This window comes from Ahaetulla prasina, chromosome 4 (genome assembly GCF_028640845.1).
Source record: "Ahaetulla prasina isolate Xishuangbanna chromosome 4, ASM2864084v1, whole genome shotgun sequence".
NCBI lineage: Eukaryota > Metazoa > Chordata > Lepidosauria > Squamata > Colubridae > Ahaetulla > Ahaetulla prasina.
In genome coordinates this window covers 10,073,310-10,145,059 of record NC_080542.1, presented here as the reverse complement: position 1 = coordinate 10,145,059, position 71,750 = coordinate 10,073,310, and the positions used below count along the sequence as shown (strand labels likewise).

General features: G+C 41.5%; 5 protein-coding genes across 5 annotated transcripts; all 5 read left to right on the top strand.

Annotated features, from left to right (window-relative positions):
* Positions 1–11,332: 11,332 nt before the first annotated feature.
* Positions 11,333–12,274, top strand: LOC131197874 (olfactory receptor 6X1-like). Its single transcript, XM_058182374.1, has one exon. It carries the CDS (start codon positions 11,333–11,335, stop codon positions 12,272–12,274), a length of 942 nt encoding a protein of 313 aa, XP_058038357.1.
* A 9,678-nt stretch (positions 12,275–21,952) lies between these two features.
* On the top strand, positions 21,953–25,189 carry LOC131197873 (olfactory receptor 6X1-like). The gene is made up of 2 exons (XM_058182373.1): positions 21,953–22,527; positions 24,889–25,189. The coding sequence occupies exons 1-2, from the start codon at positions 21,953–21,955 to the stop codon at positions 25,187–25,189; spliced, it is 876 nt and encodes a 291-aa protein (XP_058038356.1).
* An 11,231-nt stretch (positions 25,190–36,420) lies between these two features.
* On the top strand, positions 36,421–37,122 carry LOC131196690 (olfactory receptor 6X1-like). Its single transcript, XM_058179809.1, has one exon. It carries the CDS (start codon positions 36,421–36,423, stop codon positions 37,120–37,122), a length of 702 nt encoding a protein of 233 aa, XP_058035792.1.
* Positions 37,123–41,574: 4,452 nt separating this feature from the next.
* Positions 41,575–42,525, top strand: LOC131197872 (olfactory receptor 6X1-like). Its single transcript, XM_058182372.1, has one exon. It carries the CDS (start codon positions 41,575–41,577, stop codon positions 42,523–42,525), a length of 951 nt encoding a protein of 316 aa, XP_058038355.1.
* An 8,218-nt stretch (positions 42,526–50,743) lies between these two features.
* On the top strand, positions 50,744–52,294 carry LOC131197871 (olfactory receptor 6X1-like). The gene is made up of 2 exons (XM_058182371.1): positions 50,744–51,317; positions 51,927–52,294. Exons 1-2 carry the CDS (start codon positions 50,744–50,746, stop codon positions 52,292–52,294), a joined length of 942 nt encoding a protein of 313 aa, XP_058038354.1.
* The last annotated feature ends 19,456 nt before the right edge of the window (positions 52,295–71,750 follow it).

Genomic DNA, 71,750 nt, shown 5'->3' with positions numbered 1-71,750 from the left:
CCTGGAGTGGGGAGGGAGTGGAGATTTTACAGTATCCTTCCCCTGCCACACCTACCAAGCAACACCCACCAAGCCACGCCCACAGAACCGGTAGTAAAAAAAAATTGAAACCCACCACTGATCTGTGTCACTCTACGGTCAATTGAGAGTCCATACTTTTCTCCCCTATTTCTAAGTGCTGCAATAGGAAAAAAAAAAAAGAATATTTCTGTGGAGGCAAAACAGGTTTAACTCTTGAGAGATTTAATATAAAATGTGACATAATGTTCTGGGTTGTGGCGAAAGATTCTAGCCTTTCAATACTTTTTAAAAATGTTTTAATTGCTTGTAATTTTTTGATTGGAATTAAGATTGCTGGAAGAAATATCAACAACCTCAGATATGCAGATGATACCACTCTAATGGCAGAAAGCGAAGAGGAACTAAAGAGTCTCTTGATGCGGGTGAAGGAGGAGAGTGCAAAAGTTGGCTGGAAACTCAACATTAAGAAAACCAAAATCATGGCATCCATCCCTTTCAATTCCTGGCAGATAGATGGTGAAGAAATGGAGGTAGTGACAGATTTTATTTTCCTGGGCTCCAAGATCACCGCAGATGGGGACTGCAGCCAAGAAATTAAAAGACGCTTGCTCCTGGGGAGGAAAGCTATGGCAAAGGAAAGCTAGGGACCTCTGGTGGCTCAGACTGGTAAGACAGTCTGTTATTAACAGCAGCTGCTTGCAATTACTGCAGGTTCAAGTCCCACCAGGCCCAAGGTTGACTCAGCCTTCCATCCTTTATAAGGTAGGTAAAATGAGGACCCAGATTGTTGGGGGCAATAAGTTGACTTTGTATATAATATACAAATGGATGAAGACTATTGCTTGACATAGTGTAAGCCGCCCTGAGTCTTCGGAGAAGGATGGGATATAAATGCAAATTAAAAAAAATCTAGACAGCGTACTGCTCTAGACCAGGGGTCCCCAAACTTTCAGACCTCAGGGACCACTAAATTCATAATTTTAAATCCCATGGACCACTAATATGATCTGCCTAATGACCAGCTGGGTGGGCGTGGCTAGGTGGTCATGTGACTGGGTGGGCATGGCTGGGCCAACTCGATGTCCAGGGGTGCCTCGTCAGCCTCTACTCACCCCTCTCCTGACAGTCACTCCTTGCCTCCCCGCCTGGGCTCCTTAGGGCCCCAACAGAAAGCAGTTGTTGGAGCTAAGCAGCCACCATGAGAAAGAGTTAGCAAAACAGCTCAGTTCAAATTGGATCTGACCGAGAAGGAGGCTCAGCAGAAGCACCTCACTGAGGACTAGAAGCATAGGCTTTCCAAGCAGTGGGAAGACCTGTGGGAGTGCAAGGCCAGGTACCGGCGCCTGAAGGCTCAGCGGGCTGAGATGGTCAGTCAATTCTAGGCCATGATACAGTCCCACTGGAACAAGGCCCTCCGGCTCTTCGCCACCAGCACAACTTCCCTCCAGCCTTTGCCCAAAGCCCCGCACCAGGAGGCGGAAGCAGACCCCAAGTTGGAATTTCTGCCCCCTCTCCGACCCGAGACTCTCTGTAGTAACACAAACATTTATTGCATGTATCCATCCCAGGGACCATAGTCTGAGGACCCCTGATTTAGTGCAATATAAAAAAAATACAAATAAACTTTTCTGTGGACCACCAAAATTTTCTCATGGACCACCAGTGGTCCAGGACCACCAGTTGGTGACCACTGCTCTAGACCATAAACAGTCATAAACAGTCATAACATTAACATGTTAAAACAGTATAGTATGGCGATTTGTGCCCTAGTGGTAAAGTTGTTCACCTCCAACGTGAAGGTTGAGAGTTCAATCTTAGGTAGCTGCAGAGTTTTCTCTATTAGAACACAAAGAAAAAAAAATTCTACTGTGAACTTCATTGTGGTATCAGGAAGGGCATCTGGCCAGTAAATGCTTAGCTCCATCCAGTTGCCCCGACTCCACCCTGAATTAAGGGACTAAAAGGGAGTTTTTAGTATTTATTTTATTTTATTTATTTATTTATTTAATCATATTTTTATACCGCCCTATCTCCCAAGGGACTCAGGGCGGTTTACAGCCAAGTAAAATATACACATAAATACAAGTTAAAACCCCAATTTAAAAAACTTATTAAATACGGCCGAATATTAAAACCCCAATGAAATAGTAAAACCCCATTAAAACCAAATTTTAAATTTTAAATTCTAGTCCAGTCCTGCGCAGATAAAAAGTTGTGTCTTAAGCTCGCGGCGAAAGGTTCAAAGGTTAGGAAGTTGGCGAAGTCCTGGGGGAAGTTTGTTCCAGAGGGTGGGAGCCCCCACAGAAAAGGCCCTTCCCCTGGGCGTCGCCAGCCGGCACTGCCTGGCTGACGGCACCCTGAGGAGTCCCTCCCTGTGAGAGCGTACGGGTTGGTGGGAGGCAATCGGTGGCAGTAGACGGTCCCGTAAGTATCCCGGTGATATAGTGATTCATGTGTTGAACTGGGAATGGGATCCCAGATTTCGACCAATCCTTATTGATGGGTGTCCCCCAAGTTTCATCCTTTTCCTTCCAACCTCCTTCACTTCACTGTGGCCTTCCAGGTGCGCTTCAAGGTTTTGGTGACCACCTTTAAAGCGCTCCATGGCATAGGGCCGGGTTACTTACGGGACCGCCTACTGCTACCGAATACCTCTCACCGTCCCGTGCGCTCTCACAGGGAGGGACTCCTCAGGGTGCCGTCAGCTAGGCAGTGTCGTCTGGCGACGCCCAGGGAAAGGGCCTTCTCTGTGGGGGCTCCCACCCTCTGGAACGAACTCCCCCCAGGACTTCGTCAACTTCCGGACCTCCGAACCTTCCATCGCGAGCTTAAGACACATTTATTCATCTGTGCAGGACTGGACTAGTTTTTAAATTTATAGGGGTTTTAATTGGTTTTAATATTTATATTTTTAATAATTTGGCTTTAGAATAAGTTTTTTAATGGTTATCTTAACTTGTACATAATTGTTTTATCTGCCTGTGAACCGCCCTGAGTCCTTCGGGAGATAGGGCGGTATACAAATATGAATAATAAAATAAAAATAAATAGTCTCTACTCAAAATCCCAAAATCTTCAACCAAAAACTGTCTACTATTGACCTCACCCCATTCCTAAAAGGACTATAAGGGGCGTGCATAAGAGCACAAAAGTGCCTACCGTTTCTGTCCTATTGTTCCCTTCGTTATATCAAATTAACATAGCTGTTACATACTTTTGCTTATATATATATATATTTCTTTTATGATGTTTTTTTTTATGTCGATGTTTGTGTATACTGTTGTGACAAAATGAAATAAATAAATAAAATAAATAAATAAATGGAACCCAGAAATTAGTGAGGATTCGTGTGGAAGAAGCAGAGGATTCTTGCAATCACAAAGTCCACAATGCTAAGCACAACCACAATACTCAGATCTGATGGCGCTTTGCTCCTCTTCTCATCACTTTATTTCAATTAATCTGATGTCCTCCGTATAAACTATATTCAGCCATTCCAGTTATTTCCTTCCAGATGAACAAATTCTTCTTGGCTGAAACCAAACCTGCTTGTAGTGGTGGAGAATTTATTTCCTGGTTTGGTTCCTCTTATTTCCTTCTTTGGTGTATATTTGAGATCCTGTTTTTCAAATAATGAGTTAAAGCTTTCCCAGAATGGAAGCTGTGGTCTATTTACCTAACATATTATGATTGCTTTAAAAAAAACCTCTAAAAGAATGTTCACTTATGTATACTACAATCATATAATACAGTTGCTGATGATGATGATGAAATTCACTCAGTCATGTCCTCTTCCTCATATCTATCACAGTGGTGGCCAAAATTGTGGAAACCTTTTGGGGAAAATGTATTTTCTAAAACTAGCTAATAATACCACTTTTTTGGGGGGTGGGGCATAGTACCATCGAACTATATATCAATGGAAAGATAATTTAATCTGTGGCTCAGACTGGTAAGACAGTCTGTTATTAACACAGCTGCCTGCAATTACTGCAGGTTCTAGTCCCACCAGGCCCAAGGTTGACTCAGCCTTCCATTCTTTATAAGGTAGGTAAAATGAGGACCCAGATTGTTGGGGGCAATAAGTTGACTTTGTATATAAATATACAAATAGGATGAAGACTATTGCTGACATAGTGTAAGTTGCCCTGAGTCTTCGGAGAAGGGCGGGATATAAATGCAAAAAAAAAAAAAAAAGGCAATGCAATAACTTCTATGATGGATTTGCTACTAGAATTTTAAGGGTTTTTAAATTTGATTGTTTTAATTTTGGCCATTTATGGATTATGTTTGTTTTAAGTTTTTGTTTTAATTGTACATTGTGTTGTTTTTATACTTTGGCTGTACACCGCCCTGAGTCCTTTGGGAGAAGGGCGGTATAAAAATCTAAATAAATAAAATAAATAATAAATAAATAATAAAATAATAGAATAGCAGTTACAGTATAGAGAAGAAAAGTGAAACACGTAGAAAAAATGAGATATACAAAAATGATCACCGTAGAAAAAACAAAATATACAAAAATGATCCCCATGTCAGTTAATACTTAGTTGGGTAACCTTTAGCATGAATTATGGCCTTACAACATCTTCCCATGGAGTGAACCAAGTCTTTTAATTCTGCAGCTGTTGCCATGTGAAACCAAGATTGAAGGATTGCTTCTATTAACTGGATTTTATTGCTGGGTCGCTTCTGACTAACAAGTTTCTTTGGTCGGCTCCATAAATTTTCAATTGGGTTAACGTTTGGGCTATCCCCAGGCCATTCCAGCGGTAGAATATGTGGAATCTTGAAACTCCAAAAAAAAAAAAAAAAGTGGTGTCCCAAAAGGTTTCCACAATTTTGGCCACTACTGTTTGTTTGTTTGTTTGTTTGTTTTGTCAGACTTGTACAAGATAACAGGTATAAGTATAAACATGGACATGAACACAGGAAATGAGTACAACTAATAAATGAATGAATGAATGAATGAATGAATGAATGAATGAATGAATGATCTTAAACGGATATTGAAAAAAGTCATCTCCACATAAATACAACCACTCAGGAAGGGGCCTCCATCTTCAAGGCAGATGAATTAAGGGAAAGTAGGATTGGGATACAAGACTGAATGCTTCTTGATCACATACAATGCATGACAAAATTATACACTACACATCATTGGATGAGAACATCCCAATGAAAACTGTCTATGGAGATTTTCAGTCTTCAGGTCACGGTTGTGGTGTTCTGGTCCACCAGCAGTCTATGGAAGAACAGGGGCCAGACCTGGAGGCTGGGGAAGGCCCGGATGAGGATCGGAGGCAGAGATACATCGGAGGCAGAGATGCATCGAAGGCAGAGATGCATTGGAGGCAGAGATGGGGCCAGGGCCATCAGGGAGTGATGTATGGACTCCGGAGCCTTCAGAGGCTGACAGTAGTGAGACAGAGGAACAGGAGGAGCCTGTTCCTAATGCACGCATGAGAAGAGCTGCCAGGAGGCAAGAGAAGCTAAAGCAAAGAGGATGACTCGGGAGTAGGGCCAAGAGATGATTGGCCCCTCCCATAAGGCTTAAAAGACCAGCAACGGCATTTGGGCTCTTTGCCGGAAAACAACATTGATAGCCTTGCAGGCAGAACTGGGGTGGGCAGAGTTAAGTGTGTCATCAGCTTAGAGTCATTACATTGCCACAAGGGCTCCAAGTTCACCCTCTCCTGAATTTCTTGCTGCATTTATTTCTTGTCGGCATCTTCTGCTTTTGAATTTTTGCCAAGTAAAGCCTTTGGCAGTTTGCCTAATTAGACCAAGGTTGGGGATAAGACTGAAGACTTGTGTTATGAAGAATTTGCTTTGATTTAGTTTGGACGACGCTGAGAATGAGTTTAATTCTCAGCTGTTCTAATAAAGTCTTTGAACTTTATAAAACTTGAATAAAGTTTTGAACTGAGTGCGTCTACTACTACCTACTTGGGCCTGGGTCACAACACGTAGCAGGCCTGAAGATCCAATGCAAAAGATGAGTTCTTTGGTTAGAGGTGGTTAGTATATTGAATTAACCCCATGTGTTATTCTCGTTGCAGAACATGATCTTCTGATCACGGGGGGCAGCCTGTCAGGCCTGGAAGCTATCTTTTGCATTGGATCTTCAGGCCTGCCACATTTACTACTGTGGGAAACTGGGAGGGGGGATTGTATGGAGCCAGGGTGATATGTAGTCACAATAACATTCCTTTCTCAGAGAGTCAAGGACATCTTACCCTGCACCTGGAGGACTGGAACTGGGAGGCATCTCCAGCTGGGACAGCGTTTTAGTTGGACCAGGGGTGAAATGCTCCCGGTTCAGATCGGATCACCCGATTGGGTAGCGATGGCGGTGAGTAGTTTGGAGAACCACTAGCAAAAATCCTGCCCCCCCCCGCCCAGCTGAGCTGCGTGATCATTAGAGGGTTTTGTTTTTTTTAACTTTTAAAAGCATTTTCTCTTCAGCTGAAAAAATGCCTGGGCCAGTCTATTCTACATAACAAAGGTCTACCTCCTTCAGGCAGAGCCATAGTAGGAATTGCCCAAAGCCCTTTCATTACATCATCACCCAGCAAGACTCAACCAAGCCTGGGATTCTAAAGACAACCTGCAAAGTTACCCCTGCATGGCTCCATGGGAGTCTGACAACCAATCCAGGGGTGAAAGGCTCCCGGTTCAGACCAGATCAGCCGATCCAGTAGTGATGGCAGTGGGTGGTTCAGAGAACCAAAATAGAAAAAATACCTGCACCCTTCCATGCCCAGCTGAGCCACGCGATCATCAGAGCCTTTTAAAAAAAACTTTTAAAAGCATTTTTTACAATCTATTAGACTGAATAGGTTGTAAAAATGCTTTTAAAGGGTAAAAAAAGAAAGAGGCTCTGACGATTCCAGCTGAGTTGCCTGATCGTCAGAGGCTTTTTTTTTTACTTTTAAAAGCATTTTTTTACAACCTCTTCAGACAAATAGGTTGTTAAAAAAATGTTTTTAAAAGGTTAAAAAAGAGGCTCTGATGGTCACAGCTGAAGCCTGCTAGGCAAAAAATGGCGGGTGGGGGGTTTGTTTTTGAGAGAGAGAGAGAGAGAGAGAGAGAGAGAAAGTAAGAAAAAAAGAAAAAAGAAAGAAAGAAAGAAAGAAAGAGGGAGGAAGAGAGGGAGGGAGGGAGGGAGGGAGGGAGGAAAGGAGGGAGGGAGGGAGGGAGGGAGGGAGGGAAGGCAGGCAGGCAGGCAGGCAGGAAGGAAGGAAGGAAGGAAGGAAGGAAGGAAGGAAGGAAGGAAGGAAGGAAAAAGGAGAGTAAGGAAGGACTATAAACCTGCTACTAAACGCAGCTTCAGAAGATATTCTGGGCTGGAAGGGACCTGGAGGTCATCTAGTCCAACTCAGCTCCAGCAGGACGTCATTAATGAGTTTCTGTCTTTTGATCCCCCTGTCACATGGTTACATAGCCATGCCCACCCAGTCACATAACCCCACCAAGCCACGCCCACAGAACCAGTAGGAAAGAAATTTAGATTTCATCACTGAACCAATCGGAACACAAGCTTAAATTCAAAGCCCAACAGAGAGCATAAAACCCAGGCACTCTCAGCATCTCTGTCCATATTTTGCCCAGGACCTCAAACCATGTGGTCCTGGCCACCATTAAAAACCATCTTTCCAATCAGCTACCATGTTTCCAGTGTCTTTCTCCCAGGGGTGAAATCTAACAATTTTCCCTACCAGTTCTGTGGGTGTGGCTTAATTGGTGGGTGTGGCTTGGTGGTCAGATGGCTTGGTGGGCGTGGCCAATAACAATAAATAATAAAAATAATAAACAAAGTATAAAAAAACAATAAGAGGTACCAAAAACCAACTTTCACACTTTACACACACAGAACACAACTGATTCACACACAATGTAAAAACAGCTGCACTTCACACTTCACATAGCCACAGAAAGCTCAAAAACCAACTTTCACACTTTACACACACACAACTAACACACACACACACACACAATACAGCTTTCTGAGATTTTGTGTGTTTGTGTAGTTAGAGTGAAACACTACAGAAACACACCAAATCTCAGAAAGCTGCACAAATATTTTATTTTATTTCATTTCATTTCATTTCATTTCATTTCATTTCATTTCATTTCATTTCATTTTATTTTATTTTATTTTATTTTATTTTATTTTATTTTATTTTATTTTATTTTATTTTATTGTGGACTTCAAATCCCAGAGTTCCTCAGCTAGCAAAGCTAGCCAGTTGATCACTGAGGAAATAGATTAGCTGAGCGATTGATGCTGTCTGGCTGAAACTGAAACTGCTTTCGGGCTGTGGCCATGCGTTCCTCAGTAATCAGTAAGTGCCTTAGAATCTCTACTCTTACTTGTAGAAAACATAGAAAAAATCCTCCGAACCAGCAGCCGCCATCGCTACCGGATCGTGCGATCCCATCCGATCCGGGAGCATTTTACCCCTGCTTTCTCCCCACCTGGAACTGAACCCAGATCGACATTTCTTCCAACAATTAAAAGTGGGCATGAATCATGCTAATCCCAAATAACATATTTGGGTCATAATCTATGGATAAGTATGGAAAATGAGAGACAAATTCTTTTCCCTTTCCTGCTTTAGTTATTGTGATGTTTGTGGAAGTCATCTCTTCTAGTATCACTTTCTTCTTTTTAAGGATATTGTCCACGTTGTCCCAAATTGGCATTAAACACCTTGAAATTCTTTACTTTAAAAGTTCGTTACTAGCATAATTTAGCGCTTGCTATAAATTTTTAATGTTATTATATTATTTGTATAGATCTCGATATTCACATCAGTAATCAGAAATCGTAGAATGCGTAACTAATTAGAGGGTTGGGGTGCCTAAATATAAATATCTATATGAAACTCTCTTTTTTTTCAAATCTAACTATAACTAATTATAACAGTAGCTTACAGTTTAAGTTATGAATATAAATCTTAACAAGTATTATATATAAATATTGATATAGTAATCAAAATTGAGGACCCAGATTGTTGGGGGCAATAAGTTGACTTTGTATATAATATACAAATGGATGAAGACTATTGCTTGACATAGTGTAAGCCGCCCTGAGTCTTCGGAGAAGGATGGGATATAAATGCAAATAAAAAACAACAACGTTGAACAGGAATTGGAAATAGACCAACCATAAAAAAGTTGCAGAGTTAATCCTTGTTTCAGTGCCTCCAGAGGGCCTCCTATTTTGCATTGGCACTTGACTTTGATCCAAGGCACATGAGTCTTGAGCACATTTTAGAATAGAATAGAATAGAATAGAATAGAATAGAATAGAATAGAATAGAATAGAATTTTTATTGGCCAAGTGTGATTGGACACACAAGGAATTTGTCTTGGTGCATATGCTCTCAGTGTACATAAAAGAAAAGATACGTTCATCAAGGTATTTATTTTATTTATTTATTTATTATTTAAATTTATATACCGCCCTATCTCCCAAAGGACTCAGGGCGGTTCACAGGCATATAAAACATCGATACACAAAATTAAAATAATCTTTAAAAAACTTATTCCAATGCCCTATCATTAAAAATAGAAATATAAATATTAAAATCAATTTAAAACCCCTATAAAATTTAAAATCTAAGCCAGTCCTGCACAGATGAATAAATGTGCCTTGAGCTCGCGACGGAAGGTACGAAGGTCCGGAAGTTGACGGAGTCCTGGGGGGAGCTCGTTCCAGAGGGCGGGAGCCCCCACAGAGAAGGCCCTTCCCCTGGGCGTCGCCAGACGACACTGCCTAGCTGACGGCACCCTGAGGTGGCCCTGCCTGTGAGAGCGCACGGTCGGTGAGAGGTATCTGGTCGCAGTAGGCGGTCCCGTGAATAACCCGGCCCTATGCCATGGGCGCTTTAAAGGTGGTCACCAAAACCTTGAAGCGCACCGGAAGGCCACAGGTAGCCAGTGCAGCCTGCGCAGGATGGGTGTTATGCGGGAGCCACGAGGGGCTCCATCTATCACCCGCGCAGCCGCATTCTGGACTAACTGTAGCCTCCGGATGCCCTTCAAGGGGAGCCCCATGTAGAGAGCGTTGCAGTAATCCAGGCGAGACGTCACGAGGGCGTGAGTGACCGTGCATAGGGCCTCCCGGTCCAGAAAGGGGCGCAACTGGCGCACCAGGCGAACCTGGTAGAACGCTCTCCTGGAGACGGCCGTCAAATGATCTTCTAGAGACAGCCGTTCATCCAGGAGGACGCCTAAGTTGCGCACCCTCTCCATCGGGGCCAGTGACTCGCCACCGATGGTCAGCCGCGGATTTAGCTGACTGTACCGGGATGCCGGCATCCACAGCCACTCCGTCTTGGAGGGATTACAACACAATTGATGGTCAATATATCAATATAAATCATAAGGATTGCCAGCAACAAGTTATAGTCATACAGTCATAAGTGGAAAGAGATTGGTGATGGGAACTATGAGACGATTAATAGTAGTGCAGATTCAGTAAATAGTTTGACAGTGTTGATGGAATTATTTGTTTAGCAGAGTGGTCTTCGGGAAAAAACTGTTCTTGTGTCTAGTTGTTCTGGTGTGCAGTGCTCTATAGTGTTGTTTTGAGGGTAGGAGTTGAAACAGTTTATGTCCAGGATGCGAGGGGTCTGTAAATATTTTCACGTCCCTCTTCTTGATTTGTGCAGTATACAGGTCCTCAATGGAAGGCAGGTTGGTAGCAATTATTTTTTCTGCAGTTCTAATTATCCTCTGAAGTCTGTGTTTTTCTTGTTGGGTTGCAGAACCGAACCAGACAGTTATAGAGGTGCAAATGACAGACTCAATAATATCTTATCTCATCTCATCTTACCCTATCTTATTATTTTATCTTGTCCTGTCCTATACTACCCTACCCTACCCTACCCTACCCTATCCCTTCCCATCTTATCTTACCCTGTCTTATCATCTTATCATCTTCTCTTCTCTTCTCTTCTCTTCTCTTCTCTTCTCTTCTCTTCTCTTGCTCTGTCCCGTCCTATCCCGTCCTGCCTCACCTCACCTCACCTCATCTTACCTTACCTTACCCTATCTTATCACCTTGTCTTATCTTGTTCTGTTCTATCCCATCAAATCCCATCAAATCCCATCCCCATCCTCATCTCATCTTATCCTTTGTCAGCTACTATCGCTACACATAGCTTTTGATATCTTGATGTTAAAATTAACCCTTGTGTTCCCTTGGTTGAATTCATAATAGTAGCTTCTGAAATAGGATTTTACAAATTTGGCTAAATCTTAGATTCCACGTCTTCTCTTTTTGTAACAGAAGAAGAACATGAATGTGACCAACTGTACAAGAACAACTGAATTTATTCTGGCTGGATTGCCAGGGATTGTAGGAATGGAAAGGATGATTTATGCCAGTGTCTTTTTGCTCTATCTCCTGTGTCTGATGGGCAATGGGCTCATCGTTACGGTGGTCATCATGGATCGTCATCTCCAGAAGCCCATGTATTTCTTCCTTAGCAACCTTTCTTTCAAAGACATTGGACACACCACAACCTTCATACCCAAGCTGTTGCTCAATTACCTCTCTGGTAACAATGCCATCTGTTTTTATTGCTGTGTGATACAGTTGTGTTTCTACTTCCTTTTTGGAGTCACTGAATTTTTCATCATCACTTTGATATCCTTGGATAGATACGTAGCCATTTGCCATCCTTTGAGACATGCCACTATCATGACTTCGGGGGTCTGCCTTCAACTGGTAAAAGCAGCCTGGTTTGGCGGATTCTTCTCCATAATTTTCCAGGTAGTGATGATTGCAAACTTGCCCTACTGCACTTCCAACATTATCAATCATTTCTATTGCGATGTTGGACCCGTGTTGAAGATTGCAGGAGGAGATACACGTCTCATTGAAGCCCTGGGCTTCCTTGTTGCTGTGGTTGTGGTTGTGTCCTCCTTGGTTTTCACTCTCATTTCTTACTTCTTCATCCTCTGCACCATTCTCCGAATGCCTTCAACCTCCAGACAGCAGAAGGCCTTTTCCACATGTGCTTCCCATCTGGTTGTGGTCAGCCTTTTGTACGGGTCGGTTTTTTTCGTCTACTTAAGACCGACTATCAAGAACTCTTCCTTCACTATGACAAAGTCTGTCTCCGTACTCTATACTTTCATCATCCCTGTGCTCAACCCCTTCATCTACAGCATTAGGAACAATGAAGTGAAAGATTCTGTACATAAAATGATAGGAAGAAAGATTTCAGGTCTCTGAAATCTTCAATTATCTCCAATCCTAACCCTTGGTTAAAAGAAATGAGAAGTGATTCCATTTTTACAATAGTTTCAGGAAGATAAAGTTTATGTGCAACTTGAATGTTTTTTAGATTCAGTGACTTTTTGTAAAAAAAATAGCCACTCCACCACCTCTTCGGTTTTCACGATCTGATCGATAAAGTTGATATTCTTTGTTTGAAACAATGGAGTCAGGGAGGGATCAGTTCAGCCATGTTTCACAAACAAATATAATATCAAATGTACCACTCTTTAACAAGAGGATAAATTCAGGTAATTTGTTAACACTGCTTCTTGCATTTATCAATTTGCATTTAAGATTTGTAGTGGTTGGTGTTGAAGAGGTAAGGGGCATGCATACCTAGTTTTGGATGTTAGTTGGTTGAGGGATATGTATAACAGGTGGTTGTATAGGTGGTTGGATGGGTGGATGGTTGTTTTGGGTGGTGAGTGTTTGGATGTTGGGTATTTGATCGTTTGTTGAGATGGTTGGTTGGATGGTTGGTTGGATGGCTGTTTGGATGGCTGTTTGGATGGTTTGTTGGATGGCTGGTTGGATGGCTGATTGGATGGCTGTTTGGATGGATAGTTGAGTGATGGGTACTTGATTGAACATTGGGATGGCTGGTTGGATGTTTTGGGTGATGGAAGGTTTGGTGGTGATTTTTTGATTGTAGGTTTTTCAATTGTAGGTATTTCCAACATAATTTCTTGCTTATGACATGAAAACCTTATCTGTCTTTTGAAGGACTTCTGCAAGTGGTATGTTCTTTCAAGTTGGCATGTGTCAGAAATATCAATCAGGATTCTTATATTTTATGTTGCCTATGATAACAAAAAGGTAAGGATGAATACTATTCAAGTGAGAGTCAACATGGATTTTGTTGTTCTTGTCTGCTTTATGAAAACTTTGTTCAAAAGCCCTTGTAAGATAAAATTAAGTATCCATGATCAGTTGGGTTTCAGATAGTGGTGAAATGTAAAATTTGTTACTATCGGTTCTGTGGCTGTGGCTTGTGGGGGGGGGGGGATAATGTGACTGGGTGGGCGTAGCCAAGTTTTTTTAACTTTTAAAAGCATTTTTTTCTACAACCTCTTTTGCCAAAGAATTTGTAAAAAAAAATGCTTTTAAAAGGCCCAGAGGCTTTTGTTTTCTTTTAAAAGCATTTATTTTTTGCTTTTAAAAGAAAAAAAAGCCTCTGACAATCAGGCAACTCAGCTGGGATCATCAGAGCCTTTTAAAAGCATTTTTACAACCTCTTCAGCCAAAGAGGTTGTAGAAAACAATGCTTTTAAAAGGCTCTGATGATCAGGCAACTCAGCTGGGATCCAGAGCCTTTTAAAAGCATTTTTTCTACTGAAGTCTCTGACAATCAGGCAAAACAGCTGGGATTGTCAGAGCCTTTTAAAAGCATTTTTTACAACCTCTTCAGCCAAAGAAGTTGTAGAAAAAAATGCTTTTAAAAGCCTCTGACGATCCCAGCTGAGCCGAGTGATCATCAGAGGCTTTTTTTGTTACTTTTAAAAGCATTTTTTCGGCTGAAGAAAAAATGTTTTTAAAAGTTAAACAAAAACAAAAACAAAACCTCTGATGATCACGCAGCTCAGCTGGGCATGCAGGGTGAGCAGGGATTTTTGCAACCGGTTCTCTGAACCACACACCGCCATTGCTACTGGATCGGACGATCCGGTCTGTACCGGGAGCATTTCACCCCTGGTTTCAGAGCAGAACCTAAGACTGAGATTGCATCAACCGTGTTTTTCAGGGTCATGGTTGAGAAGACATAGTGCAAGCATCCTGATTTTCTTTCATGTCCCAGCATCATTCAGTATTATCAACCTGGACTACTAAAAGGCTTTAGAGTGCATGGATTGGGCATAACATTTCATACATATACCTCTCCTTTTTCTTTGTTAGTTTTAATTGGTGTTCAAAATTTATATGAGGAAATTAGGTGTGGCCATCTTTCAGTTTGTAACAAGGTAATATCTAACTGAAGGGACGTGGTGGCTTAGTGGATAAGATACTGAGCTTGTCGATCGAAAGGTCGGCAGTTCAGTGGTTTGAATCCCTAATGCCGCATAACAGGGTGAGCTCCCGTTACTTGTCCCAGCTTCTGCCAACCTAGCAGTTCGAAAGCACATAAAAATGCAAGTAGAAAAATAGGGACCATCTTTGGTGGGAAGATAACAGCGTTCCGTGCACCTTTGGCGTTGAGTCATGCCGGCCACATGACCACGGAGACGTCTTCGGACAGCGTTGGCTCTTCGGCTTTAAAACAGAGATGAGCACCGCCCCCTAGAGTCGGGAATGACTAGCACATATGTGCGAGGGGAATTTTTACCTTTAATATCTAACTACATATTTCAACCAAGTGATTCTGTCAAGGCCAGGTCTCAGCTGAGGTCTGAATGGGGAAGAATGGGCAGAGATTATTCAGTCCTAGAGAGACCCATTGCTGGAGATATTTGGACTTTATAGTCGAAATATTTTGCTAATCCAGAATGGGATTGCTAGGGCTGGTGAACAAGTTCTATTCACACTTTTGTTTTGAAAATATTTTGAACATCGTGCACCACCAAATGTTGTTATGAAGTCGGGGGACTTTAGAAAGATTGAAGAAGGGGAAAGAGTGTCCTGCAGCAGATTCGAATTGTGAACTTTGACTCCCTAAAATCCTTGCATACTGAAACATTTTCAAGTCTCTGTATGCTTTTATCCCGAGGATAAAGACCCAGACACAAACTGAGCAACGTTGTTGTGACCCAGGTTCCTGGACCCGGACTCCTGGACTCGGATGATTCAGAAAGTGAGGGAGAAGACCTGGCCAGCCCTGCTTCTCTTGAGCCCTTTCCCTCCCTGGCACCCACTCAAAGGGATGGGGAGGGGCCGGCACAGCCTGATTCCATGGAGCCTCCTTCTGATTTGGCAACGCCCCAAGAACAGTTTTGGAGCGATGCAAGGTCACGTAGACGTAATCGCCGTGCGCAGCAGCGGAAGAGTTGGGACAAAGCCAAGTCATAATTGTCATGCAGTGACATCTGCAGAGACTATAAATAGGAGGCGGGACTTCCTGGTTTTTTGTCTTGGACAAAGTAATGAGTTGGCGCGAGCTAATGAATTGGCGCGAGCTAACTATTTCAATGGAGGGAAGAATATATTCGTGAGTAATTCTGGCCTTATCTATAATTTCCTCGTTATCTCCAGAAACTTGGCAGGCCCGTGGGTAGACGTGGCCAGGACATGTATCTATGTAAATAAAAGGGGAAAAAAAGGAAGGCCTCTGACGGACTCTTTGCTGGGAGTATTGGGGGAAGGGAAACAGAACAAACGTGGTATATGCAGTACAATGCAATGAGCCATTTGGAAATCTGTACATTGGGGAAACAAAACTACCACTTCATAAACACATGACCCAACACAGAAGAACAAACGCATCAGGACTAGATTCAGCAGTCCATCTGCATTTAAAAGACAAAGGCCACTCTTTTCAAGACAGCAAAGTCCAAAAGAGATGACCTCTGGTTTGAAAGAGGGGTCAAAAAGGCCATCTATGTCAAAATTAAACAGCCCTCTCTCAACAGAGGGTGCGGGATATGACACCATCTATCTCCAGTGTACAGCACAGTTCTTTCAACGGTTCCAACAAGGCTCCACACCCATTTGCACTACTCAGGTGACCCTGATAACACAGATAAACATCCAGGTGGCCTTAATGACTTGCTAAAAGAATGCAAATGACCAGTTTTCTTCAAGGACTGTAAACCCTTCCATTCCCCACCATCTGGTCAGCTGAAGGAGCTTCTTGGATGAGGAGCGAAATGCCTTCAAAGTAAAACCAGAAAGTCCAATTGCCTCTTGGCAACCATGACCTGGATGACTGAGACTCTCCATAGACTCTGTATGCTAACATCTTATTGGTCATCTGAAGTGACTTACTCTGTCCATTCTAGGTCTGACATTTTGCAACCTCCACTCTTAAACAATATTCTGCTGCAGGGGTCTCCAACCTTGGTCCCTTTAAGACTTGTGGACTTCAACTCCCAGAGTCCCTCAGCTGGCAAAGCTGACTGAGGAACTCTGGGAGTTGAAGTCCCCAAGTCTTAAAGGGACCAAGGTTGGAGACTCCTGTTCTACTGCCACACAGAATGATATCATAAATTCCCGAAGTTGGAAGGGGAGGTCTGGGTCATTGTATTCCACCACCACCCCACTTCGGTACAAGAGTCCAAACTTCAATATCCCAAAGAGATATTTAAATTTTGTAGTACTGAGATAAATACAACCACTTATGACAGGGGTCTCCAACCTTGGTCCCTTTAAGACTTGTGGACTTCAACTCCCAGAGTTCCTCAGCCAGCTTTGCTGGTTGAGGGATCCTGGGAGTTGAAGTCCACAAGTCTTAAAGGGACCAAGTTTGGAGACCCCTGACTTATGAAGACACCTCAACCTTCAATGCAGATGAATTAAGTAGAGGTGTGAGTGGAACACAACACTGAACACTTCCCAATCACCTACATTATAGGACAAAATTATCCACCAAACGTCATTGGATGATAAAGGGCATGATTTAAGCAGCCTCATAATTACAACCAAATATGCTGCTGGGTGAATTCTGGGAGTTAAAGCCCACACATATTAAAATGGCCAAGTCTGAAAAACACATCACAAAAGAATAAAATGTCTAATTCCCTAAATGATTTTGCCACCACACCTGAAGAGGGTTTCAAATCTGCAGAATGTCAGGATACGATGATTGATATCTTCATTTTGAATTCCATGGAGAAGTGAATGGGAAAAATGGAGAAAGTGAGAGGAAGTCATTACTGGACAGCGTCTCCATCTCCTTCCCTCTTTTATTGAATCTTCAAAAAATCTAGGAGGAATTTGTAATATTTATTTATTTATTTATTTATTTGTCGAGTACGTATTAGAGAATATATACAAGTATAAGCATGAATCAAGGCAAATTCCTTGTGTATCCAATCACACTTGGCCAATAAAAATTCTATTCTATTCTATTCTATTCTATTCTAAAATTGAATACATAAAATGAATACAATTAAAGGGAACATTAGGACAGGGACAGTAGGCACGCTGGTGCTCTTATACTAAACTCTATTTCTTGGAAGTTAGTCCAAGGAGAACTGGATATCAGTCATGCTGATTCCAGACAATTTAATCTGCCCGAAATCTATGGATCCTTATGGAAAAGTGAGAGACTGTTTCATTCTTTTGTACAAGATAAAGCATTGCCTCCACTTTTTCTTTTTGCAGTTGAACAAGAATGGGGATTAGACCATTTATTTAAAAAATGCTTAAAAGTTTATCCTTGTTGGTGTGCCTCCAGATGACCTCCTATTTTGAGGCTGTCATTTAACAGATAACAGATTAACAGAGTTGGAAGGGACCTTATAGGTCATCTAGTCCAACCCCCTAGCCAAACAGGAGACCCTACACCATTTCTGACAGATGGCAGTCCAGTCTCTTCTTGAAAGCTTCCAGTGATGAAGCCCCCCACAACTTCTGACAACTTCTGTTCCATGGGTGGATTGCTGTTCCATGGGTGGATTTACTGTCTGAATATTTCTCCTTATTTCCAGGTTGAATCTCTCCTTGTTCAGTTTTCATCCATTATTCCTTGTCTGGCCTTCAGATATTTTGGAAAATAGCTTGCCCCCCACCCCCATGGCAGCCACAGATTAGATTTGATCTAAAGCGTATAAACTCTGAGTATATTCTAGATACTCTTTTTTAATTTTGTCACAACAGTGTACTCAAACATTGACATAAAACAACAACACATCATATAAACATATATAGGCTAAAATATGTATAAAATATAAAATATAGGCTAAAATATGTATATATATAAGCAAAAGTATTAATTTGATATAATGAAAGGGAACAATAGGACAAGAACGGTAGGCACTTTGTGCTCTTATGCACACCCCTTATAGTCCTTTTAGGAATGGGGTGAGGTCAATAGTGGACAGTTTTTGGTTGAAGATTTTGGGATTTTGAGAAGAGACCACAGAGTCAGGTAGTGTGTTCCAAGCATTAACAACTCTGTTACAGAAGTCATATTTTCTGCAATCAAGAATGAAGCGGTTAACATTAAGTTTGAATCTATTGTTTGCTCTTGTATTGTTGTGATTGAAGCTGAAGTAGTCTTTAACAGGAAGGACATTGCAATAGATGATTCTGTGTGTTAAACACAGGTCTTGTCGAGTCGTATTAGAGAATATATACAAGTATAAGCATGAATCAAGGCAAATTCCTTGTGTATCCAATCACACTTGGCCAATAAAAATTCTATTCTATTCTATTCTATTCTATTCTAAAATTGAATACATAAAATGAATACAATTAAAGGGAACATTAGGACAGGGACAGTAGGCACGCTGGTGCTCTTATACTAAACTCTATTTCTTGGAAGTTAGTCCAAGGAGAACTGGATATCAGTCATGCTGATTCCAGACAATTTAATCTGCCCGAAATCTATGGATCCTTATGGAAAAGTGAGAGACTGTTTCATTCTTTTGTACAAGATAAAGCATTGCCTCCACTTTTTCTTTTTGCAGTTGAACAAGAATGGGGATTAGACCATTTATTTAAAAAATGCTTAAAAGTTTATCCTTGTTGGTGTGCCTCCAGATGACCTCCTATTTTGAGGCTGTCATTTAACAGATAACAGATTAACAGAGTTGGAAGGGACCTTATAGGTCATCTAGTCCAACCCCCTAGCCAAACAGGAGACCCTACACCATTTCTGACAGATGGCAGTCCAGTCTCTTCTTGAAAGCTTCCAGTGATGAAGCCCCCCACAACTTCTGACGGCAACTTCTGTTCCATGGGTGGATTGCTGTTCCATGGGTGGATTTACTGTCAGAAAATTTCTCCTTATTTCCAGGTTGAATCTCTCCTTGTTCAGTTTTCATCCATTATTCCTTGTCTGGCCTTCAGATATTTTGGAAAATAGCTTGACCCCCACCCCCATGGCAGCCCACAGATTAGATTTGATCTAAAGCGTATAAACTCTGAGTATATTCTAGATACTCTTTTTTTTTAATTTTGTCACAACAGTGTACTCAAACATTGACATAAAAACAACAACACATCATATAAACATATATATAGGCTAAAATATGTATAAAATATAAAATATAGGCTAAAATATGTATATATATAAGCAAAAGTATTAATTTGATATAATGAAAGGGAACAATAGGACAAGAACGGTAGGCACTTTGTGCTCTTATGCACACCCCTTATAGTCCTTTTAGGAATGGGGTGAGGTCAATAGTGGACAGTTTTTGGTTGAAGATTTTGGGATTTTGAGAAGAGACCACAGAGTCAGGTAGTGTGTTCCAAGCATTAACAACTCTGTTACAGAAGTCATATTTTCTGCAATCAAGAATGAAGCGGTTAACATTAAGTTTGAATCTATTGTTTGCTCTTGTATTGTTGTGATTGAAGCTGAAGTAGTCTTTAACAGGAAGGACATTGCAATAGATGATTCTGTGTGTTAAACACAGGTCTTGTCGGAGTCGGCGGAGTTCTACGTTTTCTAATCCCAGGATTTCAAGTCTGGTGGTATAAAGTATTTTATTGTTTTCAGAGGAGAACTCTTCTTGTAAAATATTTCTGGACGCATTCAATTGTATTAATGTCTGAGATGGATACTCTGTGTGGATACTCCCGGGAAATTAAAGGCAAATATCCATAGAGACTGTTTTCCACACTTCTGTAGAGGAGAAAGTAAATTCACCTTCTATGATGCAATCTGCTAGATGCTCTTTAAATGTTAATGAAGGTATTTCTCAAGAAGTCTACCATTTCCTCCTGAACACCTGATGCATCATTTTCTGTGGTTCTTGAAAACATTGTCTTCATAAATGGATGGAAAGATGGAGTGATAGGTAGTGTACTTGGAGAAGACAAGGCAGGTAATGAAGTAAGAACAATCAAGGTAAGCAAAAAAGATGATTAGGGGACTAAAACATATGAAGAACGGTTGCTGGAACTGGGTATGTCTAGTCTGATGAAAAGAAGGACTAGGGGAGACATGATAGCAACCTTCCAATATTTGAAGGGCTGCCACAAAGAAGAGGGAGTCGGGCTGTTCTCCAAAGCACCTGAGGGTAGAACAAGAAGCAATGGGTGGAAACTAATCAAGGAGAGAAGCAACTTAGAACTAAGGAGAAATTTCCTGACAGTTAGAACAATTAATCAGTGGAACAACTTGCCTCCAGTGGTTGTGAATGCTCCAACGCTGGAAGTTTTTAAGAAGAGATTGTCTGAAGTGGTGTAGGGTTTCCTGCCTAAGCAGGGGTTGGACTAGAAGATCTCCAAGATCCCTTCCAACTGTTATTCTATTCTATTCTATTCTATTCTATTCTATTCTATTCTATTCTATTCTATTCTATTCTATTCTATTCTATTTAAGTATAGAGAGATCTTTAGGTCCATGATCTATAAAACCAGGTCATGGAACAGAATGTTGCTGTAAAAATAACTATGACTTCCTAGCATATACACACATTCACACACACACACACACACACACACACACACACAAAGAGAAACATCTTGGCTTTTATATTTCTATAGCCCTTTATTTACTTTCATATTTCTATCACCTCCCATGTTTTGTTTTTCAGTATTTTACTCCTTTTTTCTTTAGCTAATTAACAATGTGAAGAAGATTCCTGCATGGGTGTATGGAACTCTGTCAACCCAGAATTCCCAAGTTCTCAAGTTCTAGTTTATATCAAAATATTTCAACAGTAGGCTACATCTTAGCAAAGAGGTCATCATATTTTTAAGATTCTCCAAACGAAATTTCCAACAGCGGCAAATCTCACAGAGGACACTAATTACAAATAGTGCTTCTTTGGTTGTGGCCTCAAGCGTTTTGGGATTTCAGTTACGGACCTTTAGTCATCATTAGAAAATTTAGAACTATGCTGCCTTCGGCATGACCTGAGTATAGTTCATAAAATCATCTGCTACAATGTCCTACCTGTCAATGACTACTTCAGCTTCAACCACAACAATACACGAGCACACAATAGATTTAAACTTAAAGTGAATTGCTCCAATCTTGATTGCAGAAAATATGACTTCAGTAACAGAGTCGTTAATGCCTGGAATGCACTACCTGACTCTGTGGTCTCATCCCAAAATCCCCAAAACTTTAACCAAAGACTATCTACTATTGACCTCACCCCATTCCTAAGAGGTCTGTAAGGGGCATGCATAAGAGCACCAGTGTGCCTACCATTCCTGTCCTAATGTTCCCTTTGGTTGTATTCAATTTGTATGGTTATTTCATGCTTATACTTATATATATTGTTGTGTTTGGCAAAATAAATAAATAAATAAAAAATAAAAAATCTGATAATGAAATATGTGTATTTAATTTCAGCTACTAGAGCTACACATAACCTTTGCTTCTTTGATGCGTACATTCACTGTTGTGTTCTCCATGTCGAACTCGTAATACTAATTTCTGAAAGAGGATTTACAGATTACAATCTTGAGTCAATGAAGATTCCATCTTTTCTCTTTTTGCAACAGAAGAGGAAGATGAATTTGACCAATTGCAGAAGAACAACTGAATTTATTCTTGTTGGATTGCCACGTGTTATAGGAATGGATAGGGTGATTCATGTCAGCGTCTTTCTCCTCTACCTCCTGTGTCTGATGGGCAATGGGCTCATCATTACGATGGTAACCAGGGATTGCCATCTCCAAAAGCCCATGTATTTCTTCCTTAGCAACCTTTCTTTCAAGGATATTGGGCACACCACAACTTTTATGCCCAAGCTGCTGTTCAATTATGCCTCGTCTAACAATTCCATCTGTTTCTATTGCTGTTTACTGCAATTATTCTTCTATTTCCTGTTTGGAGTCACCGAATTTTTCATCATCACTTTGATATCATTGGATAGATACTTAGCCATTTGCCATCCTTTGAGACACTCCGCTATCATGACTTCGGGGGTCTGCCTTAAGCTGTCAATATCAGCCTGGTTTGGCGGATTCTTCTCCATAATTTTCCAGGTAGTGATGATTGCAAACTTGCCCTACTGCACTTCCAACATTATCAATCATTTCTATTGTGATGTTGGACCCGTGTTGAAGATTGCAGGAGGGGATTCCCGCCTTATTGAAGTCCTTGGCTTCCTCCTTGTTGTGGTTTTGATTATGTCCTCCCTGTTTTTCACCCTCATTTTTATTATTATTATTATTTATTATTATTTATTGGATTTATAAACCACCCTTCTCCCGAAGGACTCAGGGCGGTGTACAGCCAGGATAAAAAAGAACAATATACAGTTAAAATAGAATTAAAAAACTTATTATACAGTATGGCCGAAATAATTAAGAATTATGAATCTAAAAACCCCAATTAAAACTAGAGAGAAAATTTAAGATTTAAAATTCAACAATTTAAGAAAGCCCCGCACGAACAAACAAATATGTTTTCAGTTCGCGGCGAAAAGTCCGAAGGTCAGAAATTTGACGTAAACCAGGGGGGAGTTCGTTCCAAGAGTGGGGCCCCACAGAGAAGGATCTTCCTCTGGGGCCGCCAGCCGACATTGTCTGGCGGACGGCACCCTGAGAAGGCCCTCTGTGGGAGCGTCTGGTCGGTGGGAGGCATGAGGTAACAGAAGGCGGTCCCGTAAGTACCCAGGTCCCAAGCCATGGAGCGCTTTAAAGGTGGTTACCAAGACCTTGAAATGCACCGAAAGGCAACAGGAAGCCAGTGCAGTCTGCGCAGGAGAGGTGTCACATGTGAGCTACGCGTGACTCCCTCTATCACCCGCAGCTGCATTCTGGACCAACTGAAGCCTCCGAGTGCATCTCAAGGGAGCCCCATGTAGAGAGCATTGCAATAATCCAGGCGGAGGTAACCAGAGCGTGAGTGACTGTGCATAGGGCATCCCGATCAAGGAAGGCGCAACTGGCGCACCAGGCGAACCTGGTGGAAGGCTCTCCTGGAGACGGCCGCCAAATGATCTTCAAACGACAGCCGTGCATCCAGGAGAACACCCAAGCTGCGCACTCCTCCTTTGGGGCCAGTAACTCGCCCCAACAGTCAGCTGCGGCTGTAGCTGACTGTATCGTGCCGGCATCCACAGCCACTCCGTCTTGGAGGATTGAGCTTGAGCCTGTTCCTCCCCATCCAGACCCGTCACGGCCTCCAAACACCGGGACAGCACTTGACAGCTTCGTTGGGGTGGCCGGGGTGAAAAGTACAGCTGAGTATCATCAGCGTACAGTTGATATCTCACCCCAAAGCCACTGATGATCTCACCCAACGGCTTCATATAGATGTTGAACAGGAGGGTGAGAGAATCGACCCCGCGGCACCCCACAAGTGAGGTGTCTCGCGGTCGACCTCTGCCCCCTGTCAACACCGTCTGCGACGGTCGGAGAGATAGGAGGAGAACCACCGATAAACGGTGCCTCCCACTCCCAATCCCTCCAACCGGTGCAGCAGGATACCATGGTCGATGGTATCGAAAGCCGCTGAGAGGTCTAATAGGACCAGAGCAGAGGAATAACCCTGTCTCTGGCCCTCCAGAGATCATCCACCAACGCGACCAAAGCTGTCTCCGTGCTGTATCCGGGTCGGAAACCGGACTGGAACGGGTCTAGATAGACGGCTTCATCCAGGTACTGGGGTAGCTGCCGTGCCACAGCACTCTCTACAACCTTCGCAGTGAGCGAAGGTTGGAGACCGACGGTAATTACCTAAAATAGCTGGGTCCAGGAAGGCTTCTTAAGGAGGGTCTCACCACTGCCTCCTTCAAGGCAGCAGGAAAACTCCTCCAACAAAGAAGCGTTGGTAATCCCTGGAGCCAGCCTCGTGTCACTTCCGGGAGGCCAGCACCAGCCAGGAAGGGCACGGGTCCAGTAAACATGTCGTAGTATGCAGCCTCCCAGCAACCTGTCCACGTCCTCGAGAGTCACAGGGTCAAACTCATCCCAAATAACCTCCACAAGACGCGACTCCGCCTCCCACCTGGATCATCCCAATTTCGGTCCAAGCCGCCCCGAGCTGAACGATTTTGTCGTATAGATAACCACTAAACTCTCGGCACGGCCCTGCACGGGTCATCCCGCCCCTCCGGGTGAAGGAGGGGGCGGGCCACCCGAAACAGGGCGGCCGGGCGGTTATCTGCCGACGCAATGAGGGTGGAGGCATAGGAACGCCTCGCCTCCCTCATTGCCACTAGGTAGGTCCTAGAATAGGATCTAACTAGTGTTCGGTCAGCTTCTGAGCGGCTGGACCTCCAGACGCTCTCTAGGCGTCTTCTCCGGCGTTTCATCTCTCTCAGCCCCTCGGAGAACCAAGGGGCCGGGCGAGGCCTACGCCGGGTCAGAGGCCGCAAGGGCACGACACGGTCCAAAGCTCCAGCCGCGGCCCGTTCCCAGGCCGCAACTAGCTCTTCAGCCGTGCCGTGGGCCAGGTCCTCAGGAAACGGCCCAAGCTCCGTCAGGAACCTCTCCGGGTCCATCAGGCGCCTGGGACGGAACCAACGCATTGGCTCCGTCTCCCTGCAGTGGTGGATAGCGGTCCGAAAGTCTTACCTCTTCATCCTCTGCACCATTCTTCGAATGCCTTCAACCTCCAGACAGCAGAAGGCCTTTTCCACGTGTGCTTCCCATCTGGTTGTGGTCAGCATTCTGTATGGGTCAGTCTTTTTTGTCTACTTAAGACCTACTGTCAAAAACTCTTCCTTCGATACGATGAAGTCTGTCTCGATATTGTACACTATAATCACCCCCGTATTCAATCCTTTCATCTACACTATCAGGAACAACGAAGTGAAGGATTCTGTACGCCGAATGCTAGGAAGAAAAATTCCAGATCCCTGAAGCTTTTAAGGATCTGCAACCCAATCCTGTGTTGAAAGAAATGGGAAGTCATTCCATTTTCTATTTAATTTTTCAATTACAAAGATAAATGTTCCATATTTCCTTATGCAGTACGTCATCTGGGTACAATCATCTCTGTGCAACATTGTTCACCATTTGCAACATAATTCACATTCACGTTAACATTATTTCTCTAAGATTAATATTATAATATATTAAACAATTAAACATTCTAAGGTACCTTGCTCAATAGTAGTAAGAGGGATCTTGGAGTCCTAGTGGACAACCATTTAGATATGAGCCAGCCGTGTGCAGCAGCTGTATAACTGTTTGGTTCGGTTCTGCAACCCAACAAGACAGACACAGACTTCAGAAGATAATCAGAACTGCAGAAAAAATAATTGCTACCAACCTACCTTCCATTGAGAACCTGTATACTGCACGAATCAAGAAGAGGGCTGTGAAAATATTTACAGATCCCTCACATCCAGGACAAACTGTTTCAACTCCTACCCTCAAAACGACGCTATAGAGCACTGCACATCAGAACAACTAGACACAAGAACAGTTTTTTCCCGAAGGCCATCACTCTGCTAAACAAATAATTCCCTCAACACTGTCAAACTATTTTTTTATTTTTATTTTATTCAAAAAATAATTGATAGGCTTAATAGGGTTTTAAATATGGATTTTATTGGGGTTTATTTTATATTTCGTATTGTATTTTAAATTTAGGCTATTGGAATAAGTTTTTTAAATATTGTTTTTATTGAAATGTATCGTTTTTATTTTATCTGCCTGTTCACCGCCCTGAGTCCTCTGGGAGAAGGGCGGTATACAAATTAAATTATTATTATTATTATTATTATTATTATTATTATTATTATTATTATTATTATTATTATTATTATTATAAAGTTTTACAGAAAATTTTTCCCCTTCCCCCTCCCTCCCCTCCTTCACAACCCTCCCCGACTTCCCGGAACGAGCACAAGGTATAGTTAAAAATAAAACAAACATATGCTAAAAAAATTTCGTCCCAACTTAATTATACCCCTACAATCATCAATTCCTAACTTCCCCCGAAAACAATCAAAAATAATACATCATAATCATTCAAAAACAGTCTGATAACTCTTAGTCTGATATCTACTTTGAATATAGTCAATCCATTTTTCCCATTCCTTTAAGTATCTTTCTTGCGTATTGTCTTTCAAAAAGGCTGATATCTTCGCCATCTCAGCCAAATTGGCAACTTTCAATATCCATTCTTCTATTGTTAGGTACTTCTTTTTTCTTCCAGTATTGTCCTATTAGTAATCTTGCTGCTGTTATTAGATTTAAAATCAATTTAGTCTCAATTACTGTACAGTCCGTAATAATTCCCAAAAAAAAAAAAAATGCGGCAGGAACTTTATCTTCTTTTTCAAAACATTTTGTAAAATCCACCAAATTTTTATCCAAAAGGCCTTTATATCCTTACAAGTCCACCAAATATGAAAATATGTAGCATCAACACTGTCAAACTACTTACTAAATCTGCACTACTATTAATCTTCTCACCGTTCCCATCACCATTCTCTTTCCACTTATGACTGTATGATTGTAACTTTGTTGCTGGCAATCCTTATGATTTATATTGATACATTGACCATCAATTGTGTTGTAAATGTTGTACCTTGATGAACGTATCTTTTCTTTTATGTACACTGAGAGCATATGCACCAAGACAAATTCCTTGTGTGTCCAATCACACTTGGCCAATAAAAAATTCTATTCTATTCTATTCTAAAAAAAAAGCCAACACAGTTCTGAGGGATAGAATCAAGATCACGTGAAGTGTTAATACCACTTTATAATGCCTTGGTAAGGCCACACTTGGAATATTGCATTTAGTTTTGGTCGCCACGATGTAAAAAGGATGTTGAGACTAGAAAGAGTGCGGAGAAGAGCAACAAAGATGATTAGGGGACTGGAGGCTAAAACAGATGAAGAACGGCTGCAGGAACTGGGTATGTCTAGTTTAATGAAAAGAAGGACTAGGGGAGACATGATAGCAGCATTCCAATATCTCAGGGGCTTCCACAAAGAAGAGGGAGTCGGGCTGTTCTCCAAAGCACCTGAGGGTAGAACAAGAAGCAATGGGTGGAAACTGATCAAGGAGAGAAGCAACTTAGAACTAAGGAGAAATTTCCTGACAGTTAGAACAATTAATAAGTGGAACAACTTGCCTGCAGAAGTTGTAAATGTCCAACACTGGAAATTTTTAAGAAAATGTTGGATAACCATTTGTCTGAAATGGTATAGGGTTTCTTGCCTGGGCAGGGGGTTGGACTAGAAGACCTCCAAGGTCCCTTCCAACTCTGATATTATTATTATTATAAAGCTGTCCATTTATTATAAAGCTGTCCATTTTCTTCTTAATATCTGCTAATGAGAACACCATATTAACATTAAACATCGTTATTCTCATCATACATATACTAACAGTTTTCATCTTATTTATATCTCTATCTTAATGTATTTTCTATTTGTTCCTTAGCCTTCTTCATTTCCAAACGCCTTTTTTTATTCTCCAACCCTTGATAAAATACTTCCCATGTCATAGAATATTCAGTTTGTTCTTTCTCCTTAATTGCTAACGTTAATCTGTTCATTTCTGCACATTCTAATATTTTCCTAATCACGTTCTCATCAATAGGAATCTCTTTACTTTTCCAATATTGTGCAAATACAATTCTAGCTGCAGTTAATACATGAATAATTAAATATACATTCTCTTTATTTCAGGTAAAATTCCTAGCAGAAATATTTCTGGTTTCAACGCAGTACGTTGTTGTTTCATCTCTTCCAACCATATCTTAATTTTTGTCCAATACTTCTTTGCTTTTCCACATGTCCATCACATATGATAGTAAGATCCAGGTAGTTGGTGGCATTTCCAACATTTAGCTGATTTATCTTTAAACATATTTGCCAACCTCGCCAGCGCAAGACGCCATCTGTAAAACATCTTATACAAATTCTCTTTATATGCAGTTGACATTGTTAATTTATAATTCCTGTCCCACAATTTCTGCCATTTACCTAGTTCTATCGTATAACTAAAGTTTTTCGCCCATGCTCTCATTGACTCTTTTACTTGTTCCTCTTCCAATTTTATACCCAGTAAGTAAGGCCAGACAAGGGGACGCGGTGGCTCAGGGGCTAGGATGTTGAGCTTGTCGATTGAAAGGTCGGCAGCTGACTTCCGGTTTGGCTCTGCTTCGTGCAGAAATTTAGATTTAGCTGCTGACTCCCTAGTCTGTAAAAGCTGTTAGGACATCGTAAATCAGTCCAACAGCTTGTATTCTTTCCTCCGGGCGAAGGAGGAAAGCTGAGCAATTAGATTTGAGGTTGAGATGCCCTTATCTGGTGGGAAGTTCTCCTTCTATAATCTGATAAGCTCCGGGCTAGGAGAGGCACTTGCCTTCATGGCAAACAAACGAAACATCCAACCGCCACGACAAGAATTGATTTAATGACGGATTTAAACGTGGACGGAGCAAAAACTGGAGTTCTAACATCTGCTTGTAAGAAGATTGTGAAACCCTGAGGATTTATTGGCTGCGAAGATAGGAGAGAAGAAAGCAAATGGCGGTTTTGTGGAATGTGTGCTCTGAAAACGAAAGTAGAAATGCTTACTAACAGCTAGTGTTGAAGTAGAAGAAAGAAGATACATAGAAACATACTGACTAAACGGAAGATATGAGAATTTTATGATTTATATTTTTTCTCTTTTTGGGCTTGACTTGTTATATATATTTTAAATGGCTTTTAAGCAAATAGTGCCAAAAGTGTGTTGAAAAAGAAGATATATAGGAAGATACTGACTAACTGGAAGAAATGAGAATCTTATGATTTATATTTTTTCATCTTCCTTGGGATTATAGACTTAAAAGATAGGGTTTTTTTGAAATTTTCTTTTAAAATTTTTTCTTCTTTCTCTTTTTTGGTTTATTATTAAGCTATCCTTTTTTTTAAATGGCCTTTAAGCAAATAGTGCCAAAAGTTATTAAAAACTTTGAAATTTCAGCTGAAATTTCTTCAGCTCAGATTCAAAAATTAAAAGAAGAAATCAAAAAGGAAGTAAGAAATTTTTTACAGGAGTTTTTGGAGAGTCATTTTTTAGAAATAGATCAAAATTTGATGAAATAGAGAAAGAGATGTTGGATTTTAAGGAAATGGTGGAAGAGCAGAAGAGGAAATGAAAATGGTAAAGGATGCAATTGCAAATATTAAGTTCTTGTATTCAGATGCAGGACGATCTTGCAGAATTTAATAAAACTAATTTAGAGCTGCAAAGGAAAATAGAAGATATTCAAAAAAATCAAAACAATTGGAACTTAGATAATAAGATGGAAGATATAAAGGCAAAGGTAGATAGGGCAGATGAAGAAAGAGTAATATTACAATATAGATTAATGGAATATGCTATAAGGGTGAGGGGGTTGAAACAAAATAGGAAGGAAAATTTAAAGGAGATTTTTACGCAAGCCTTTGCACAGATAAAGGGTGTGAAGCCAGAAGATTTTGAGATTAATATTGAAAGAATTTATCGTGTTAATTCTTGGTGGGCAAGACAAAATAGAGTACCTAGGGATGTGGTTATTTATTTTACAACTAAAAAGGTTAGGCATGAAATTTTGCAAGCCTTTTATAAAAATAAATTTCAGATATTGGGACAAGATATAAAAATGATGAAGGAAATTCCTCCTAAAATGTTAAGAAACAGAAGAGAATTTGCTTTTTTGGTGGATGAGCTTAAGAAATATCAGATATATTTTAGATGGGAAGTCCCAATGGGTTTGTCACTGAATTTTAGAGGTAGAAAGTATTTTCTTAATTCAGTTATGAAAGCGAGACATTTTTATATTAATGTTTTAAAGAGTGGGAATCCTTTGTTGTTAGATGCTAAGTTAACTGGTTTGGAAATGATGCAAAATAGAATGGGAGAGGGGAGGAATGTTTAAGATGTGAATATGATGATTATGGTTAATTTTTGGAATTGATTTGTTTAGGATATAAATTATAGGATTTTTGTTATTTGCTATTTGTATGGTATAAATCTATGGGATGATATTATTCAATTGTGAAGGATGGAAAGTGAAATTTATGAATTTAGATAATGTGGATGTAATGATTTTAACTGCTTACTGTTATATTGTGGATGTAGTTTAAATGATTATTTATTTTAATTGATACGTTTATAGATAGTAAAAGTTATGAAGTTAAGCTGGAAATATTATATTTGAGAGATTTTATTTGAAATGATATTTGATTGATGGAGTAGTATTGGAAGATTGGATATTAAATCTTACGACAATTGAAAAAATATATAAGTGATGAAAATTTGAATTTGAGAAGCTGGATTGTAATTTAAGAAATGGACTTATGAAATTTGAAGGAATATATAAGTGGGTGAAAAAAAGAAAAAAAGAAAGGTCGGCAGCTCAGTGGTTCGAATCCCTAGTGCTACTGTGTAACGGGGTGAGCTCCCGTTACTTGTCCCAGCTTCTGCCGACCTAGCAGTTTTGAAAGCACGTAAAAATGCAAGTGGAAAAATAGGGACCACATTTGGTGGGAAGGTAACAGCGTTCCTTGCGCCTTTGGCATTGAGTCATGCTGGCCACATGACCACGGAGACGTCTTTGGACAGTGCTGGCTCTTTGGCTTTGAAATGGAGATGAGCACCGCCCCCTAGAGTTGGGAACGAGTAGCACGTATGTGCGAGGTGAACCTTTACCTTTACCTTTAAGGCCAGACAAGGAATAATGGATGGCAACTGAACAAGGAGAGATTCAACCTAGAAATGAGGAGGAACTTTCTGACAGTGAGAACAATCCACTAATGGAACAGTTTGCCTTCAGAAGTTGTGGGAGCTTCATCACTTGAGACTTTCAAGAAAAGATTGGACTGCCATTTGTCAGAAATGGTGTAGGGTCTCCTGCTTGAGTGGGAGGGTTGGACTAGATAACCTATAAGGTCCCTTCCACTCTGTTAATCTGTAAACTATACAGTTTCTTTATTAACCTTTCTTCTGTTCCTATTTATCTAACTCCGTTAATTCTTTATGGAAGTCATTTCATTTTCAAGCAGGTTTCTTGAAAATAAAATGTAAGGCTAATTTGTCTTTGGAAGGACTCTTCTAGATCTGTGTTTCTCCTGGATGGGGTGTGCCAAAAATATCAAGATTACTATGGTATGTCTGACTTGCCTGCATTAACCCATTAAACCACGGATGTCAAACCTGCTTGATATAGCATGATGTTTTTTCCCTTCACAGAGCTGGGGTGGGTGTGGCACATCTGGGCCGTGGTCCACAAGTTTGACACCTCTACATTAAATCCATTGCCTGAGATATTTGCCCATGTTTGTTATTTCCAAATGGAGTTGTATTTCCATGTTTGGGCCTGGTGAACAATTAAACTATTTTGTTTAAAGGGTTTTCAACGTTATATACCACCTAGAATTATTACTGAGTCGGGCAATTTTAGAAACCAAATAAATAAAGAAATAGACTCAATTTTACTCATTTTCTAAATCATTTCCCCAAATTGATGTATTGTTGAACAGTAGTTTTGTAGGAAGTTAGCACCCACCCCTCTCCTAGAAGAATGAAATATCTTAGGAAATATTAAAAAGGGCAGAATATTATATTTCCCTGGATGAGAAATGGAGAAACATGTTTTAAGGACAAAGCAGCTCTCTGCAGCTTCCTACCTCCCACCCACCTTTGTCAATGGGTCAGAGGTAGAAACTCATTCTCCCCACCTTTGTCAATGGGTCAGAGATAGAAACTCATTCTCCCCACCTTTGTCAATGGGACCATCATCTGCAACACAATAGGACCCATCTAGCAACAGAAACTCCCCACATGGCACCTGGGAAGATTACATCAGCCAGCAAGGCTAGCTAAAACCCCCACCCCCTCGGAGTCTGACAACCAATCAGGATACTCTTCCTGTGCCCCAGGAAGTTCAAAGCTCAGAGAAAGCATAAAGCCAGGGAGCACACAGCATCTCATCCCTTTTTCTGTTCAGGAACTCAAGCCATGTGAACCTGACCACCATTAAACCATCTTTCCAAGCAGTCTCCATGTTTCCAGTGTCTTTTTCCCCACTTGGAATTGAACCCAGATGGACATTTCTTCCAACAATTTTAAGAAATATATAACAGATAAATTGAAGGAAAAAAAATAGAAAAAATGCAGGGGTGAAATCGATTTACCTTCTATTGGAAGAAATGTCCATCCAGATTTCTTTTCTTCAGACCATCCAAACCCAAATCCGGCAACTGTTCTTCATATGTTTTTGAAAAAAAACCTGATGATCTTACCCAGTTCGGTAATGAGAAATCTGCAAGAAAATCTCCAGGCTTGGAGGACTTCACAGTTCAACCATGAAGTACAGTATATGTGGTACCTCGCTCAATAGTAGTAATTGTAACAGGGATCTTGGAGTGCTAGTGAACAACCATTTAGATATGAGCCAGCAGTGTGCAGCAGCTGCCAAAAAAGCCAATGTGGTTCTAGGCTGCATAAACAGAGGGATAGAATCAAGAAGTGTTAATACCACTTTATTCTTGATGAGCATATCTTATCTTTTCTTTTATGTACACTGAGAGCATATGCACCAAGACAGATTCCTTGTGTGTCCAATCACACTTGGCCAATAAAAATTCTATTCTATTCTATTCTATTCTATTCTATTCTATTCTATTCTATTCTATTCTATTCTATTCTATTCTATTCTATTCTATAATGCCTTGGTAAGGCCACACTTGGAATTCTGAATTTAGTTTTGCCAGGATCTAAAAAAGATGTGGAGTCTCTAGAAAGAGTGCAGAGAAGAGCAACAAAGATGATTAGGGGACTGGAAGCTAAAACATATGAAGAACGGTTGCAGGAACTCGGTATGCCTAGTTTAATGGAAAGAAGGACTAGGGGAGACATGATAGCAGTGTTTCCATATCTCAGGGGCTGCCACAAAGAAGAGGGAGTCCAACTATTCTCCAAAGCACCTGAGGGCAGGACAAGAAGCAATGGGTGGAAACTAATCAAGGAGAGAAGCAACTTAGAACTAAGGAGAAGTTTTCTGATAGTTAGAACAATTAATCAGTGGAACAACTTGTCTCCAGAAGTTGTGGATGATCCAACACTGGATGTTTTTAAGAAGATGTTGGATAACCATTGGTCTAATGTGGTGTAGGGTTTCCTGCCTAAGCAGGGGGTTGGACTAGAAGACCTCCAAGGTCCCTTCCAACTCTGTTATTCTATTCTATTCTATTCTATTCTATTCTATTCTATTCTATTCTAAATATTATCTTCTATCACACTCTAATGTATATAGAATATTTCACCTGTCATCTATATCTTCCAAAAATGTTGTTATATTTTCAAGAAACTCCAAGTGACCTCTGATTCTTCAAATTTCACACATGGCATCAATGGCCAATAGTGGTTATTTTATTGTGGACTCACAAGCAATGACATTCTAGTGATGGGCCTTAACATATCATAACTGATATTCAAATAAGTATCTGGAAATGTCTTATTCAGCTACTATAATTCCACCCATCTCTTGCATCACAATAGCAGGTCTTAAGAAATGTTAAATGTTAAATCTCGATTCAATGAAGATTCCAAAAATGTCGTTATATTTTTAAGAAATTCCAAAAGACCTCCAATTCTCCAATAGTGGTTATTTTATTGTGGATTTATGAGTAATGAAATTCCAGTGATGGGTCTTGAGATATCAAGTAAAGGTAAAGGTAAAGGTTCCCTTCGCACATATGAGCTAGTCATTGCCAACTCTAGGGGGCGGTACTCATCTTTGTTTCAAAGCCGAAGAGCCAGCGCTGTCCAAAGATATCTCTGTGGTCATGTGGCCGGCATGACTCAATGCCAAAGGCGCACAGAACGCTGTTACCTTCCCACCAAAGATGGTCCCTATTTTTCTACTTCCATTTTTACATGCTTTCAAAACTGCTAGGTTGTCAGAAGCTGGGACAAGTAATGGGAGCTCACCCTGTTATACGGCACTAGGAATTCGAATCGCTGAACTGTCGCCCTTTCGATCAACAAGCTCAACGTCCTAGACCCTGAGCCACCGCGTCCCTCAAGATATCATAAGTGATAATCAAATATGTATTTGGAAATGTCTTATTGAACTGCTATAATTGCACACGACTTTTAGAATAGAACAGAATTTTTTATTGGCCAAGTGTGATTGGACACACAAGGAATTTGTCTTTGGTGCATATGCTCTCAGTGTACATAAAAGAAAAAATACATTTGTCAAGAATCATAAGGTACAACACTTAATGATAGTCATAGGGTACAAATTTAACACTTAATGTTACAACATGTAATGATAGTCATAGGCTACAATTAAGCAATCAGGAAAAAATCAATTACAGTATAAATCATAAAGATACAAGCAACAAAGTTACAGTCACAAGTGGAAGGAGATGGCTGATGGGAACGATGAGATTTATAGTAGTGCAGATTTAGTAAATAGCTTGACAATGTTGCTATTTGTTTAGCAGAGTGATGGCGTTTGGGAAAAAAAACTGTTCTTGTGTCTAATTGTTCTGGTGTGCAGTGCTCTATAGCGTCGTTTTGAGGGTAGGAGTTGAAACAGTTTATTTCCAGGATCTGTAAATATTTTCACAGCCCTCTTTTTCATTCATTTATTTATTGTTTAAATTTATAGATAAATAAATTCATGCAGTATACAGGTCCTCAATGGAAGGCAGGTTGGTAGGAATTGTTTTTTCTGCAGTTCTAATTATCCTCTGAAGTCTGTGTCTGTCTTGTTTGGTTGCAGAACCGAACCAGACAGTTATAGAGGTGCAGATGACAGACTCAATAGTTCCTCTGTAGAACTGGATCAGCAGCTCCTTGGGCAGTTTGAGCTTTCTGAGCTTTCTTTTGTTATCTTGATGTAAAGATTAAGTCTTTTGCATCATAATAGCAGTTTCTGGAAAAGGTCTTCAGAAAATTAGTTAAATCTTGATTTGGTGACAATTCCATGTTTTCTCTTTTTGTAACAGAAGAAGAACGTGAATTTAACCAACTGCAGGAGAATAACTGAATTTATTCTTGTTGGATTGCCACGGGTTTGGGGAATGGAAAGTATGACACCCAGCTGTACTTTTCCACCCCAGGCCACCCCAATGAAGTTGTCGAAGTGCTGTCCCGGTGTTTGGAAGCCGTACGGGTCTGGATGGGGAGAAACAGGCTCAAGCTCAATCCCTCCAAGACGGAGTGGCTGTGGATGCCGGCATCCCGATTCAGTCAACTGCAGCCGCAGTTGACTGTTGGAGGCGAGTTATTGGCCCCAAAGGATAGGGTGCGCAACTTGGGTGTCCTCCTGGATGATCGGCTGTCGCTTGAAGATCATTTGACGGCCGTCTCCAGGAGGGCCTTCCACCAGGTCCGCCTGGTTCGGCAGTTGCGCCCCTTCCTTGATCGGGATGCCTTGTGCACAGTCACTCATGCGCTCGTTACCTCTCGCTTGGATTATTGTAATGCTCTCTACATGGGGCTCCCCCTGAAGTGCACTCGGAGGTTTCAGTTAGTCCAGAATGCAGCTGCGCGGGTGATAGAGGGAGCTACGCGTAGCTCCCACGTAACACCGCTCCTGCGCAGACTGCACTGGCTACCTGTGGCCTTTCGAGTGCACTTTAAGGTGTTGGTTACGACCTTTAAAGCGCTCCATGGCTTAGGGCCTGGGTACTTACGGGACCGCCTGCTGTTACCACATGCCTCCCACCGACCCATACGCTCTCACAGAGAGGGACTTCTCAGGGTGCCGTCCGCCAAACAATGTCGGCTGCCGGCCCCCAGGGGAAGGGCCTTCTCTGTGGGGGCTCCCACACTCTGGAACAAGCTTCCCCCAGGTTTACGCCAAATACCTGACCTTCGGACTTTCCGCCGCGAACTGAAGACACATCTTTTCATTCGCGCGGGGCTGGCTTAAATTGAATTTTAAATGTTTAAATTTATATTAATTTTAAATGGGGTTTTAGCGTTTGGTAAATTTTTTTAAATTTTCAGGCCAATTTGAATAAGTTTTTTAAATTTCGTTTTAATTGTATTTTGTATTGTTCATTTTATTCTGCCTGTACACCGCCCTGAGTCCTTCGGGAGAAGGGCGGTATAAAAATCAAATAAATAAAATAAATAAATGATGTATGCCAGCATCTTTCAGCTCTACATCTTGAGTCTGATGGGAAACAGGCTCATCATTACGACAGTAATCAAGGATCGTCATCTCAAGAAGCCTATGTATTTCTTCCTTAGCAACCTTTCTTTCAAAGACATCGGACACACCACAACTTTCATCCCCAAGATGTTGCTCAATTATCTCTCCGAAAAGAATTCCATCTGTTTCTTCTGCTGCATAATACAACTGTGCGTCTATTTTCTTTTTGGGATGACTGAATTTTTTATCATCTCTTTGATATCCTTGGATAGGTACTTAGCCATCTGCTATCCTTTCAGATATGCCACTATCCTGACCTCGGGGGTCTGCCTTAAATTGGCAATAGGAGCATGGTTTGGAGGCTTTTTCTCCATTCTTTATCAGCAAGTGCTCACTGCAAATCTACCCTTTTGTGCTTCCAATGTTACCAATCATTTCTACTGCGATGCTGGACCTGTCTTGAAGATTGCAGGAGGAGATACACATCTCATTGAAGCCCTGGGCTTCCTTGTTGCTGTGGTTGTGTCCTCCCTGGTTTTCACTCTCATTTCGTACTTCTTCATCCTCTGCACCATTCTTCGAATGCCTTCAACCTCCAGACAGCAGAAGGCCTTTTCCACATGTGCTTCCCATCTGGTTGTGGTCAGCCTTTTGTACGGGTCGGCCTGTTTTGTCTACTTATGACCGGCTATCAAGAACTCTTCCTTCATTTTGACAAAGTATGTCTTTTCAATAGACTAGCCAAACCCAAATCCTGCAACTGTTCTTCATATGTTTTATCCTCCAGACCTTTAATCATCTTAGTTGCTCTTCTTTGCAGTTTTTCCAAAGTCTCAGAATCTTTTTTGTAAATGTGGTGACCAAAACTGGATGCTGTATTCCAGGTGTGGCCTTACTAAGGCTGGATAAAGTGGTACTAAGATACTAAACAGAGGTACGACACGTGCCTCTATTTATACAACCAAGGATTGTATTAGCTTTTTTGGCTGCTTCCAGGGCTGTTTTAGCATTATGGGCCTCCGGGCAAAGAATAGAATAGAATAGAATAGAATAGAATTTTTATTGGCCAAGTTTGATTGGACACACAAGGAATTTGTCTTGGTGCATAGGCTCTCAGTGTACATAAAAGAAAAGATACGTTCATCAAGGTACAACATTTACAACACAAATGATGGTCAATATATCAATATAAATCATAAGGATTGCCAGCAACAAAGTAACAGTCATACAGTCATAAGTGGAAAGAGATGGGTGATGGGAACTATGAGAAGATTAATAGCAGTGCAGATTTAGTAAATAATTTGACTGTGTTGATGGAATTATTTGTTTAGCAGAGTGATGGCCTTCGGGGAAAAACTGTTCTTGTGTCTAGTTGTTCTGTTGTGCAGTGCTCTATAGCATCGTTTTGAGAGTAGGATTTGAAAGCAGTGTACTGGGGCCCCTATGACAACTACTCACAGGAATAAAAATGTAAATGGTTGATTAAACATATATTTGCATGCTAGTATTAATAAAAAATGCAGTAAAATGTAATAAATATGTTACTGTATTTATAGGATTCCTGGCAAATAGATGGGGAAGAAATGGAGGTAGTGACAGATTTTATTTTCCTGGGCTCCAAGATCACCGCAGTATGGGGACTGCTGCCAAGAAATTAAAAGACGCTTGCTCCTGGGGAGGAAAGCTATGGTAAATCTAGACAACATACTAAAAAGCATTAAAAAGCGTTCAATCAGTGAAAGTTTAACTATTTCGCTTTCTGCAGTTGAAGAAAAAGAGGAATTATGCCATCCATAATAGCAATAGCACTTAGATTTATATACTGCTTCACAGTGCTTTATAGCCCTTTCTAAGAAGTTTACAGAGTCAGCCTATTGCCCCCAACAATTTGGGTCCTCATTTTACCCACCTAGGAAGGCTGAATCAACTCTGAGCCTGGTGGGATTTGAACTGCCAAATTGCAGGCAGCAGAAGTAGCCTGCAGTACCACACTCGAACCACTGCACAACTGAGGCTCTTAAAAAAGTTTAATGAGAGTTTATCTTTGTTGGTGTGTCTCCAGAGAACTTCCTGTCTTGGGGTGGCATTTGAAGGTTCATCCAAAGCATATCATTCTTGGGTATCTACTAGTTATAGAGCATCAATCTCATGGGAAAATAAAGTAGATATCCTTAGAGATTGTATTCCAAGCTTCCGTGGAGAACCAGCAATTAAACTTTTAGATGATGCAATCTGCTAGATGCTGTTGAAATGTTAAGGGAAATATTGCTCAAGAAGTCTACCATATCCCCCTCAACACACAAAGTACCATTTTCTACAGTTCTTCAAATCTCTACATCGATGAATGGATAGAGAGATGGTGTAAAGAGCATTAGGAGAAGACAAGGTGGGTGAAACCAGGCTTAATAGCAGTAACTGTGAGAGGGATCTTGGAGTCTTAGCGGACAACCATCTAAATATGAGCCAACAGTCTGAGGCAGCAACCACAAAAGGCAACGCAATCCTAAATTGCAAATTGCATTAACAGAGGGATATAATCAAGATCTAGTAAGGTACTATAAAGCTTTAATAAGAACACACCTAGAGTACTGAATCCAGTTTTGGTCCCCACGATGTAAAAAAGATGTTGAGGCTCTAGAAAGAGTGCAGAGAAGAGCAACAAAGATGATTAGGGGACTGGAGACTAAAACATATGAAGAACGGTTGCAGGAACTGGGCATGGCTAGTCTAGTGAAGAGAAGGACCAGGGGAGACATGATAGCAGTGTCCAATATCTGAAGGGCTGCCACAGAGAGAAGGGGGGTCAAGCTATTTTCCATAGCATCTGAATGCCAGAAAAGGAATAATGAATGGATACTGAACAAGAAGAGATTTAACCTGGAAATAAGGGGAAATTTTATGACAGTGAGAACAATCAACCAGTGGAACAGAAGTTGCCTTCAGGAGTTGTTGGAGCTTCATCACTGGAGGCTTTGAAGAAGAGACTGGACTGCCCTTTATCAGAAATGGTGTAGGGTCTCCTGCTTGGGCAGGGGGGTTGGACTAGATGATCTGAAAGGTCCTGTCCTATTCTGTTAATCTGTAGACCTCTGTAAGGGCAATGAAGGAAGAAGTCAAGGTAATGGTGGAGAGAACGTTAGGTCCATGTTTTTTAGAACCAGCTCGTAGAAAAGAATTTCACTGCTAAAATAACTTTGACTTCCTAGGATTTATGCCCATCCACCTCCTCATGGAGAGAAAAATCTTCGTCTTTATTTCTAACTCCCCCCTTTTTTATTTACATCAATATTATTGAAATTTTCAAAACATAAGTGTTGCTTGTTTGGGTGGCTGTAGATGTGTCCCATTCTATCTAGTGGGTTTATCGTCTTTCTTGTTTTCTTTGAGACTCTCAGATAAGATTCTATTGGCTGCCCAACACAAGTCGTCCATTCTTTATTCTCTCCCTGTAGTTTGGTTTCATTCAAAAATTTTATCTCTTTTTGCTCTCAACCCCCCGTCTGTCTTCCATGTCATCTATAAAAATTATTCTACGCTTCCTCGTTTTTCTGTCTGACTCCATTTTTTTCTTTTTTTAAAAAAAATATTTTTATTGAACATATTTCATTGTTTTATATCACATTTGCAATCTTTACAGTGCTCAAGCATCAATAATACTCATATAGACATAACAGCTACATTCCTTATTCTTCCTTTAACTGTATACATTATCTTTGAATTTTAGTATACTTCTTAAGTCACCTTTATATTAAATCCTTACTTCTATTCTCTAACCATTTGCACCTTGTGTCCCAGACCAAATTTTATTTTTATTTTATTTTTTTTATTTATTTGTCAATCCTCTATAAGATAACAGGTAAAATTATAAACGTAATTTGGATACATGAAAAGAATAAATAAAAAAGTAAGACAGGGATGGTAGGCACACAGGTGCGCTTATGCATGACCCTTGCAGACCTCTTAGGAATCGGGTGAGGTCGACAGTAGACAGTTTAAGCTTAAAGTTTTGGGGGTTTAGGGAAGAAACAAATAGTATTCCGTTTCCCCTCTTTCTTTTAATTCCAATGTTAGCCTGTCCATCTCTGCACAATCTAACACCCCTTTGATCCCCGTTCCATTGGAGGGCGTGCTGTCCTGTTTCCAGTTTTGCGCATAAGCAATTCTGGCCGCACTTATTATATGCAATATAATATATTGAATTTTCTTACTGTAGTTTCCTCTTATTATCCTTAGTAGAAATAGTTCGGGTTTTAACTCTATTCGTTGACTCATAATTTCCTCTAACCATTTTCTTATTTTAGTCCAGTACTTCCTGGCTTCTGGACATGGCCACCACACATGAAAAAATGTACCTTGCTTGTGTTTACATTTCCAGCATTCTGCAGATACATTTGGAAACGTTTTGGTCAATCTAGCTGGGGGTAAATGCCAACGATAAAACATTTTATATACATTTTCTTTATAGGCTGCCTAATTTTGTTTTTCAATAGTTTACGGGCATCTTCTTTAGATCGTGAACAATATGTAGAACGTTTCTGCACAGGTCTCTACTGAGAACTGCCAAGTTCTAATTTGTATCAAAATATTTCACCTCTAGACCTGCTTTCAAAAATGCCATATTTTTAATAAATTCCCAAATCACCTCTTATTTTCTGACAGTGGGAAATTTCATATTTGACACCAAACTCTAATAGTATGTTGTCCTCTAATAGTATGTTTTGGTCTCATGAGTTGTGACATTCCATTGATGGTCATTTTGAAATCATAAGTGGCATTCAAATGTGAGTTCAATCCTAGATAGTGGCAGATCTTTCTTTCTCTGGACACAGTGAGCTATTGTCTGCTGTGAACTCCGTGTAGGCATCTGGAAGGGCATCTGGCCAGTAATGCTCAAGCTCTGTTCAGTTGCCCTAACTTCACCCCGATGCAAGAGATTAGAAGGTCACTAAAAGGGGAAAAAAATTAAATGTGTATATTGAAATGTCTTATTCAGCTACTATACCTACAGACAACCTTTGTTATTTTGATTTTAAAACCAAGTCTTGTGTTTTCTCTCTTGCAATAGTTTGTTTCTGAAAAAGGTCTTCAGGAATCTTGATCGAATGAAGATTCCACATTTTGTGATAAAAGGGGGAAATGAATTTGACCAATTGCTCAAGAGCAACTCAATTTATTCTTGTTGGTTTGCCAAGTGTTTTGGGACTGGAAAGTGTGATGTATGCCAGCATCTTTCTTCTCTACATCCTGAGTTTGATGGGCAATGGGCTCATCGTTAAGATAGTAATCACAGATCGCCATCTCCAGAAACCAATGTATTTCTTCCTTTGCAACCTTTCTATCAAAGACATTGGACACACCACAACCTTCATACCCAAGATGTTGCTCAATTATCTCATGGAAAAGAATTCCATCTGTTTCTTTTGCTGTGTGATACAATTGTGCTTCTACTTCCTTTTTGTAGTCACTGAATTTTTCATCATCTCTTTGATATCTTTGGATAGGTACTTAGCCATCTGCTATCCTTTCAGATATGCCGCTATCATGACCTCGGAGGTCTGCCTTAAACTGTCCATAACAGCTTGGTTTGGAGGATTTTTGTCCATAATTTGCCAGGTAGTGATGATTGCAAACTTGCCCTACTGCTCTTCCAACGTTATCAATCATTTCTATTGCGATGCTGGACCCGTCTTGAATATTGCAGGAGGAGATACACATCTCATTGAAGCCCTGGGCTTCCTTGTTACTATGGTTGTGGTTGTGTCCTCCCTGGTGTTCACTCTCATTTCTTACTTCTTCATCCTCTGCACCATTCTTCGAATGTCTTCAACCTCCAGACAGCAGAAGGCCTTTTCCACATGTGCTTCCCATCTGGTTGTGGTCAGCCTTTTGTACGGGTCAGTCTTTTTTGTCTACTTAAGACCGACTATCAAGAACTCTTCCTTCACTATGACAAAGTCTGTCTCCATACTCTTTACTTTCATCACCCCTGTGCTCAACCCTTTCATCTACACCATTAGGAACAGTGAAGTGAAAGATTCTGTACGCCAAATGATTGGAAGAAAAATTACCAGTCTCAGGAATCTCTAAGTATCTCCCTTGGTTAAAAGAAATGGGAAGTGATTCTATTTTCCAACAGATTTCTTGTACATCAAATGTAAACCTTATCTGTCTTTTGAAGAGCTCCTATACGCATCTATTCCTTCAAGTTTTGGGTGTGCTCAGAAATACCATCAAAAATCCATATATTTCACACTGCATCGCACAACAGCGAGATCATTGTGAGACATTTTCAAGTGGAATGCAACATGTTTTTTCCCCCTCTTTGTTGAGAAGCATCAGTATGTACTGTATAAAATAAAATTTGGTACCTCCTGATCATTTGGGTGTCAGAGCAGGACATTAAACCGAGATTGCATCGATCGTGCTTGCCAGAGTTAAAGTTGGGAAGGCATGGTGCAAGCATCCTGGTTCTCCTTCGTCTTAAAGTGAACCGCTCCAATCTCGATTGCAGAAAATATGACTTCAGTAGCAGAGTTGTTAATACCTGGAATGCACTACCTGACTCTGTGGTCTCTTCCCAAAATCCCCAAAGCTTTAACCAAAGATTGTCTACTGTTGACCTCACCCCATTCCTAAGAGGTCTGTAAGGGGCGTGCATAAGAGCACCAGCATGCCTATCGTTCCTGACCTAATGTTCCCTTTGGTTGTATCCAATTCGTATGGTTATTTCATGCTTATACTTATATATATTATTTAATATGTATTTGACAAAATAAATAAATAAAATAAAATAAAATAAATCATCTAGCATCTTTTGGTACCATCAATCATGGTATCCATCTGGACTGCCCACAGGTATTAGTGTGTGTAGATTGGGCCAGTAGTGGGTTCCATCTACCTTCATTACCATCCATGATGATGTCTGGATGGGTGGGCGGAGCCTCCCACCACTGCCGCTACCTGTTTGTGCGAACAGGGGAGAACCGGTAGAAACCCACCACTGGATTTCAGAAGCTACTCTGAAAAGCTAAAGAATCAGTTTTCAGCAAATGAACCAGCAAACACGTGGAAAACTCTTAAAAATATCACCGGCTATGGCAAACCTCCTTCCCAGGCTGAAGGTAATCAACAACTGGCAGATGACCTGAATGAGTTTTATTGCAGGTTTGAAAGGAAACTACAGCTACCTATCTCCACAACTCCCATCTCAGACACACCAACAACAGCCAAGCCTCCTACAACTGACCCCATTTCATTGGGTTCACAACCTCTAGTGATCACAGAAAAGGAAGTGCAGGACCTATTTCACAGACAAAAGCCAGGAAAAACTTCAGGCCCAGACAAGATAACTCCTTCTTGCTTAAAAGTCTGTGTGACCAATTGGCCCCCATATTCACCCATATTTTCAATAAATCACTAGAGATGTGCTATGTTCCTTCTTGCTTCAAACGCTCTACCATCATCCCAGTGCCGAAGAAGCCCACCATCAAGAAACTGAATGACTACAGACCAGTTGCTTTAACATCTGTAGTCATGAAAACCTTTGAAAGGCTAGTGCTTTCCTACTTGAAAACCATCATGGATCTGCTGTTAGACCCCTTGCAATTTGCATATCGAGCAAATAGATCAACAGATGATGCTGTTACTATGGGTCTGCACTACATCCTACAACATCTTGAGTCTCCAAAGACCTATGCAAGGGTCCTTTTTGTAGACTTTAGTTCAGCATTCAATACAATCATTCCAGACACTCTTCTAACTAAGCTAAACCAGCTACAGGTACCGGAACAGACTTGTAAATGGATCACAAGCTTCCTAACAAACAGGAAGCAGCAGGTGAAGCTAAGCAAGATCACATCAAATATCTGTACAATTAGCACAGAGGCTTCCCAAGGCTGTGTGCTCTCCCCACTTCTCTTCTCTCTGTATACCAATGACTGCATCTCCAATGATCCATCTGTCATTCATATTTTGGCGTTCAGAATCCTTTCTGGAACAGAGTAATAAGAGATAAGTAGAATTATATATCACTGAATACCATGATTTAAAATCCTTTATGGTCATCTTCAGAATTTCTTATGGAACTGTATTTCTAATAATAAACAATGAAGTCAATTCAGTGCTCCAACAATTGCTTAATTTAACCAAGGGTTTATCTCTGTTGTGTCTGCGCCCCACAAGCTGGGCCTCCTGCCAGAAAGTGACTTGGAAAGTGAGGGGGAAGGGCCGTCAGGACTTATCTCGGGAGCACCGGCTTCCCTGGCTTAGCTCCAGGAGCCAGAGGCAGGGCAGGTGGAGGAGATAATGAGGCTTCTGTCCCCTGACTTTTCCCCCCCCAGGCCACGCCTCCAGACCCGGGTGATGGCAGTCAAGCCTGGCTGGACCCTAGGTTTTGTAGGCAGGAGAGACAGGAACAACAGAAGCAGGGGTGGGGCAGGCCTAGGAAGTGCTGAGTCATGGAACCACACACTACAGGATATAAAACCAGCGAGGCCTGCTATGCCTCTTCGTAGCAGGCAAATCAACTGCTTAATTAAGACCTGAAGTACTGTTTGTCCCAGGATGACTCATCGGCATGAAGGGAGATAACAGAGTCATTTGGCAGACGCTCGCTAGTTTGCTGCCAGAGCTGATAGTGCCAGCTAATTAAGCCATTGCTCGGATGGAGGCGAGGGGGGAACAGAACTATCTCATCTTTAGTCAAGCATCTGTAAACCTCCTAGATCGATGCTGAATTCCTTCACACCTTTGAGATCAATATAAGATGTCACGGATGTGAAAGCTAGGGTCAATTTATGTGAGAGATATTTGTGATTTTCTCCGTCAATGAACAAAAGTAAGGATTTTAAATAAATAAATAAATAGATAAATAGAATAATTAATCAGTGGAAGAACTTGCCTCCAGAAGTTGTGAATGCTCCAACACTGGAAGTGTTTAAGAAGATGTTGGATAATCATTTGTCTGAAGTGGTGCAGGGTTTCCTGCCTAAGCAGGGGGTTGGACTAGAAGACCTCCAAGGTCCCTTCCAACTCTGTTATTCTATTCTATTCTAAACGTTTTTTTGGAAATGTGTTTTCTTGCCACTTTCATGAACGATTGCTTCTGACCATTTCCTATGCAGTCTTTCTCCTGTTCTGGATTTCTTTGTCTTCGTGATAAGTAGGAGGCGATGGATGTTAATTCCCCTGAGCAAAATGTTTAACAGTAAAGATATATGGGTTTGCAGACATCCTGTTTTATGGATCTGAGATATTTTTTTTTTTTTTTTTTTTTTTTATAAAAAGTTTTATTTTTACAATCATATCAAATAATTCATCCAATGTACAGTTATATACAATTAGTCGGGCTTGCCCAGTCACCACCACCCTTTTTAACACTCTTCCCTCTTCTACCTTCTTTTACTTTCCAAACCTTCCTCTCCTTCTCTTATCTACATCCACTCCTCCCTCCACCTTACACCTTCCTTCTCCCTCTACTATCCCTCTTCCTTCCTCTTCTCCTCTTTCCTACCTCCTACTCTCTCTTTTCTCCCTCCCCACCGTTCTAAAATGGTAACTATGCAGACCCGACCCTATATTAATTATATTTCTTCAATAATCCCTGTACATTAACCATCACTCCATCTCTACCAAACCCCCAATTCCCTCCCCTTACCCCCACCCCCACCCCGACTTCCCAGAACAAAATGCAGGGTATCAAAACTAACAATCATAATCCAAAATAATTCCTAAATTATAATCTTTAGTCACACCACACTTAGTCACACTCTCAATTCCCCTCTCCTTCAAAAATATATCTAATACAAAATATTTCCTAAATTTACTCATATGCTATTCGATATTTTTTTATCTGATACTTATTTTAAATATAATCAATCCACATTTTCCATTCTAAAATATATTTTTCTAGTATATAGTCTTTCAAGTAAGCGGAGATTTTGTCATCTCTGCCAGATTTGATACTTTGAGTGTCCATTTGTTGTTTTGTTTTGTCCATTCTTCGATTGTAGGTAATTCTTCTTTCTTCCAATACTGAGCAATCAAAAGTCTTGCGACTGTTATTAAGTTCAAAATCAATTTAGTCTCTATAGCTGTATAGTCCATAATTATTCCTAGTAGAAAGAACTGCGGAGTAAACTTAATCTTCTTTTCAAAATATTCTGCATGATCCACCAGCCTTTAATCCAAAATACTTTAACTTTTTTACAAGTCCACCATATATGGTAATAAGTAGCATCTTCACAATCGCATCTCCAACATTTAGCAAGATCTAATATGTGTTTCTTGTAAACAGGTAATGTCATTTTTAAATTATTTCAAATAATGAAATACTTTCCTTCTCTTCTGCGGTGAATTCAGGCCATTAACATTCCAAGATAATAGTTTAATTGCCATTATCGGCCAAAGGAAACTTTTGGAACACCAGCCGCAGATCACATTTTACTTTAGGCCTTGCTCCTCCCACTGTTTCCATTGTAGTAGTTGCCAGTTGTTGTTGTGCCTTCATCTCTTGTTCCTTGCGTTTAGCAGCAGCTCTAGTCAGCCTTTGTTCTTTTGAATCTAAACCCGTCGTAGGTATTTCCAACACTTGTAATAAATCTTCTTCCATCACAATCTGTTCTTGTACCTGCTTCACTTCTCTTCCTTCACTTCAGCCTCCTTCTTCTAGCTTCCAATGGGGAAGACTTCCAACTTTAATACCTCAACATAAAATTCTCTTGCTTTTCCAACTGTATTGAAACGATGTACTTTCCTGCATAATATACTATTATACCAGTTGGAATATCCCATCTATATTCAATCTGATGTTTTTAAGTTCATTCACCAGGAAGGCAAATTCCTTCCTAGCCCTTAACATTTTGGTGGAATTTCCTTTAATATCAAGATATCTTGACCAGCAATCTGAATCTTCTCCCCTTATATGAAGCTTGCAAAATCTGATTTCTCACTATTCTGTTTGTAAAATAAATAACAACATCCCTTGGCAACTTTTTTGCCTTGCTATCCAAGAATTCACACGATATATTTTTCAATTTGATAAGCCACATCTGCTGGACGAGCTGCTAATATCTCAGCAAATACTTCAGAAAAATTTCCCTTAAATTCTCTTCCTTATTTTCTTTCAAACCTCGGATTCTAAGAGCAAATTCCATATTTCTGTATTGTATCAAAACTATTTCATCCTCTGTCTTTTCCATTTTACTTTGAAATTCATCCATTTTATTTTCTAATTTTGAATTATGTTGCTTAATTACTTCAACCTCCTCTTCCAATAAAATCACATTCGTTGCCAAACTTTGTACTGCCATTACAAATCCTTCTTTAACTTCTTTATTTCCCACTTGAATTTCTGATATCTGCTCTTTCATTTCAGACATCTCATCAGTTATAACTTTAAATTTTTCTTCTATAAAGCCTTTTAAGTTCTCTTGTAACGCCTCTAAATTCAATGTTCTAGTCTCTGCTGTATGAGCTGGAGAGGCACCAGCTGATAAAGTTCCAAAGCTCTTTGTTACAGTAGACTTTAATTGTTTGGCTGCCATCTTCTATAAAATTATTTATTTATTTATTTCCAACTTAATATTCACTTTAAATCTTCTTAACTTCTGAGAAACACAGTCTTTTAAAGCAGTATTTAAAAAATCTCCCTAGATTCTATCAGCAGGCAGCAAAGAGTTAAAGCAGCAAGTAACATGCAAATTACCAACTGCAGACAAACGCTGAAAGTATCACTTTCGCTTTCCACTCGTTAACTTGTTAACAATTCGCCTCCATTTTCTTGCTGTTTTCAAGCTTGTTACAAAGTATCGGGGAATCGGCTTGGCTACTTGCATAAAGTTCTCCCACTTTCGTTCTGTCCGGTATAATCCTTTATTGTCCAAAATAAATCTCGGCGTTTGGTCGTGGTGATTGGTTCCGCCAAAGCAGAAGAATCCTCGGATCTGGAGCACTTCGGGTTACTGGAGGGAACTTAACCCTTCAAACCCCTTTTTTCTCAGGGGCTTTAGGGAAATTCAACCTCTGCCCTCAGCTCACCCCTTCTCCTTCTCCCGAAGAGGGGGTTTTCCGAACCGCTGGGCAGCAGATTTAAGCTGTCCTAGCGATTCCACATAATCCAGAGGTTGGTGATCGTAAAGATCACCGCCATCACCTACGGTGCCAAACCGGAAGTCTCTGATCTGAGATATTTTTTTAAAATGATCTGCATGTTTATCTTGTAGGCATAGTCAGCATTCAGCCATGGGGTCCATAAATTGGGCAAATTTTATCAGTAGAGTTCTTGGGGCTCTCTGAGCTTGGTTGTTTGGTTGCCAGATATTTCATGCATACCACCAAGCTCAGAAAGCACCAAGACCTTCATGTTCAATCCTGAGCTATAGATAAGTCCTTCTATTGGACTATTGTCCAAATGCAGATCTTCCTCATAACACAAAAAATGCTACTGAGAGTGGAGTTTTCTCCCTGTTTTTGATATAGTAGCGTGATAACATGAGGTACTAATACCACTCTATAAAGCCTTAGTAAGACCGCACCTAAAATACTGCATCCGGTTTTGGTCATCACACTATAAAAAAAGATGTTGAGATTCTAGAAAAAGTGCAGAGAAGAGCAACCAGGATGATTAGGGGACTGGAGGCTAAAACATACAATGAACAGTTACAGGAACTGGGCATGGCTAGTCTAGTGAAAAGAAGGACCAGGGGAGACATGATAGCAGTGTTCCAATACTTGAGGGACTGCCTCAGAGAGGAAGGGGTCAAGCTATTTTCCAGAGCACCTGAGGGCCAGACAAGGAATGATGGATGGAAACTGAACAAGGAGAGATTCAATCCGGAAATAAGGAGAAATTTTCTGACAGTGAGAACAACCAGCCAATGGAACAGAAATTGCCTTCAGAAATTGTGGGAGCTTCATCACTGGAGGCTTTCAAGAAGACTGGACTGCCATCGGTTAGAAATGGCGTAGGATCTGCTTAGCTGGAGGGTTGGATTATTTTATTTTTATTTATTTTTATTTATTTATTTTGTCACAACAGTATATATAAGCATAAGCATGAAATAATTACACAATATATAAGCATATATATAAGCATAAGTATGTAATAACTATATTAATTGGATATAATGGAGGGAAACAATAGGACAGGAACGGTAGGCACGCTGGTGCTCTTATGCACGCCCCTTACAGACCTCTTAGGAATGGGGTGAGGTCAATAATAGACAGTTTTTGGTTAAAGCTTTGGGGATTTTGGGAAGAGACCACGGAGTCAAGTAGATGACCTACAAGGTCCCTTCCAACTTTGTTAATCTGTTAAACTATCCTTTCCTTTCCTTTCCTTTCCTATTCTATTCTATTCTATTCTGTTCTGTTCTATTCTATTCTATTCTATTCTATTCTATTCTATTCTATTCTATTCTATTCTATTCTATTCTATTCTAATTCTAATTCTAATTCTAATTCTAATTCTAATTCTACTCTACTCTACTCTACTCTACTCTACTCTACTCTACTCTACTCTACTCTACTCTACTCTACTCTACTCTATTCTATTCTATTCTACCCTACCCTACCCTATTCTACCCTACCCTACTCTACTCTATTTTGTTATAAAGATTTTGGATCCTGGGAAAACAACCCACACTCATTAGCACTGATGATATTATCTAGTTGGTATTGAAATGCCTGAAAGCAAACCACCAAGCTCAGAAAGCACCAAGAGCTCCATGTTCAACCCTGAGCTATAGATAAGTCCTTCTATTTACTGCTAAACAAATAATTCCCTCAACACTGTCAAACTATTGACTAAATCTGCACTATTATTAATCTTCCCATCGTTCCCATCACCAGTCTCTTTCCACTTATGACTGTATGGCTGGAACTTTGTTGCTGGTAATCCTTATGATTTATGTTGATATTGATTGTTCCTGATTGCTTATTTGTACCCTATGCTTATCATTAAGTGCTAAAATGGACCCTATGACCATCATTTGTGTTGTAAATGTTGTACCTTGATGAAGGTATTTTTTTCTTTTATGTACGCTGAGAGCATATGCACCAAGACAAATTCCTTGTGCGTCCAATCACACTTGGGCCAATAAAAATTCTATTCTATTCTATTCTATTGGACTATTGGCCAAATGCAGATCTTCCTCAGTTCTACTAAGGAAAATGAAAAATAGAGGATATAGGAAGAGACAACTTTTTTTCTCCTGCTGCAATGTTTTGGAGTTGAATTGCTGAAACGTTTGCAAAAGACTAACACCTGGGTCGCTGTTCTCCTGTTCAGCCGCAGAGATCCCAGCGAATGGATCTGAACAATTGTACCCGAGTGACTGAATTCGTCCTTCTTGGCTTTCCGCACATCTCTGGATTGAACATCACTTTGTTTATCGTCATCCTCCTGCTCTACGTTTTGTCCCTCTCGGGTAATGGTTTTATCATTATCGTTGTAAGAGTCAATCGTCAACTCCAGAAGCCCATGTACTTCTTCCTTAGCAACCTCTCTTTCCTTGAGATATGGTACACCACCGTTTTAGTCCCCAAAATGTTGACCAATCTGCTGTCATCCAAGACCACCATCTGCTTCTACTGCTGCATGGCGCAATCCTATTTCCACTTTCTCTTGGGCATCACGGAATTTTACATCCTCACGGTCATGTCGTTCGACTGCTATTTGGCCATCTGCCAGCCCTTAAGATACCCCACCATCATGACTGCAGGTGTTTGCTTCCAGCTCGCCCTGACTGCCTGGTTCGGGGGCTTCTGCACCATCCTTCTCCAGACCGTGTTGGTGGTGAGACTGCCTTTCTGCCATTCCAACGTGGTCGACCATTTTTATTGTGACATTGGGCCCGTGTTGAAAATCTCGGGGGGGGGGGGCATTATTTTGTATTAGATATATTTCTGAAGGAGAGGGGAATTGAGAGTGTGATTATGTGTGGAGTGACTAGAGATTATAATTTAGGAGTTATTTTGGATTATGATTGTTAGTTTTGATACCCTGCATTTTGTTCTGGGAAGTCGGGTGGAGGTGGGGGTAAGGGAGGGAATTGGGGGTTGAGGGTAGATGATGGAGTGATGGTTAATGTACAGGGATTATTGAAGATGTATAAATATAATTAATGTAGGGTCGGGTCTGCCCAGCTACCATTTTAGAACGGTGGGGAGGGAGAAAAGAGGAGAGAGTAGGAGGTAGGAAGAGGAGAAGAGGGATAGAAGAGAGAGAAGAGGAAGGAAGAGGGGTAGAAGAGGGAGAAGGAAGGTGTAGGGTGGAGGGAGGAGAGGATGTAAATAAGAGAAGGGGAGGAAGGTCTGGAAAGTAGAAGAAGGTAGAAGAGGGAAGAGAGTTAAAAGGGGGGGGTAACTGGGCAAGCCCGACTAATTGTATATGACTGTACATTGGATGAGCTGTTGGATATGATTGTAAAAATAAAACTTTTTTATAAAAAAAGAAAAAGGAAAAGGAAATCTCCGGGGGTCGTACGGAGCCCTGGGCTTTCTGATTTCGGTAGCTGTCATCTTGACTTCCTTGCTCCTGAATGTGATTTCTTACACCTTCATCATTTCCACTATTCTCCGCATCCCGTCGGCCAGCGGAGGGCGGAAGGCTTTCTCCACGTGCGCCTCCCATCTGACCGTGCTCAGCATCTTGTACGGGGCTGTCCTTTTCATCTATCTGAGGCCGTCCGCGGCACGTTCCTCGTTCAACTTCAACAAAGCCGTCTCCATGCTGAACACCGTCATCGCCCCTGTGCTCAACCCTTTCATCTACACCATCAGAAACGACGATGTCAAAACAGCGTTGAGGAAGGTGTTGCGGTCGTTGGAGGGCAAATGGGCTTCTTCTCCATTGTGAATTGAAAGGGAGACACCGGGTGGGTGGGTGGGAGCAGACTAATTTTAAATGTATTTTGTTTTGAAATAATGCCATTTGAAATCTGTACCTTGTTATAATGTTGGCTGATGGAGTTTGCTGAAAAAGCTGTTGGATGAAGAATCTAGTAAGCAGTATAAACAATACTTGGGTTTAAGATTCTTCCTTCCTTCCTCCCCCCTCCCTCCCTCCCTCCCACCCTCTCACCTTCCCTCCTCTCCCTCCCTCCCTCTACCTTCCTTTCCATCCTCCTTCCTTCCTCTTTATTTATTTATTTTATTTATTTTTTATTTATTTAAATTTTTATACCACCCTTCTCCCGAAGGACTCAGGGCAGTTCGCAGCCAGATAAAAACAAAACAATACATAAATACAAGATAAAACCATATTTAAAAAACTTATTAAATTTGGCCCAGATTAAAATATATTTAAAACAGTAAAACCCAATAAGTAAAATTAAAAGCCGAATAAAAAGTCTAAAATTCTATGCCAGTCCTGCACGGATAAATAAATATGTCTTCAGGTCTCGGCGGAAGGTTCGAAGGTCAGGAAGTAGACAAAGTCCTGGGGGAAGTTCGTTCCAGAGGGTGGGAGCCCCCACAGAGAAGGCCCTCCCCCTGGGGGCCGCCAGTCGACATTGCTTGGCTGACGGTACCCTGAGGAGTCCCTCCCTGTGACAGCGCACGGGTCGATGGGAGGCAAACAGTGGCAGTAGGCAGTCCTGTAAGTAACCTGGTCCTAAGCCATGGAGTGCTTTAAAGGTGGTAACCAACACCTTGAAGTGCACCCGAAAGACCACAGGCAGCCAGTGCAGCCTGGGCAGGAGTGGTGTTACATGGGAGCTACGAGTGGCTCCCTCTATCACCCACACAGCTGCATTCTGGACCATCTGGAGTCTCCGGGTGCTCTTCAAGGGGAGCCCCATGTAGAGAGCATTGCAGTAGTCCAAGCGAGAGGTAACAAGAGCATGAGTGACCATGCACAAGGCATCCCAGTCAAGAAAGGGGTGCAACTGGCGGATCAGGCGAACCTGATAAAAGGCTCTCCTGGAGACAGTCATCAGATGTTCTTCAAAAGACAACCGTCCATCCAGGAGAATGCCCAAGTTGCGCACCCTTTCCATCGGAGCCAGTGACTCGACCCCAACAGTCAGCTGCGGTTGCAGCTGACTGTACCGGGGTGCCAGCATCCACACCCACTCCGTCTTGGAGGGGTTGAGCTTGAGCCTGTTTCTCCCCATCCAGACCTGTACGGCTTCCAGACACCGGGACAGCACTTCGACAGTTTCGTTGGGGTGGCCTGGGGTGGAAAAGTACAGCTGCGTATCATCAGCGTACAGTTGGTAACTCACCCCAAAACCACTGATGATCTCACCCAGCGACTTCATATAGATGTTGAACAGGAGAGGCGAGAGAATCGACCCCTGCGGCACCCCACACGTGAGGCGCCTTGCGGTCGATCTCTGCCCCCCTTTCTCCCTCCCTTCCCTTCTTCCTTTCTCCTTCCTTCCTTCCCTTCCTCCCCTCCCTCCTCCTCCCCTCTCCCTCCCCTCTCTCTGCTCCCTTACTTCCTCCTTCCTCCTTCTCTCCCCTCCTTCCTTCCCTTCCTTCCTTCCTCCCTCCCTTCCTCCCTCCCTTCCCCTCCATTCCTCCCTCCTTCCTCCTTCCTCCTTCTCTCCTCCCTCCCTCCCTCCCTCCCACCCTCTCACCTTCCCTCCTCTCCCTCCCTCCCTCTACCTTCCTTTCCATCCTCCTTCCTTCCTCTTTATTTATTTATTTTATTTATTTTTTATTTATTTAAATTTTTATACCACCCTTCTCCCGAAGGACTCAGGGCAGTTCGCAGCCAGATAAAAACAAAACAATACATAAATACAAGATAAAACCATATTTAAAAAACTTATTAAATTTGGCCCAGATTAAAATATATTTAAAACAGTAAAACCCAATAAGTAAAATTAAAAGCCGAATAAAAAGTCTAAAATTCTATGCCAGTCCTGCACGGATAAATAAATATGTCTTCAGGTCTCGGCGGAAGGTTCGAAGGTCAGGAAGTAGACAAAGTCCTGGGGGAAGTTCGTTCCAGAGGGTGGGAGCCCCCACAGAGAAGGCCCTCCCCCTGGGGGCCGCCAGTCGACATTGCTTGGCTGACGGTACCCTGAGGAGTCCCTCCCTGTGACAGCGCACGGGTCGATGGGAGGCAAACAGTGGCAGTAGGCAGTCCTGTAAGTAACCTGGTCCTAAGCCATGGAGTGCTTTAAAGGTGGTAACCAACACCTTGAAGTGCACCCGAAAGACCACAGGCAGCCAGTGCAGCCTGGGCAGGAGTGGTGTTACATGGGAGCTACGAGTGGCTCCCTCTATCACCCACACAGCTGCATTCTGGACCATCTGGAGTCTCCGGGTGCTCTTCAAGGGGAGCCCCATGTAGAGAGCATTGCAGTAGTCCAAGCGAGAGGTAACAAGAGCATGAGTGACCATGCACAAGGCATCCCAGTCAAGAAAGGGGTGCAACTGGCGGATCAGGCGAACCTGATAAAAGGCTCTCCTGGAGACAGTCATCAGATGTTCTTCAAAAGACAACCGTCCATCCAGGAGAATGCCCAAGTTGCGCACCCTTTCCATCGGAGCCAGTGACTCGACCCCAACAGTCAGCTGCGGTTGCAGCTGACTGTACCGGGGTGCCAGCATCCACACCCACTCCGTCTTGGAGGGGTTGAGCTTGAGCCTGTTTCTCCCCATCCAGACCTGTACGGCTTCCAGACACCGGGACAGCACTTCGACAGTTTCGTTGGGGTGGCCTGGGGTGGAAAAGTACAGCTGCGTATCATCAGCGTACAGTTGGTAACTCACCCCAAAACCACTGATGATCTCACCCAGCGACTTCATATAGATGTTGAACAGGAGAGGCGAGAGAATCGACCCCTGCGGCACCCCACACGTGAGGCGCCTTGCGGTCGATCTCTGCCCCCCTTTCTCCCTCCCTTTCCCTTCTTCCCTTTCTCCCTTCCCTTCCCTTCCCTTCCCTCCCCCTCTCCCTCCCTCCCTCCCTCTCCCTCCCTCTCTCTGCTCCCTTACTTCCTCCTTCCTCCTTCTCTCCCCTCCTTCCTTCCTTCCTTCCTTCCTCCTTCCTCCCTCCCTTCCCCTCCATTCCTCCCTCCCTTCCTCCTTTCCTCCTTCTCTCCCCTCCCCTCCCTCCCCCTTTCTCCCTCCCTCTTCCCTTCCCTTCCCTCCCCCTCTCCCTCCTTTCCTAAATAGGGTTAAGGGCTAAGTAGGGTTCAGACTCGAAGACCAAGAAGGCTCACAAAGCAGACTCTGAACAACCCTAGAATGGCCAGGGCACGGCAGCCAAATTCAGGGAGAAGGAAGGGTCTCTGTTTCCAGAAAGCATTTGGGACCCAAGACTGTGGAACCAACAGCCAGAGGGAGGGGCTGTTTCAGGAAATATTCCACCTCTTTGTGGAAAAAATTGTCCGTCCTTCCTTCCTTCCTTCCTTCCTTCCTTCCTTCCTTCCTTCCTTCCTTCCTTCCTTCCTTCCTTCTCTCCCTCCCCCCTCTCTCCCTTTTAAGTCAATATTGACTCCTGGAAAGTGCTTGGCAAGAGCTCATTCCTTTCCTCCTGGAGCTGAAAGAAAATGACTGGCCCAAGGTCACCCAGTTGATTTTGCGCCTAAGACAGAACTAGAACTCACAGTCTCCTGGTTCCTAGCCTGGTTCCTTAACCACTAGACCTTACTAGCTGTCACTTTTTAGATCAGCCAATATAGCTCATTTTCATGAGCGAACCAGAGATAGAGAAAAGCTAAACCATCCAGAGGGAAGAGTAAGAGAATCAACATCCAAGCCGAGTAAGTCTTACACTTAGGCAAGAAAAACCCAAAGTACACATATGGACTGGGTGAAACCAGGCTTAATAGCAGTGACTGTGAGAGGGATCTTGGAGTCTTAGTGGACAACCAGCTAAATATGAGCCAGCAGTGTGCAGCAGCAACCAAAAAAAGCCAATGCAATCCTAAATTGCATTAACAGAGGGATACAATCAAGATCAAGGGAGGTACTAATATCACTTTGTAAATCCCTAGTAAGACCATACCTAGAGTAGTGCATCCAGTTTTGGTCACCACACTATAAAAAAGATGTTGAGACTCTAGAAAAAAAAGTGCAGAGAAGAGCAACCAGGATGAATAGGGGACCGGAGACTAAAACATATGAAGAACAGTTCCAGGAACTGGGCATGGCTAGTCTGGTGAAGAGAAGGACCAGGGGAGACACGTTAGCAGTCTACCAATATTTGAGGGGCTGCCACAGAGAGGAAGGGGTCAAGCTATTTTCTAAACACCTGTAGGCCAGACAAGGAATGATGATAGAAACTGAACAAAGAGAGATTTGACCTGGAAATGTTCTGACAGTGAGAACGTTCAACCGATGGAGCAGAAGTTGCCTTCAGAAGTTGTGGGAGCTTCATCACTGGAGGCTTTCAAGAAGAGACTGGACTGTCATCTGTCAAAAATGGTTTAGGGACAGCTTGGGCGGTGGGTTGGACTAGATGACCTACAAGGTCCCTTCCCACTTGGTTAATCTGTATATGTATCTAAGTGGAAAGACTATTTCTGAAGTGAGATGTGTGAGAAATATTTCTCCCAGGGCTTAAGAAGAATTTTTGTGTTCTGAGGGCGAGAAAGAAACCGTGGTTCTGTAAAGTACAACGAGGACCTCTTGTGGTTGAAGGAAGTATAACAAGGCAATGTTATAAATAAAAAACAAAATGGACTTTCTATTGATAGTTCCTATGGTCAACATGTCCAGTGGAATAATGTTCTTTTAAAGGAATCATCACCAGTGCAAATTTTATGTTATTTGGACTCAATTAAGGAACTAAAACTTGGCATTATTTAACGCAAGTAGAGAAATCTGACATACTGCAGCTAAATATAAATGAGGTCACCCTATCCATACTTAATATAATATAATATAACAACAGAGTTGGAAGGAACCTTGGAGGCCTTCTAGTCCAACCCCCTGCCCAGGCAGGAAACCCTACACCATTTCAGACAAATGGCTATCCAACATTTTCTTAAAAATTTCCAGTGTTGGAGCATTCACAACTTCTGCAGGCAAGTCGTTCCACTTATTAATTGTTCTAACTGTCAGGAAATTTCTCCTTAGTTCTAAGTTGCTTCTTTCTTTGATCAGTTTCCACCCATTGCTTCTTGTTCTACCCTCAGGTGCTTTGGAGAACAGCCCGACTCCCTCTTCTTTGTGGCAACCCCTGAGGTATTGGAACACTGCTATCATGTCTCCCCTAGTCCTTCTTTTCATTAAACTAGACATACCCAGTTCCTGCAACTGTTCTTCATACGTTTTAGCCTCCAGTCCCCTAATCATCTTTGTTGCTCTTCTCTGCACTCTTTCTAGAGTCTCAACATCCTTTTTACAATATTCCAAGTGTGGCCTTACCAAGGCATTATAAAGTGGTATTAACATTTCATGTGATCTTGAGTCTATCCCTCTGTTTATGCAGCCCAGAACTGTGTTGGCTTTTTGGCAGCTGCTGCTCACTGCTGGCTCATATCTAAATGGTTGTCCACTAGGACTCCAAGATCCCTCTCACAGTTACTACTATTGAGCAACTTAATAATAATAATCAGAATAGAGCTGGAAAGAACCATGATGGTTTTTTAGTCCAGCCCCCTGCTCAAGCAGGAGACCCTATGCTATTTCAGACAGGTGGCTGTCCAGTCTTTTCTTAAAATCCTCCAGTGATGAAGCACCCACAATGTCTGGTGGCAAGCTGTTCCACTGGTTAATTGTCTTGTCTGTTAGGAAGTTTCTCCTTAATTCCAGGTTGCATCTCTCCTTGATTAGTTTGATTAGTTTCCATCCATTGCTTCTTGTCCTGTTTCCAGGTGCTTAGGAAAATAAGTTGGCCCCCTCTTCTTTGTGGCGTCCCCTCAAATCCTGGATCTATCATGTTACCCTTGATCCTTCTTTTTTTGAGACTGGCTAAACTAAACTATTTTAGTCGAAAACTAGACTAAAATACATCTATTCATATATTTATTTGGGAATCTATATTGTCACCTACTTGCACATGGCGACTCAAGGCAGTTTATAAGAATATAAAAAATATATTTATATATTTAGAGGGACACGGTGGCTTAGTGGGTAAGACACTGAGCTTGTCGATCGAAAGGTCAGCAGTTCAGCGGTTTGAATCCCTAATCCTGCCATGTAATGGGGTGAGCTCCTGTTACTGGTCCCAGCTTCTGCCAACCTAGCAGTTCGAAAGCACATAAAAAATGCAAGTAGAAAAATAGGGACCACCTTTGGTGGGAAGGTAACAGCATTCCGTGCGCCTTTGGCGTTTAGTCATGCCAGCTGCATGACTACGGAGACATCTTTGGACAGTGCCAGCTCTTTGGCTTTAAAACAGGGATGAGCACTGCCCCCTAGAGTCTGGAACAAGTAACAAATATGTGTGAGGGGAACCTTTACCTTATGTAGATTGTATGTATATGTTTTCTTCTCTTTTGGTTCTCATCGTACGCTAAATAAACAAAAAACTATGATTTCCTGTTTTATCAGAATTCTCCAAATTGAAATATCCGAAGACTGATATGTCAATGGTTCTTTCCCTTCTGACAGCGCTGGCTCTTCAGCTTTGAAATGGAGATGAGCACCGCCCCCTAGAGTCAGGAACGACTAACACATATGTGTGAGGGGAACCTTTACCTTTACCTATATATATTTTAAATATTAAAAGAACAATATAAAAACAGTAAAACTAATAAAAGAGAGAATAATAATTTAATAAAATAACATTATACTGTTCTTCAGATGTTTTTGTCTCCAGGCCCTTAATCACGGGTGGGATTCAGCCGGTTCGGACCAGTTTGGGTGAACCAGATGTTAATTTTAATCTGATTCGCCGAACCGGTTGTTCCAAGGAATGACTGACGTGCCTACCCCACCCCACCCCTCCCAGGAGTCTCTACGTGGCCCGTTTTGGACGCCCGGTAAGTGCAGGAGGTGCGCGGAGGCTCTGGGAGGGCGAAAAATGGGCCTACCAGAAGTACCGGAAGTCCAGAAATGGGCCCATTTCCGGCCTCCAAAGGTGCCTGGGGGGAGGCCTTTTTCGTCCTCCTGGAGACTCCAGGAAAGCCTCCAGAGCCTGGGGAGGGTGAAAACGCCTCCCCTGCCATGGTGCAGGAGGCTGAGTAGATCACACACCCATGGTCACGTCCACCCAGCAGCTGGGCAGCAAACCGGTTGCTGAAATTTTTCAGTCCCAGCCCTGCCCTTAATCATCTTAGTTGCTCTTATTTGAACTTATTTCCAAAGACTCCTCATTATATGGTTCTGCAACCGAACAAGGCAGACACAGACTTCAGAGGATAATTAGAACTGCAGAATAAACAATTACTCCCAACCTGCCTTCCATTGAGGATCTGTATACTGCACGGGTCAAAAAGAGGGCTGTGAAAATATTTACAGACCCCTCACATCCTGGACATCAACTGTTTCAACTCCTACCCTCAAAATGACGCTATAGAGCACTGCACACCAGAACAACTAGACACAAGAACAGTTTTTCCCCGAATGTCATCACTCTGCTAAACAAATAATTCCCTCAACACTGTCAAGTTATTCACTAAGTCTGCGCTAGTTAGTGCCCAATCTCCTCCTCCTTCTCCTTCTATTTCCAAGGCAGGACAAGAAGCAATGGATGGAAACTTAACAAGGAGAGGACCAACCTAGAACTAAAGAGAAATTTCCTGACAGAATAGTGACTTGCCACTCAGGGGCGGGTTCCAAATCCCATTGATACCTGTTCGCTCATGCTTGCCATGGTGCTTCTGTACCTGATCTGGTGCAAACTCACCACTGCTGCCACTAAACATTGTGGGTGTTTCAAAAAAACTGAAGGTTTTCAAAAAGAAATTGGACAATTATTTGTCTAAAATAGAATAAATAGAAAAATAGAAAAAAATAATTGCTACCAACCTGCCTTCCACTGAGGACCTGTATACTGCACGAATCAAGAAGAGGGCCGTGGAAATATTTAAAGATCCGTCACATCCAGGACATAAACTGTTTCAACTCCTACCCTCAAAACGACACTATAGAGCACTGCACACCAGAACAACTAGACACAAGAACAGTTTTTTCCCGAAGGCCATCACTCTGCTAAACAAATAATTCCCTCAACACTGTCAAACTATTGACTAAATCTGCACTACTATTAATCTTCTCATTGTTCCCATAACCCACCTCCTTCCATTTATGACTGTAACTTTGTTGCTTGTATCCTTATGGTTTATACTGTAATTGATTGTTTCCTGATTGCTTAATTGTAGCCTATGACTATCATTAAGTGTTGTATCATTGTGTTAGATTTGTACCCTATGACTATCATTAAGTGTTGTAAGTGTTGTCCCTTGATGAAGGTAAAGGTAAAGGTTCCCCTCGCACATACGTGCTAGTCGTTGCCGACTCTAGGGGGCAGTGCTCATCTCTGTTTCAAAGCCGAAGAGCCAGCGCTGTCCAAAGATGTCTCCGTGGTCATGTGGCCGGCATGACTCAATGCCAAAGGCGCACGGAACGCTGTTACCTTCCCACCAAAGGTGGTCCCTATTTTTTCTACTTGCATTTGTACGTGCTTTCCCTACCTTGATGAAGGTATCTTTTCTTAGAGCATATACACTAAAGACAAATTCCTTGTGTGTCCAATCACACTTGGCCAATAAAAAATTCTATTCTATAGCAGAATTGGGGATTCTGTTGTCCTCCAAAAGCTGTTGAACTCTTAGTAGCTGTAGTGAATTAAGAAGTGAATGTTTAATCCACCAACATCTGGAAGGTTACATGTTCCCTGTTCTGATACTTGGTGACAAAAATGAGCTCATGTCACAGTAAATGTTAACCGCTTGATGGCAGCAAAAACTTAAGAAGAGAAATTGTGTGTGTGTGTATGTGTGGGAGAATAGCCTATCCTTTATAACTTATGCAAAACCACAGAAAGTATCAAAATTACTTGTTGGGCTTTATTATTTTGTTTCTTGCTACCGTTCTCGGTTTCAGTAAGCTGCGGGTGGGTTTCGTTCCTTGGGAGGTTGGACTGCTGTTTCGGTTCAGTCCTCTTGGTGGCGCTCTCACACTATGCAAGACAGAACATTCCAGGGAGAACGAGGCTGGAGAAAGTGACTTTTATCCACGGAAGACGGCTGTTTTCTATTGCTAATAGAAAGAAAGACAAAGAGGAACGAAAGTTATGGGGCCCTAGCTCAACCGTGCTACCTGAAACTCAAGTTCCTTTCGTTCCTTCTTTCTTGCAAAGCTTTCAAACGAAGTGACTTAGAAGCCAACTGTATTTTATAGGTTCATGGTAGCTATTGTCGTGTCCCACTCCTCCGCTGACGGCCGGGTCAGGGAAATCCGAATCAGGCGTGCCTCTGCAGCTCTGCCAAAGTCCTAGCAAAGTCCTCAGGGCAGGCAGGAGACCAGAAAGTGACTTCAGCAAGATATGTTTAGACTTTGCCTGACTCAGAGAATGCCAGAAAGCAGGTCCTTTATATAGGCCATGGGGTGTGGCTCCATGACTCAGCACTTATCCAGGCCTGCCCCTCCCTTCCTTCTGTTGCCTCCGTCTATCAAATCTTCTGACGCAGGGTCAGAAGACGAGGGTCACTCCAGTCTGCAGCTGTTGGCAATTGACCTCCCTCAGGCTCACATGCTGTGGAGGAGGGGGAGGGGTCTAGTTGCTCCGTTTGCCTGGGCATGGAGCCAGAGCTGGGGGCTGGAGATACTTCCTCCTCTTCAGCCTGTCTGGGCATGGAGCCAGGGCTGGGGCCGGGAGGCATACTAGGACATTCCTCCATGTTCGGAAGCAGATAAGAAGGCCCCGGCTGTGGTGAGATCGGACGAGACACAACAGCTATTGGAAGCATTCAAAGGACACACAAAATTTATTTTGAGTGTTTCTGCTAAGAGTAAGGTCAAGAGCCACTAAACAGGACTCAGATACTAAAATAAGCAACTTCTAAAATGCAACCTGACCAGAATTTGAGTTATCCAATAGAATAGAATAGAATAGAATAGAATAGAATAGAATAGAATAGAATAGAATAGAATAGAATAGAATAGCAGAGTTGGAAGGGACCTTGGAGGTCTTCTAGTCCAACCCCCTGTTTAGGCAGGAAACCCAACACTACTTCAGACAAATGGTTGTCCAATCTCTTCTTAAAAACTTCCAGTGTTGGAGCATTCGCAACTTCTGGAGGCAAGTTGAAACTTCCAGTGTTGGAGCATTCGCAACTTCTGGAGGCAAGTTGTTCCACTGATGAATTGTTCTCACTGTCAGGAAATTTCTCCTTAGTTCTAAGTTGCTTCTCTCCTTGATTAGTTTCCACCCATTGCTTCTTGTTCTACTCTCAGGTGCTTTGGAGAATAGCTTGTCTCCCTCTTCTTTGTGGCAGCCACTGAGGCTATAAGGCAGGGATAAATCTGCTTACTTTCCCTACCGGTTTGGAAGTGCATGCATCACATGTGATTTTGGACCCTCTGCGCATGTGCAAAGCCTTCTGCGCATGCGCCGAGGGTCAAAAACAGGTTACTTCCTGGTTAAAACCAAGAAGTAATGATGTCTAGGCAGGTGGGTGGAGCCTCACATTGCTGCTGCTACCAGTTCGCCAAACCATGTGTCGCCACCGCTACCAGTTCGCCTCAGCCAGTGCAAACCAATAGCATTTCACCCCTGCTATAATATCCATCATCTTAGACCAAAAGAACTCAGGCCTAGCAGAAAAACTTGAAAGAAGGCAAACTCCTTGCCTGCCTGAGGAATTCTGGGAGTTGGAGTCCACAAGTCTTAACATTGCCACGTTCGGAGACCCCTGATTTAAAGAGATGACAAAAGGTTAAATGTCACTTTCTTGCTTAGCTATCTCCTCTTTCTTTTTCTTTTCTTTTATTTCTTTCACTTGGGCGTGGGGGAGGGGTTGGACTAGTTGACCTACAAGGTCCCTTCCAACTCTGTTAATCTGTTATGCACCCCTCCTCTCTGTGGCAGCCCCTCAAATATTGGAACACTGCTCTCATGTCTCCCCTGGTCCTTCTCTTCACCAGACTAGCTATGCCCAGTTCCTGGAACCGTTCTTCATATGTTTCAGACTCCAGTCCCCTAATCATCCTGGTTGCTCTTCTCTGCACTTTTTCTAGAGTCTCAACATCTTTTTTATAGTGTGGTACCAAAACTGGATGCAGTACTCTAGGTGTGGTCTTATTAAGGCTTTATAGAATGGTATTAGTACCTCCCTTGATCTTGATTGTATCCCCCTGTTAATTCAATTTAGAATTGCATTGGCTTTTTTGGCTGCTGCTGCACACTGCTGGCTCATATTTAGCTGGTTGTCCACTAAGACTTCAAGATCCCTCTCACAGTCACTGCTATTAAGTCTGATTTCACCCAGTTTAATATGTGTATTTTTGGTTTTTCTTTTTTTCTTTTTTTTAAATTCAAAAAGTTTTACAGAAAATTTCCCCCCCTTTACCCCCCTCCCCTCCCCCCTCCCTTCACAACCCCCCTCCCCCCCCCGACTTCCCGGAACGAGCACAAGGTATAGTTAAAAATAAAACAAACATATGCTAAAAAATTTCCATCCCAACTTAATTATACCCTACAATCATCAATTCCTAACTTCCCGAAAACAATCAAAATAATACATCATAATCATTCAAAAACAGTCTGATAACTCTTAGTCTGATATCTACGTTGAATATAGTCAATCCATTTTTTCCATTCCTTTAAGTATCTTTCTTGCGTATTGTCTTTCAAAAAGGCTGATATCTTCGCCATCTCAGCCAAATTGGCAACCTTCAATATCCATTCTTCTATTGTAGGTACTTCTTTTTTCTTCCAGTATTGTCCTATTAGTAATCTTGCTGCTGTTATTAGATTTAAAATCAATTTAGTCTCAATTACTGTACAGTCCGTAATAATTCCCAACAGAAAAAATTGCGGCAGGAACTTTATCTTCTTTTTCAAAACATTTTGTAAAATCCACCAAATTTTTATCCAAAAGGCCTTTATATCCTTACAAGTCCACCAAATGTGAAAATATGTAGCATCATCACAATTACATCTCCAACATTTTGCTTGCATATCTGGATACATACATGATAATTTCTTAGGATCTAAATGCCATCTATAAAACATTTTATAAAAATTTTCCCTCAGATTCTGTGCCTGTGTGAATTTAACATTTCTAACCCAAATTTTTTCGCAAGTTTCCAATAATATTGGCTCCTGACAATGTTGTGCCCACTTTATCATACAGTCCTTTACCAAGTCCCTTTCAGAATCTATTTCAAGTAACACATTATACAATCTCTTTATATGCTCCTGAGACTGATTTCTAATTTGCTTTACCAAATTTCCCTCGTTCTGCTCTATACCAATTTTCTGATCTTCCTTCCATCTAGCACGCAATTGCTCGTATTGAAACCAAGTATAATTTTCCCCTTCTTCTTTTAGTACGTGCAGAGATTTTAATTGCAAATTACCTCTTTCAGTATACAAAAGATCTTTATATGTAATCATTTCCTGATTCTGTTCTATATTTATATTCTCTATTGTATGTCTAGGACTTGCCCATATAGGAACCTTATAATTTAGTTTATAAGAGTATTTTTTCCAAACACACAGAAGAGCAGTTCTTAGCACATGATTTTTAAAGGCCTTATCCACTTTTTTGTCATAAATTAAATATGCATGCCATCCATATAGTAGGTCATAACCTTCTATATTCAAAATTCTTTCCTCCATTAAATTAAACCAATCAAATTAAACCAATCAAAACCAATCAAATTAAACCAAATTGGTTTTTCTTACCTAAGTGTAGGACTTCACTTTTCTCTACATTGAATTTCATTTTGTTAGATAGGGCCCAGTGTTCAAGTCTGTCAAGATCCATCTGGATCTTCAGCCTATCTTCTACCTACTCCTGTCTTCTGTTTCTCTCCGTAGGACTTCATTACTTTTCTCCTCAAGGTCCTTCTTAGAATCTCTTCCAGTTTGTTGAGGAGAACTTTCTAAAGTTTGTTTCTCAAAACCAGAGCGTGTGCTGGAGAAAATAAACTGCTAACCAAAAACTGTGATTTGAAATAAGCAGTGGTTTCAAAATGTAATGTATCAGAAAGGAAACATACTTCAGGAACCTTGCACAATTGAAATTGTCTCTGCGGCATTTCTCTACTGAAACCATCTGTTGAATAAGTAACAGAAATCTGTTTGCAAAACTTTTTTATTTTATTTTATTTGTCACAACAGTATACGCAAATATTGACATAAAACAACACATCATATAAACATATATATAAGCAATGGCCGTGGAAATATTTACAGATCCCTCACATACAGGACATAAACTGTTTCAACTCCTACCCTCAAAATGATGCTATAGAGCACTGCACACCAGAACAACTAGACACAAGAACAGTTTTTTCCCGAAGGCCATCACTCTGCTAAACAAATAATTCCTTCAACACTGTCAAACTATTGACTAAATCTGCATTACTATTAATCTTCTCATAGTTCCCATCACCAATCTCTTTCCACTTATGACTGTATGACTTTGTCTTTGTGTAGACTTTGTGTAACTTTGTTGCTGGCAATCCTTATGATTTATATTGATATATTGAATGTTGTACCTTGATGAAGGTATCTTTTCTTTTATATACACTGAGAGCATATGCACCAAGACAAATTCCTTGTGTGTCCAATCACACTTGGCCAATAAAAAAAATTCTATTCTATTCTATTCTATAGGGTTTCTTGCTTGAGGCGGGGGTTGGATTAGAAGATCTCCAAGGTCCTTTCCAACTCTCTTATTCTATTAGTTTGCTATTCTGTTCTTCTGCTTCTCCTTCTCCTTCTCCTTCTCTTCTCAGAAGGATAGGAGAGGTTGTGAGAGAAGCCTACAAGAGCAGTAAGAAGGGGAAAGGAAATTCTGCCCTAGTTTTGTTAAAAAGGGATTGTGTTTTCTTCTTGGAAAAGCAATCCAAACCAGAACCATATGGAGATAGGCAGGAACCAAGAAAAGAAGGGAAATTACTGAAATGCAAAATTATTTGCTCCTCCTGGAGTCTGTGAGAACATGCAAATGCTCAGCTGATTTGGCCCTTGTAAATATGTCGCCCTTACAACTTGAACCCAAGGCAAATACTCATCTGATATTGCAGGATGGGCTGGCTTCCTTACATTTACCCCCTTCTTCTATGTTTGCCTGGTGAGTAACAACTACAGGTATGGTGTAAAATTATCCAGAACGGATACGAGATGGACCATTTCTAATTCTGAAGAAGGAGAATCACAACAAAGATTAACTTGTTTTCATGAAATGTATTCAATGTTAATTATTATGCATGAAGATATTTCCTGTTGTCCCTCTGAAATATATAATTTTGGAGCACAATGGCAGATGGCTGTGATAAGATTAACCTCCGTGAGTCTTTCAAACTTTGCTTGGATTTCACCATTTTAATTTTGAACTATCCTAAGCAATCTATCTTTGAACTCGGGTGCCGAAGAAGACTCCTGCGAGTCCCTTGGACTGCAAGGCGATCCAACCGGTCAGTCCTAGAGGTGATCAACCCTGACTGCTCTTTAGAAGGCCAGATCCTGAAGATGAAACTCAAATACTTTGGCCACCTAATGAGAAGGAAGGACTCACTGGAGAAGAGTCTAATGCTGGGAACTATTGAGGGCAAAAGAAGAAGGGGACGACAGAGAACGAGGTGGCAGGATGGAGTCACTGAAGCAGTCGGCGTGAGCTTCAATGGACTCCAGAGGATGGTAGAGGACAGGAAGGCCTGGAGGAACGTTGTCCATGGGGTTGCGATGGGTTGGACACAACAACAACAACAAATGAAGATATTTACTGTTGTCCCTCTGAAATACATTATTTTAGAGCAGGATAGGATAGGATAGGATAGGATAGGATAGGATAGGATAGGATAGGATAGGATAGGATAGGATAGGATAGGATTCTTTGTTGGCCATGTGTGATTGGACAGACAAGGAATTAGTCTTGGTGCATATGTTCTCAGTGTACATAAAAGAAAAGATATGTTCATCAAGAATTCTAAGATACAACACTTAATGATAGTCATAGGGTACAAATAAGCAATCAGGAAATGGCAGATGGCTGTAATAAGATTAACCTCCCTGAGGCCTTCAGACTTGCTTGGATTTCACCGTTTTAATTTTGAACTATCCTAAGCAATCTATACCTCTGTAACGCCTGTGAACTTCTGAATTCGGATTCCGTAATTCTCAAGTGGAATGAGCTTTATCTGCTCACTGAAACTGCTACAGCCTTGTTTCTGATTCTGTGACAACAGTCATAGAAGCCTATGTAGAAATGTGGGAAGAGATATTTTTTTTCCCTCCATATTCCAAAATCTTTTGCAATATACACTAGCTTTTTTTTTAATCGGGACAGAACATACCAAAGACAAATTCCTTCTGTGCCCAGGCACACTTGGCCAAGACAGAATTCTATTCTATTCTATTCTATTCTATTCTATTCTATTCTATTCTATTCTATTCTATTCTATTCTGTTCTGTTCTGTTCTGTTCTGTTCTGTTCTGTTCTGTTCTGTTCTGTTCTACTCTATTCTACTCTACTCTACTCTACTCTACTCCACTCCACTCCACTCCGTTCCGTTCTGTTCTGTTCCGTTCCGTTCCGTTCCGTTCCGTTCTACTCTACTCTACTCTACTCTACTCTACTCTACTCCACTCCACTCCACTCCACTCCACTCCACTCCACTCCACTCCACTCCACTCCACTCCACTCCATTCCATTCCATTCTATTCTATTCTATTGGAATTAATATATGATTTTTTAATAATAGGCCCAAATCTAGGGTGCATAAGAAAAAAAGACGTGTAGACTGGAAAATTAAAAAATATTTAAAACTGAAACTTTGAACCACAACGCCTTGTTTCCTTCTTTTTGTCTTATCTTTCTTTTTCACAGGCTCTTTGGGAGCCACTACTTTAACTCAACCCGTGGCAACAACGGCCGTTCCAGGCACTTCGGTAACCTTAGAATGTTTGGCTTCTGGATATGATATAAACCGACATCATATACATTGGACAACTCAACCCACTGAAACAGGACTTGTTTACATCGGTGGCTTTAGACCTAGAGATCCGGTCATTGTGGTTAATAAATTTAAAGGACGGGTGGCCCTTTTCACTACTGGTTCTACAAACAAACTGAGGATCGATGGTGTAACATCTGAAGATACGGCTGTCTACTACTGCGCAAGAGGATTTGGCCACAATAACACAGGACAATCTTTCCTTTGTACCAAATCCATTCTGAGACTGCTAATATTCGGCAGAGTATTTCTTAACAACAGGTGGCTTCCCACTTCCTCTTTCTTTCGCATCTATTTATTCAAGCGGGACTCGCTTAATATTTTTAAATAGTTTTAAATCTTTTAACCGGGGTTTTATTATTTTAGGGTTTGTAATTTTAAATTTTAAATCTTTTAATTGGCCATTTTCTAATATGCTCGGTTTTAAATTGTTGTTTTAATTGTATATTTCTTATGTTTTTTATCTTCTGGCTGTACACCGCCCTGAGTCCCTAGGGAGAAGGGCGGTATAAAAATTAAATAAATAAATAAATAAATAAATAAATAAATAAATAAATAAATAAATAAATAAATAAATAAATAAATAAATTTCAGGGCCTACTGCATTTTTTGGAGTATAAGACGCAACTTTTTCCCCCCAAAAAAGAGGGTGAAAATTTGGGTGCATCTTATTCTTTGAATGTAGCCTCGCCCAGCTTCTCAAATGGAGGTTTCAGAGGCTGAAAGATGTTTCAAAAAGGAAACCCCCAAATAGAGCTTCAGAAAAGAAGCCCCTAAACAGAGCTTCAGAAAACAAGCCCCCAAACAGAGCTTCAGAAAAGAAACTCCCAAACAGAGCTTCAGAAAAGAAGCCCCCAAATAAAGTTTCAGAAAAGAAGCCTCCAAATAGAGCTTCAGAAAAGAAGCCCCCAAAGAGAGCTTCAGAAAAGAAGCCCCCAAATAAAGCTTCAGAAAAGAAGCCCCCAAACAGAGCTTCAGAAAAGAAGCCCCCAAACAGAGCTTCAGAAAAGAAGCCCCCAAACAGAGTTTCAGAAAAGAAGCCCCCAAACAGAGCTTCAGAAAAGAAGCCCCCAAATAAAGCTTCAGAAAAGAAGCCCCCAAACAGAGCTTCAGAAAAGAAGCCCCCAAACAGAGCTTCAGAAAAGAAGCCCCAAAACAGAACTTCAGAAAAGAAGCCCCCAAACAGAGCTTCAGAAAAGAAGCTCCCAAACAGAGCTTCAGAAAAGAAGCCCCCAAATAAAGCTTCAGAAAAGAAGCCCCCAAACAGAGCTTCAGAAAAGAAGCCCCCAAATAAAGCTTCAGAAAAGAAGCCCCCAAACAGAGCTTCAGAAAAGAAGCCCTCAAATAAAGCTTCAGAAAAGAAGCCCCCAAATAAAGCTTCAGAAAAGAAGCCCCCGAACAGAGCTTCAGAAAAGAAGCCCCCAAATAAAGCTTCAGAAAAAAACCCCAAACAGAGCTTCAGAAAAGAAGCCCCCAAATAAAGCTTCAGAAAAAAAGCCCCCAAATAGAGCTTCAGAAAAGAAGCTCCCAAACAGAGCTTCAGAGGCTTTTTTTCTAAAGCTCTGTTTCGGAGGCTTTCAGAGGCAGAAAAAAGAGGCAGAACAACAACAACAACAAGGCACAGAGCTCACAACCAAGGAATCTGTTGCTAAAATTCACCTCTGGGAACAGCTATTGGGGGGAACAATCCACCTGCCAATCAGCTTTTTTTTTATTTTCCTCCCCAAAAACTAAGATGTGTCTTATACTCCGGTGTGTCTTATACTCCGAAAAATACTGTACTTCGAAGAGAGTTCACTGAACACAGTTTGAGCAATAAATCAGGCAAAAAATCTCAACTATTGGCACATCCTTTGGTGATGACAGAAGGATGGAGAAATTGTGTTGGCCTATAGTCCTTTCCCTTCAACAGAACTACTATGATATTAGCCACAAAATCCCCCTGTTTTATGAAGAAAAGGCATACAATAGCATCAAGGTTCCCTCAAATGAGAGTGGCGCACTGGCTTAGAGGTGGAGCTCTCACCTCACGATCAGGAGGCTGTCAGTTCGATCCTAGGTAGAGGTAGATATTTCTCTCTCTCGGCACACTGGGAATATATCTGCTGAACAAAATTCCTCATTGGTGACAGGAAGGGCATCCGGCCATTAAAACAATCTGCTAGCTCCATTCAGTAGACCAGACTCCACCTCTCTAGGGATTATGGGGTTGTTAAAAGATGATGATGAAGGTTCCCTCAAATAAAGATCTACCTGTAGTACAACTACTACTACTACCACTACCACCACTACTACTACTACCTCCTCCTCTTCCTCCTTCTCCCCTCCTTCTTCTCCTTTTCCTCCTCCTCCACCCCTCCTTCCCTCCCTTCTCCTCCTCCCCATCTCCTTCCTCTCATGCCTTCTTCTTCTTCTTTTCTTCTTCTTCTTCTTCTTCTTCTTCTTCTTCTTCTTCTTCTTCTTCTTCTTCTTCTTCTTCTTCTTCTTCTTCTTCTTCTTCTTCTTCTTCTTCTTCTTCTTCTTCTTCTTCCTCTTCCTCTTCCTCTTCCCTTCTCCTTCTCCTTCTTCTTCTTCTTCTTCTTCTTCTTCTTCTTCTTCTTCTTCTTCTTCTTCTTCTTCTTCTTCTTCTTCTTCTTCTTCTTCATCCTCCTTCTCCCCTTCCTTCCTTCCTTCCTTCCTTCCTTCCTTCCTTCCTTCCTCCTCCTCCTACTACTTCCTCCTCCTCTTCCACCTCCTCCTCCTCCTCCTCTTCTCCTCCTCCTCCTCCTCTTCCCTTTCCTTCCTTCTTTCCTTCCTTCCTTCCTTCCTCCCTCCCTCCCTCCCTCCCTCCTTTTTCCTCCTCCCCATCTCCTCCCTCTCATGCCTTCCCCTTCCTCTTTCTTCTCCCCATTTTTTTTCTTTCACGTCTTCATCACCTTCTATTTGTGAATTAGGCAGTATATAAGTTGAAATGATAAATGTGTTAACTGAATCACGTGGTTGCTAAGTGAATTTGGATTTCCCTGTTGACTTGGCTGGTTGGAAGCCAGATAGGAAAATCACAAATCCTGATTCCATGACCTGAGATGCTACAATCATCATGAATACATGCCTGTTGCCTGAATTTTGATCATACCATGTGACCCTCATGAATTCAAGGATTGGTCTTAAGCACGTAGACCAGATTTTTGTCAGCACCATCCTAACTTCCCAAAATAGTCATTCGCAGCTCGATGACAACCTGTATTTTATTCTTTCTTTTTTTAAAAAGCTTTCAGTTGGTTTACATATAT

Excerpts from the sequence above, each read along its gene's own strand:
- LOC131197873 (XM_058182373.1), top strand. The coding sequence starts at position 21,953 with ATGGATAGGGTGATTCATGTCAGCGTCTTTCTCCTCTACCTCCTGTGT. Across the intron at positions 22,528-24,888 it reads ATGTCCTCCCTGTTTTTCAC|CCGAAAGTCTTACCTCTTCA; the intron begins CCTCATTTTTAT and ends GTGGATAGCGGT.
- LOC131197874 (XM_058182374.1), top strand. The coding sequence starts at position 11,333 with ATGAATGTGACCAACTGTACAAGAACAACTGAATTTATTCTGGCTGGA.
- LOC131197871 (XM_058182371.1), top strand. The coding sequence starts at position 50,744 with ATGGATCTGAACAATTGTACCCGAGTGACTGAATTCGTCCTTCTTGGC. Across the intron at positions 51,318-51,926 it reads GAAAATCTCGGGGGGGGGGG|CCCTGGGCTTTCTGATTTCG; the intron begins GCATTATTTTGT and ends GGTCGTACGGAG.
- LOC131196690 (XM_058179809.1), top strand. The coding sequence starts at position 36,421 with ATGATGTATGCCAGCATCTTTCAGCTCTACATCTTGAGTCTGATGGGA.
- LOC131197872 (XM_058182372.1), top strand. The coding sequence starts at position 41,575 with ATGAATTTGACCAATTGCTCAAGAGCAACTCAATTTATTCTTGTTGGT.